At 35.9% G+C, this 72,089-nt stretch overlaps 4 protein-coding genes across 5 annotated transcripts; 1 reads left to right on the top strand and 3 right to left on the bottom strand.

Moving 5' to 3' along the window:
* The first annotated feature begins 6,565 nt into the window (after window positions 1–6,565).
* LOC127811702 (organic cation/carnitine transporter 4-like) lies at window positions 6,566–10,667 on the top strand. 2 transcript variants are annotated; one of them, XM_052351827.1, is made up of 2 exons: window positions 6,566–7,022; window positions 9,440–10,667. In XM_052351827.1, exons 1-2 carry the CDS (start codon window positions 6,602–6,604, stop codon window positions 10,591–10,593), a joined length of 1,575 nt encoding a protein of 524 aa, XP_052207787.1. In that variant the 5' UTR covers window positions 6,566–6,601; the 3' UTR covers window positions 10,594–10,667. The 2 variants fall into 2 exon arrangements, with proteins under 2 accessions (XP_052207787.1, XP_052207789.1); XM_052351829.1 differs by having other exon boundaries at window positions 6,595–7,022; window positions 9,435–10,667.
* Window positions 10,668–13,116: 2,449 nt separating this feature from the next.
* Window positions 13,117–14,167, bottom strand: LOC127811703 (uncharacterized). The gene is made up of 2 exons (XM_052351830.1): window positions 13,664–14,167; window positions 13,117–13,341 (listed from the first exon to the last, which is right to left on the bottom strand). The coding sequence occupies exons 1-2, from the start codon at window positions 13,963–13,965 to the stop codon at window positions 13,284–13,286; spliced, it is 360 nt and encodes a 119-aa protein (XP_052207790.1). The 5' UTR covers window positions 13,966–14,167; the 3' UTR covers window positions 13,117–13,283.
* A 5,135-nt stretch (window positions 14,168–19,302) lies between these two features.
* Window positions 19,303–33,124, bottom strand: LOC127811936 (organelle RRM domain-containing protein 2, mitochondrial). Its single transcript, XM_052352146.1, has 4 exons — window positions 32,883–33,124; window positions 30,605–30,673; window positions 30,400–30,506; window positions 19,303–19,699 (listed from the first exon to the last, which is right to left on the bottom strand). Exons 1-4 carry the CDS (start codon window positions 33,034–33,036, stop codon window positions 19,577–19,579), a joined length of 453 nt encoding a protein of 150 aa, XP_052208106.1. The 5' UTR covers window positions 33,037–33,124; the 3' UTR covers window positions 19,303–19,576.
* A 12,988-nt stretch (window positions 33,125–46,112) lies between these two features.
* Window positions 46,113–48,833, bottom strand: LOC127812202 (60S ribosomal protein L8). The gene is made up of 2 exons (XM_052352570.1): window positions 48,336–48,833; window positions 46,113–46,665 (listed from the first exon to the last, which is right to left on the bottom strand). Exons 1-2 carry the CDS (start codon window positions 48,773–48,775, stop codon window positions 46,323–46,325), a joined length of 783 nt encoding a protein of 260 aa, XP_052208530.1. The 5' UTR covers window positions 48,776–48,833; the 3' UTR covers window positions 46,113–46,322.
* Window positions 48,834–72,089: the final 23,256 nt, after the last annotated feature.

Below are 72,089 nucleotides of genomic sequence, written 5' to 3'. Positions count from 1 at the left end.
AAAGAATTAACAAAATTCACCCACTAAATTTGAAATTTACATATTTAATGATGGGAAATTTATTTTGATAGTGGTAAAGCGGGAGAGACAGACACGTGTGAATTGGGAGGCCGCCGTGGCTATAATATTCTAACAAATCAAATTGGATAAAGTCTAATTATGAACCTTTCTCAATTATTATAAAAACATATCTACCTGTGTTTAGGACCACATTGTTCCACTGCCCCCTTAGCCTTTCCGATCCTCCTCCTTTGGAAGGGCAACGATTCATGATAAATTATTTTGTGTTTATTACATATTGTATTAGTATACATTTTTTGTGTTTTCAATTTTCAATCAATTAATTTGGAGAATTTAGAGTTTAGGATTTAAGATTTTAAATTAATTAAATTTAAACTATAACTGGTTTGATCTTGGTCTTTTTTCTCAACTTCTTGGTTGAATTTATTGAAATCAACCTATGAATATAGAAGAAGGTAAGCTGTCCAAAATGTATTCGAAACCATATGCTCAAAGAATGATAAGAATTCTCCAAAATGTAAGTCATGAAAATTCTAAGTTGGAGCAGCTATATGTAAGTTTGGTGCAAGACTTATAAATATACTTACCTGCTCAAAACTTTTCAACTCATGGACAATTAAGTTTATTGAAAAAATTAATAACTAGGACTTCATGAATTTTTGAAATTTCTTGTGAAATTAAGAAGGAAAAGAAACTTTCAAGCAAATAAAGGTTATTAGGAGTAGATTTCTTAACATATAATTTCTTCAATTTCTTTCAAAGTTCTTTAGTGGTCTCAAGTTTTCTTACTTTTCTTAAAATCGGGTCAGAAATGTGCAAAATTATAGAATATAGGCAAGTTCATCCATTTCTAATTTTCGTTCAGCTGTTATGTTTTCAGAATATTTGTCATCTATAGCTTTTGATACTTTTTTTTGAATTAAAATTTCTTTCATTTTTTGTTGCCAAATAGAAAAATCACTCTTCCCATTGAAAACCCCCATTTCAAAATGTGTGGTCATATTTACTAAGTATATGCTTGACACAAATAAGTAGTGCAACTTATAAAACACTAAGTTTTTCACACTGTATCCTAAACAATGGGTATGCACAAAACAAATTCAGTCAAGGGGCAAATTTTTAACAAGGATAATACTGATTTACTAGGCACAATTTTTAAAGCATTAAGCAATTAAAACAACCACAAGTAAATCGCACATAAAATTTCAAAACAAACATTGGATACCCACTAAGAGTATAAGAAATTAGATACGCAACCTAAGAAGACTTCAAAGAAAAAAACACAAAATTTAAAAAAAAAAACTTAGGAATTAGATTCTCAAATAATCAAAGACCAATTAGGAACAAATTTTTCAAACACTTAGTAATTTCAATAATCACAAAGATTAACACAGGTAATCACAATTTTAGCAACAAGCAATGGTTACTACCACAGGATAACCCCCAAACCTAATGACCATCCCCACACGATTACCTGTTAATTGTTGGAAAAGAAAATCACAGAATTTAAACCACAGAGATTACCAGTACAGATCTCAGGACTGAGATCTGTGAATGATGCAGGATCAAATCTGGAATAGACGAAGGGCACCCCGACCTCCACGCGCTGCTTCCTACAAGTCCACGCACCGCTGGGTGGTAGGAGAATGAGCAGCCACGTGCTGCTTGGGAAGATGACTAGCAACTTGCTAGATCTGAATCTGGGGTCCTTTTAACCCAACTCACAACTTGTAAAGAATAATCGAACCAAGATCAGATCTGATATGGAAATCACTCACCATGAAATCAAATCTAAAAACGATGGGGCTTTTCAAATCTAATTCGAACAAGGCACTACCTAGGAGCCAAATAAGGCTTTGATACCAATTGTTGCGAAAAAACTACCAAACAAAGTGTTAGTGCAAAACCAATATCGAACCAGATTTAACAAAAGTAAAGAATGCAAGAATAGAAAGTAAAAAACTGCCTGTTTTGACAACAATTGCAGTCACGAAGACTGCTCCAAAGTTCAAATTTGGAAGAACCGTTCACCACTTTGGTAACGCTAACGAATAGGAACCACAAGCCACAACGAAACTCCAAACCGTAAGCCCAGAAAACCCCAACACCTCTTAGCTGAACACAAACAAAACCCTCTCTCACCCAAACGATCACAACCACACACAGTAGGTTACTACAAAAGGTAGATTGGTCACAAAGACCGTGGGTTAAAAGCACAAAGCTAGGAGAGAAATCATCCCGAGAAGGATGATCGAAACCCCCTAAATAAGGCACACGCATCATCAACAAATCGGCCAAGATCACCAAGGAAAGATGTGACCTCTCAACATGGAAAAAGGCATTGGACTGAGATGGAAATGGAGCCATGGAAGATTAGCCACAAAAGGAAACCACAAAGGAGACAATTGGCCAAGCAAGGAAACAGTGGGGAGAGACTATGTAACGCCACGTCCTTCTAGAGGGCGTCACTATGCTGGGGCCGTCATATAAATACACATTCTCTTTCCTTTATACATTTCTTAAACCTCAAATACCGTTTTTCAAAGAAAAACCACTAACATATCATTACAAATGCGGAAGCGATAATCGAAACATGATATGGTACATTCACTTTAATCATAACATAAGAATCTGTACCATAGTTTAACATCATACCTATAACAGCTTTAATGCATGGACAACCTTAATACATTGAGACTCGATTCCCGAGGTAACAACTAAACATCTTAGGTGTAATCAAATGATACCTCAAACATACATTGACATTTCTAAACTTAACTGAAACATATCCGGATCTTCATGAACAAATAAAATACCAGAACCACATGCTGAATCCATTGGACATGTCACCCCGTGCCGTCATATCTTAATCACCTCCTTGCCTAAGTTGCAAGTCTCGACTAGAATGTTGAATGTTTCAGAGGCATAATCCAAGTTAGATGATGAATCATCTAAGTAAGAGAATAATAAACATATTTCATGCATGAATGCAAAATACAAAATGTCTTTTTACATATCATTTCAATTTGAGTTGACCGCACCCAACTGCTACTCTCCATTTTTACAGCCCTTACATCGGCCGAGATGTATGGGTGCACCCTTGGTAGAGCAGCGGTGTCAGTCCTAGTCTCAAACCCAACATGCGATGCATGACCAATAATATCATCGTGAACGTATGCTCTTTTCATCATCAATATATGTAAATGCAATTTATATGATATATTCACATCAAGGTATGACAACATGATAAAATCATTTACTTAAAATTGAGTTTTGGATTGAACCACTTACCTTCTTAAGTTTATCGGGTTAACTCAATATTCGTGCCTTGCCTCGAAATACGTGTATCGTCTCGATTTGCATGCCAACATCAAAATTTGCACAAGTCACTTCAACTTAAAACTCAAAGCACCATAATCATCATATTTGTTTAAATAAGCATTAAAACCTATTTTTTTCATAATTTCTTGCATTTTCTTTATTTTTCTCTTTATTTCTTCCTATTTTTCCTCAATATATTCAAATTAAATATTTCTCAAATATTTCACTATGACAATTCATAAAATAATATTCCTGAATTTATGGAATTTTCTAAGAAATTTTACTTACCCTAACTTAGCCTCTCACGCTTCCTCGGTATGCGTGTCATATCCTCGAAACACGTGCCTGAATAATTTACTTGACTTGGCATATTCCTCTAGTCCCAAATAAATTCCTAGAATGATTCGAAATTTTTTCAGGAATTTTTCCCATTTTTTCTATTTTTCTTCTATTTTTTATTTTTTATTCTTTACTTTTCTCCTATTCATCTTCTTCTTCCTTTAGTGCCTGCGTACAATGCGCACTAACTGTTGCTGCCCGCGCGCCAACCAGCCTTGTCGTCGCCCTTGTTGGTTGCTGGAGCCTTCGTCGGCCACTACACCGGCCTCCTACAATCGCCGTAAGCCACCGCTGCCAGCCCCGCTGCCCATGTTGCCCGCGCATGGCTGCCACTTTTCTGCTTCCGCTTGACCTCGCCAGCCACTGGTTGGGCCTTCGCTCGCCGCCACCAGCCTCTTCTGTGTGCCCTTACCACCGACCAGTTGCTGTTGCGCACTGCCATGGCTACTACAACAGCAGCTTCACGGCTGCCATGGCCGCACCTTAATCACTTCTGAGCACCTCATCGCTGCCTTTGCTAGCCGAGCCAGCCTCTAGCTCCTTCGCGGTTGCTGCTACTACCTTGCTCGCTCGAGCTTGCTGCCTTCGACTTCCATTTCCTTTTTCATTTTCATTCTTGTTTCCCTCAATCTCTCAACTCTTCCTCTATTTATAGGCTTACACCACAGCCTCACGCCTACCTTTGCCATTTTTCCTTGAGTGCAAATCTTTCTAAATCTTGTAGGGCATGGAGATTTGGAGTTACAGGGCATGGCTAAGTTGCAGAGGCATGGCTGCCATCCCCCACACACAGAGCACGTGCATATACATATATATGTATAAAACTATATATTACACTTTAAATTAAGGGAAATTACACATTAAACCCCAATTTCCTTCTTAATTTCACTCGATTAATTCTCTTATTGCAACTATGCTCTCAAACAGCCAATTAATCTGCATTTCAATATCCAAAACGCAAAATTAATAATCTAAGATTACTCGATAATGACGATTCTGCCCTAGTATCCTTATCGGGCTATCGTTTCATCCCGAAACCACTGAAGGGTTGTTCCTTATGAAAAATCGAATTCCCCTTAAGCTTTCGTTGACTTCCCGGAAGTCCCTTACAATAATTCGGTTTTACAGCCTAAATCGCAGCTGCATTTTAGTTATACCGAAAATCGTTCTTGATCCAATTTCTTTCGATACCATAAATCCTATCTCAGAATGCTCATCAATGTCGTATCATTTTCCTTTGGCATCTCAGTTTCAGCGCACTCTCTACAGTCGATTCGGTCATCCATGGCGATAAAAAATTACTCTATATCCTCAATTTATCTGCAAATTTTACTTTTACCCCAAGATAATTTACTCTTTAAGTCTTTTTGAAATTCTTGGGTATTACAGACTAGGGTTCAGCCACCACATAGGAACAAGAAAAGGGAACAAGTTCCTTTTTATATTGAGGGCCTAGAGTAAGAGGGTAATGGACCAAGGAAGTGGGCTTCTCCCACTTGATCAAATGGGCCAATGCCCATTTCTCCTTCAAAGTGGGAATAGAGCTTGTGGCCCGACTTCTAAAATGGGCTACCTAAAAATGGTGACGAATTTTGATTCTTCAATCTCGGGTCAAAGCCTATGAAGATAAAACACAGCTGAAAAATCGTCATAGCCTTAGACCTTATTAGGAAACACAAAAACCAACATAAACAATTCAAAGTTAGAGGTTAGTAAAGATCTTTTTTTTTTGGTTTGGTAGAAATTAATGGAAAAGATGAATGAGCAATCTATAAAATATGGTACTATACAAGCATGGTGTGACGACAGGGTCGAGTTAGGTACGATAGAGAAAAGACGAGAAAAAATATTGAAATGAGGGAGTGGGATACAGTAGCTCTGCGATGGTTATTTGATTATGACATTGAAGGGAATGATGGTGTACAAAGGAAAGGGTAGTGGTGGCGATTCTCAAAAGAAAAAGAGAACAGAAGAAAAGTGAAGTGAAGCCCTTAATTGTTTGGCAAACATGAAAAGTGTTGGTTTTTCGTGCAACCTGAATCTCAACCAAACCACAAAATTGAACATAAATCGAGAAAAGAAAAAAAAAACACAAGAACACAAGGCGTTACGTGTTCGGATCAAAAGATTCTACTCACGGCAGAGGCTCCGCCTCTAGTCAATCCACTATGAATGATTTCGATTACAAGAGATTACATCGACTTACAATAAAGAAATCAAGATCAATATATAAGTATGACGGTATTGAATACAAACTGAAAACAAATACACTTTCAAGAACAAGAGATAATCTATTCAACCTGATCTCGCGATCAAGGCAAGTATTTGCGTTCTTATCAGTTTCAATACTTCACACCTCAGGCAATTTCCAACAGAGATTAAGTAATACTAACACTTACCAATAAATTTTACCAACAAGCCGATCAATCAAATAATGGATTCACCAGAGAAGTGTCTCCCTTCAAAGAGGTATCAATTAAGGTTTCAGAAGTGCAAAAGATGGAGAAGATGATCCGATGACATTAGGGCAACACAAGCCTTTATGTAGCAGCAGGCAAAATCGGGTCAGTAAGAGATAAACACATGAGCCAAGAGATATGGGCTTTCAGCCCACATTAAGAAACACACGGCCCAATTAAGAATGAAACGTATGGCCCACATAAAATTCAGCCCACTTAACAACAACTTTAGAACATACTATATACATTTAAATGTCACGTGGATAAAATAAAGCAATCCATTTGAGACACATTAACCTAACAAAAAGGCTGCCCTTAAAGAATATAAAATCTATCATTATTTTCACGTGAGCTAGCTAGCTAGCACATTACTCCTATAAATAAGCCCAACGAAGATCAGATTTTTCCAATTCGCAGTTCAAAAATTCCGCTTCCACTGGCTCAGCAGAAAAAACAAAAACATGAAAACGACGTCGCCGGATCTCAGCGCCGGCGAGCTCCGGATGCCGCTTATTCCCCCGGCGAAGACAGTCTTCCCCGACGACGAGAAGCATAAGCTCTGCATAGACGACATGCTACAGGCTCACTGTGGCGAGTTTGGGCGATGGCAGTTGAGGCATTTCGTGTTGACGAGCCTGGCCTGGGTTCTCGAGGCCTTCCACACCATGGTCATGATATTTGCCGATCGGGAGCCCGCCTGGAGGTGCGTCGGCGCAGCCTGTTCCTCCTCTTCCGCCGCCGGCTTCTGCGGCCTGGAACCCGGTTCCTGGGAGTGGATCGGCGGCGACAGCAGCTCAACCGTGGCGGAGTGGGGCCTGGTGTGCGGTCAGAAGTACAAGGTTGGGTTAGTCCAATCCCTCTTCTTCGGCGGCTGCATGATAGGTACTTTCTCCCGTGTTCTCTCGCTATTCCGCCATTTTCGAGCATTAATTTAGGTTTTCTCTGTTGCTATGCCCTTCTAATTCTGGTTCAGTTTTTTCCGGGAAAGTATTCTGGGAATATCTTGACATTGATAGGGAACTGGCAACAGTCCATCATTATCATTGTCTCATACTCTTTCTTCTATATTTTAATAGGTTTCTTTCTTGCCATTTGCAAATATTAATTAGTTTATTCCCAACTTGTTTTCTAGTAGCTATGGAAACCTCGATTGATATTAAATGTTGTTAATTAATTACTAGCTACTACTATTTTAGTAATGTTAACTTAAGTTATCTGTCCGCTTTCAGATTATGGGCTCTCCAGAAGGTTGGTTGTACGAGAAAATATATCTATTAATTAATTCATAAAAAGAAAAAATTCATATTAATATATTTTTAATTATATATATCATACCTCCAAATAAGTCCTCTATAATTACCCCATCTTGATTATTGATGAAAGTCACTTCCTTTTTGCATGGCCATCCAGAAGGGTTGGAAACCCTTCCTTCTCTCTTTCCACACATATATAGCACCATTTTAAGGGTGTCCCTGGCCCCGTTTGCGTCTCTCGTAAAGTGAAACCCATTCAAAAGATGTTGTGTTGGCCAGAACTAAAAAGGAGTGGGTCTTACCCTAAACTAGTTGGCATGACAATGATAAGATGTTGTAGTTACCAGAATTTTAGGGTTTTTTACTTGTAAAAAATTGGAATAGTTTTTTAGAAAAAAAATTTATAGGAATAGAAAACTAGAAAATGTATTCAAATTGATTTTTTTTCTAAATTCTATTTTTCAAATTTGTGTTGGAAATTTGATGTTTTCTTTGTTAAAATGTTACTGTGTTTTCCCTTACAGAACCCCAACTTTGAATCTCAATAGCGTCCACGTCTCCACAAGACTGTCACACAAAGCTTCTTCACATCTTCTTTCATCGTTCATCGTTCATCGTTCATCTTCACACAATTTGTTGTTAGGTCTTAGCTAGAGACCTGACAAGAAATCCTCAAGAATTCTATGGAGAATTCTAGAGAATTAGAGAAAGAATTAGTAGGAAGAGAAAAGAGAAATAAGAGATGAGAGAGAGAATAAAGAATTTGAGAGAGAATTCTAGAATGATAATATGTCTTTTATTGGGGGAGATCAATTCATATTTATTCTAATCTCCCCAACTCAAGTGAGAGCGTTCCCGCCAAAACACATAACCTTATGACCAAGCATGTGCACCCGGCTTATATGCCCTCATTTCCCAAATACAATTCATTAAGGAAGTACGTGACAATTACCTTCCCCTTAAGGAATTTCTTGTCCTCAAAAATACAAACTAGACTAGCTACCTTAAGAAATTGCTTGAGCAAATCTGGAAAGTATTCTCAAATATTGTTATTTGTGTGTAGATGGGACCATTTTACTAGCACCTGGGTTGTGGGAGCTCTTTGTTTGTAAATGACCCTCTTGTCTAGGATAGCTGTTGGTTCTGCCTTAGACTCACTGCTCCCAGCACTTGTAGGTAAGCTTGGACTCACCATCTGACCTCCCACATACTTCTTCAGTAGTGACACATGAAATACCGAATGAATTCAGAAATTCTTCAATAATTGAAGGTTATATGCCACTTTGCCCAATTTGGCTATGATGGAAAAAGGCCCATAGTACCTCAGGCTTAGCTTGGATATTGGCTCTATCGTCAATGCTTTAATATGTGAAAGATCATCATAGAGGGGGATGAATTGAATGTTTTAGGAATTTTTGATATATTTAAAAGTAATTGTGCTTTAAAACTAATTTGAAATTTGAAATATACTTTTCATGACATAAGAATGTTGCAGCAACTTAATATGAAATTAAATCATTTTCATACTATACAAATGTATGAATGAAAAATATCATTTCAGGATGAGAATAAGAAAACTGGTAATCCTAGCAACAAGAAGATATTGTTTGATTAAGTTTCAATTCTTATAGAACGCATTTATATATATATGAAAAGCTAATTACATGCAAGAAAAAAAAATTAGGAATTCTCTATGCTTGCAATTGAAAATTGAAACTGGACAGATTTAAATACATTTATATATATGCAATGAAGACTGATACGAGAACGCTTAATGAAGATTAAGATAAATTGAGATAAAATAAGGATACATTGCATAGCATTTAAAAAGAAATACTCGAATACCAATATATGCTGTGAAAAGAGCAATATTGCATAATACTTGTGAAATAGCATTTTATGAAATTAAGGAGAAAAACAATACCATTGAGGTCATGAAAATCAAACCCTATGAGTGAATAAACTACTTCTAAATGTTTAGGTTGGGATGAATTGAGGATTGAATTGCAGAGACGTAAATAACTTGTTTGTGTTGTTGAAGATCAGGGGCTGGAATATTTGGACATCTCTCAGACTCCAAACTGGGGAGAAAAGGATCCCTAATTGCAGTATGCGTTCTCAACGCCGCCTTCGGTTGCTTAACGGCCCTGGCTCCAGATTTCTGGACCTACGCCCTGCTCCGCCTCCTCACCGGCTTCAGCACCGGTGGTGTCGGCCTCTGCGCCTTCGTCCTCGCCACCGAGCCCGTCGGCCCCACCAAGCGTGGCGCCGCCGGCATGTCCACCTTCTACTTCTTCTCCTGCGGCATCGCCATGCTCTCCGGCATAGCCTACATTTTTCAGTCATGGAGAGCTCTCTACATAGCGTCGTCAATCCCTTCCATTCTCTTCCTTATCGCCGTCGTCCCATTCCTCTCGGAGTCCCCTCGATGGTACCTCATCCGCGGCAAGCTCAACCTCGCCATGAAAACCATGCAGGGCATCGCCAAGTCCAATGGGAAACACCTTCCTGAAGGGGTAATCTTGGCCCTGGAAGAGGAAACCAACGAGAACACTACCACTGCAAATGCTCAAGAAAAACAGGCGATCGCAGGCTCTGTAATTGACGTAATTCGGTTTCCTCTAACTCGGGTTCGTTTGTTTCTTTCAGTCGGCATTAACTTCCTGTGTTCAGTTGTGTACTACGGCTTGAGCTTAAACGTCGTCAACCTGGAAACCAACCTCTACCTCAATGTGTTCCTCAACGCGGTAGCCGAAATGCCGGCGTTCTTGTTGACGGCAATCTTGCTGGATAAGATTGGAAGGAAGCCGTTGGCAATCGGGACGCAGTGGTTCAGCGGTTTCTTCTGCATTATAGGGGGATTGGTTGGAGGAAATGGGGCGTGGAAGGTGGTGAGGATTGTCTGTGGGTTTTGGGGGATATTTGGTATGGGCGTAACTTACAACTTGCTGTTCATATACACGGTGGAGCTGTTTCCGACGGTGGTGAGGAACACGGCGCTAGGATGCGCGACGCAGGCGGCGCAGATGGGGGCGATTCTGACGCCCTTCGTGGTAGTGGTGGGCGGGTGGATGCAGTTCGCGGTGTTTGGTTTGTGCGGGTTGGTGGGAGGGTTGCTGGCGTTTTGCCTGCCGGAGACGTTGAACCGGCCGCTTTACGACACCTTGGGTGGCATGGATGAAGGTGAAAGTAGAAGCTAATTGGAGGCAATCATTGGTTTTTGAATATGAAATGTGGATTTTGTTGTTTATTGGATTTCTGCTGTTTTTTTTTTTTTTGGGGGATAACACCAAGATATGGGAGAATACTTGGGCCTAGTCTAGTGAGTGAGTGAGTGAGAGTGTGTTGTATGGGTTCGGTCCAATGTCTTAACAATTAAAATTTGATATATTCTGCTTAAATAATTTTTTATTTTATTTCTATTTAAATGATTATTTAACTAAATTAAAAGTTTTTTAAATGCTGTGATTTCATTTGGTCCATAAAATATGGACCCACTCATATACCTAAATAGTTTCTTTCACGGATAAAGTAGAATTCTTTTTATAAAGCGAAGCCAAACCACTAAGCTTAATTAATTTCAATTAAAAATAGTGTCCAATATATAGAACACTTTCACTTTTGAGTCCAGCTGTGGCAGGAAGGAACCGAGACGATTTGTTATGGCCTTCAGCATATATATATATATATATATATTGGCATTAAATTGGGATGTCCATTTGCTCTTTCTAGGAATCATCACTTTCAAATGTATTCCAATTTAAAGGCCTAAATTGCCCCCCAACAGGCCAGCAAGCAAGTTTCGAGAGCCCAAATTTAGTTTTTGTTGTTACTGCTGCTGCTCTGTTGCACCAATAAACATGGTGAAACAAACACACATTAAGGAACGTTGGTCGGCTTATGTGATATTGATAAGTGTAATGAGCCTTTTTTTTAACTTTTAAAATTAAAACGTAAAGAGATGCAACATGAAACACTCTAATGCAAATCATCTAAGCTACCAAAAAAGTTTTCATTCGTCAGTCTTGTTGACATTTTGCATTTTATCTAGCTAAGCTAGCCATATGTCCCTAGAAAAAGGGTAATTTTGTCTTTTGAGTTTCAAATTTATATTGATATATAGTGCTAAATAGTACGTAATACGAGACTTTGGCTAAAGATATAATAATGACATTATGACTCAAGAAAATTAAATTAAAGCAGTGCTGCCATTTTTTGAAAGGGGGAGGGGTTTGGTTGTTGAACAGGGCAGGGCAGGGCAGGGCAGTTTCAGGTTGTCATGCATAGCATAGTTGTTTGTATTAATTAAAAGGAAAGGAATTTGCATTGGTTTGGTTTTTAAGATATTATGAAATAGAAATAGAAATGTTTTTATTTTATTATATCTGGTTAGACCATGTTATTGGTAGGTAGACGATGAGTTTGTTTTGGCAAACCAAATATTAAAATTGAATGTGAAAATAGTATTTCCCATTAAACTTTGGCATTTGTATTTAAAATGTGAGAATGAACATTGAAGAAGTTCTTGCGGTTTGGAAACATCAAAACATTTTTCCCAATACATATAAAGATAAAATAATAATTATTATTATTAAACATAGATTTAAAGCATAATATATGTTATACACTTGTACTTTTTGCTATAAAGTATTAAAATTATATTTTTTCATTATAATGTTTTTTAGAGAAATTTATTTACACAAATAATAATATGTGCTTTTTAGTTATATACAATTTTTCACAACTTATAACTTTTTTTTATCAAGCATATAATTTTATAATTGATGTGGAGTACCCTAAAAAAATCAAGTAAAAAATCCAAAGAAATATTGAAGAAGGTCGAAGATCCGAAAAACCCCAAAGAGTCTTTCAGGCTAAAGTCTCTCGATGACTTCAAAGAGTCTTCGGGGCAGCCATGCTCTTAAATCCTTAAACCCTCAAGCCCAATGAGTTTTTTTCGACAAAAGTCTCCCTATGCTCCTGATGACTTTGAAGAATCTTTGAGGAAAAGCCTCATCAAATGTCTTAAGTCCTTAAATCCTAATGACTCATCCCAAAGAGTTTTCTAGGCTAGCCTTGATTCTTGAAAACTCAAAAAGTCTTTGAGGAAGTCTCATTGAAAGGAGCCTCTTCCGAGACATCTCATTCTCGAAAGTATCTTTAAGCCCTCTAACCTCATTTGCAACATTTTTGTCTGAAGAGTCGAGCCATCTTATCATGTCACGTGACCCATCCATCGAAGCATATAAATACCCCCATGGGTTTGTGCCATTTAGACCTAGATCTGACACTCGAAAACTCATATCTAATACTTTAGATCCAAACTCATCTAGAGATTTTCATCCACAGACATTCATTCGAAGCCTCATACAACGTATACTCATACTTCATTCTACATCATGTCATCATCTTATTTTGACATCAGAGGGTCTGCATGAGAGAGTTCCCTGTATGTCTTCTGACTATACTTATGTTGCAGGCTCATTCGAAGAACCCAAAGCTTAACACCTCTCGAAGACTCACAAATTTCTTGGAGCCTGGTCATTTGAAGACCCCATTAACTAACAAAGTCATCCGAAGACTCACTGTCGAAGACCCAAGTCTCCCATAGTGTGTGGGCCCCACCATTCCCACGGGGTTCACATATCCTTTCAAATTGTCTGCATTGAGTAATTGTTATATTTATCCGACGCAAATAATATAACAATTCTGCTAAATTAAAATAGTTTTAACTTTTCTAATATTTTGAGGGTTATATTAAATATAATAAGATATACACGCTAATCCACCATGAGAGTTGAAAAGGTAAAATATACACATTCACGCATATGACAAAAAATTGAAAATGTAAAAGTAAACAGAGAGGAAGAGCCGAATCTGATGACGCCCCTCAGAACAGGAACGGTGCCGCCGAGAATGCCGGTAAGATCGCCGGATATCCATTTCTACTGAAATAACAAAAAAAAAAAAATTAAAATAAATTTATAAAACTCCCCCCAAAAAGTGTAGTCATTGAATTTTAATAAAAAAAAATTCAAAATGTTCAGACATTATAAAATTATTTGAGAAGTATTATATGCAAAATTAATTCTATTAGCTTTTTTTTTTTATTTATTTAGTAATTTAGAGTTAATCCATCACATTAGAGGATTATTACTATATCTCCGGTGGCACAAAAACAAAAGTTTGAACATTTTTTGCGATTATTTTAGGGTAATTTGGGAGCTGTGCAGAAAATTTAACAGAAAACGGGAAGGTAGCTAAACGCACCCGAAATCGTCGCTGTAGCTACGAACGTGACTTCCGGCTCCGGCAGGGCCGGTCTTTCTCTTGCGCATCCTGTCCGACACGCCGAGAGTCCGCTGGTCTTTCTCCGCCGGTGGAATGGTATCCTCTGAGATGGAGTAAAGCGAGGGCTGCCACTCGGCTGCCGACTTAGACCTCAGCGTCTGCGCTGCCGTCCTGCCGCGCTTCCGGGGGTCGTAGGCCGACGTAGGAGGACGAGCTTGAGGCGGCGCTAAATCACATGCGGAGGAGCCGCAGCAGCCGACGAACTCCAAGAGGAACTTCATTCTAGAGAGAGAGAGAGTAATGGATCGAAGAGTGGCGAGTTGCCGGAAGCTCTCTCATCATTTACGTACGGCCAGGTTCGATTGGATTTTGATCTCTGAACTAACCCTTGCTATCTATTATTTAATACCTGCTCCAACTGTTCTTAATAATTCAAAGGAAATTAAATAATAAAATTTAATTGAAGAGCATTAATAAAAGCGAGGAATAATCAATTAGGGCTAATGAGGATTGATTTAAGAGAGAAACGCTTTAATTAGAAGCTTTTAGGTTTTGATTTCTTTATCTGTATTTGTAAATGGAGCAGAAATGGCGGCCATAGTTCTCTTCTCTCTCATATCATAAATTATTATCAGTTGGTGGCCCTCTAATAGATTAGATTAGATTAGATTAGATAGGATAGGACAGAAGGAGTCGTCCCCGCCACCAGCGACGGGGACCACCGAGCTCAAAGCTTGAGTGTGGCTTCTCAATCCCATTTTGATTCCTCAACCTTCTTCTTTGCCGAAAAGTTAGGGCAGGCATTCAGAGCACCTGAATAAAAAAGGCATGGGTGATGCTGCTGACCATAGTCAAATGCCTAGAGGCAAAAGGGAAGGGAAATAAATAAAAGAGTTAAAAAAAGATTAGATTTTAAGTAGAGTGTCTTCTTTTTGTGGCTGTCAATGATAATTTATTATAGAATTATGTTGAAAATCAGCAAGTGTTTAAGGCAAGTCTAAGATGGTTTCTTTAGGTTCAAACCACCATTTTGGCCTTAATTTTTGGCTTCAAAATCAAGGTCTTAACATATAAATCATGCGCATTGGGAAGTAAGTACAAAATAAATTTGTGTAAATTTATTTTTAAAAAAACAAATTCAACTGCCGTCTCTCAGTACTAGACCAACCTAGAGTTGAATTTGAGTTATTTTACCTGTTTATTATTAAAATAGTCTCATACTTTATATTAAGTGTGTTCAAGCTAAGCCATGAAGCTGATAATAGTATTAAATACGATTCTTAATAAAATTTTCTTAAGGAATAGTTAGGTGAGCTGAAGAATGATTTTTTTTTTTCTTTTGCATTTTCCTATATCCTTGAGAAAAAAGTATTAAGGACTCGCATCCATCATTCCTATTGCCTACTCCCACAAGGAGCTGCTATTGACACTCCCTCTTCCTTTTAACCAAACTTTCTTTCATCTTCTTTTTCTAGGTTTTTGTGGGATTTTTTTACAATATTATTATGCAATGGCAGCTATCTTACATTCGTTCATGATATTAAAAAGGTTTTATTAAAGAGAAGGGGGGGTTACATTCATGATATTAAAGTTTAAGTGCTTAAATAAAAAAAGATGAAAATACAGAAATTAAAATATGTATTTGGCCAATTATTTTTATTGCATCTGCCTTTCAAATTTTGTTGCATATAAAAATGTTATTTTGTATAAATTAATGCACATCCAAATATTCATATAGATTGCACAGGATAGATAGATATGCAGAGGCAAACACAAATTGGCTGTGAGGCTGGTGGGAGGGAGTGGTCAACATCAAAAACCTAAATAGTATGCAATGAGTCAGTAGCCATTTTAATTTAGTAAGACTTTCTTCTTCTTCTTCTTCACTTTGGACAAAACAACCCACTCATCCAACAGCCAGACCATATATCAATTCAAGGACTAGGAACCTCAACCTATCTTTTCTCGCAGCTGCAGAGCCCATTCTATTATTCTAATCTAAATCTGTCCAACTTTAGAACCACCCTAAAATGGCCATCACCATCCATCATAAATATTTTACCTTTTTATTTTGAGTTGACAGTAAGCCCCCACTCAGTTTGAATATTTTTTAGTAAATTGCAAAGAATATCTTTGAAATTTGATAAAATTACAAGAAATCCAAGAATAATGTTTCCGTCTACTATATGACCATTTTACTCTTTATTTCTTTTCTCTAGTTTAAAAAAATATAAATACAAAAAAAAAATAAGTCAACCAATAATTGCCAATTTAGAGACCATTCAAAAAGAGAGAGAGAAAAGAGAGATGAATATTAATCATTTGATTCGTTGAACCTAAATTCAATGCTTGGAGAGAGAGAGAGAGAGATGATGATGATGATGATGATCTCAAACTATTTGGGTTCATCACAAATGCCCAACTGTCTAGATTTATTGGCATGAACCCAAATTTATTGCCAAAAAAAAAGAAGAGAGATAATAATATGAACCTAAGCTGGCACGAGTTTATTCGCGATAAATTTTCATCACAAAGAAAAGAGAAAAATTTATGTTATTGTAATCTATGTTGAATTGTAATCCTTAAACCATCTCTGTATCTCACTATTCAAAACTTTCTAGATCTAGAACAATTATCTAGATTTAAAAAAATGACGAATCCAAATTAATTACAAATTTGAGAGGGTGAGAGAGAATAACTCACCATTCAGATTATTCTTCGATCTGGATAATTAATTTAATCAAATTATTTTAAATTTAGAATGATCGTCCTGATCTAGAATCTAGAATGTTTTCACCATGATTAACCTCTCCACGTCCTGTCGGGCCGGGTGTAGGGAGCGTCCAGGGTGAGCGATTTCACCTTTTGGACCTAGAATGTTTTCACCATTGTTGTCATTGTCATCATTTCTGTCACTATTGTCAACATTGCTGTCATCATAGTCAACCAAGAAAAAGAAAGAAATAAAAATAAAAAATAAGAAAAAAAATTAAATATAAAAATATTTTGATCATCTTTTAATATTTAATGGAGTTTAATTGAAAAAAAATTACAATATAACATTAAACTTTAGGTATTCGTTATTTTTTTTTTAAAATGTTAAAAGGATATTTTTTAACAATTTTAGTGAACTTGAGGGTTATCACATGAATTTTTTTTTGGGTTGAGATATGAAGAAGAATGTAGCTTAAAATCCGTTAGGATGTAATATCAACACGATTTGGCCTCTCACCCTGTAAACCCAGAAGATAATGTTGGGAGGGGGGGACCAATGCAAGCTCCAACAAACACCAACATTAGGCATTAAGAGGCATCAAGAGAGAAACAAAGATAGATAGGACTGAGTGCCCTACCGACAAAACCACATCCACAAGGATGATAAAAAGGCAGATACTGGCCAGCTCCACTACCTAATGGAATATATGTCCCACCCAATTCTGATGGCCGGGAAGGAAGTAGCATATCCATTATATTCGATCATCTTCTCCATATGTACATTTAAACCATAATAATTTTTCATCATCGCACTGAACGATGAGTAAAATATTGAGATGTATAAAATATAGATATCATGCATGAGGATGTTAAGAAACATGCCTTGTTATATTAAAGAAAAATGAAATTATAAAATGATAAAATTAAAATAATTCTTCATATTAAATGTAAGATACATAAATATTTCCATAGCGAGAAAAAAATAAAACAAGTCTTTAATAAACAGTGTAAAAAAGATTTAAAATAAATTTGATAGAAAATTCTTTAACACGACATGAGTTAAAATGTCCTTTTTATAAAAGATAATATTATAGATAAAAATAATATTTAGTAAAGTATTATTGTGCCTTCAAAGCTTAATTATTTTACTAAAAAAAAAAAAAAAAGTTAAGATAGTTGTAAGCAAGTAAAACTAAGCCCTCCCATTCTTTTTTAAAAAAAAAACACAATTTTTATTGACATTCAACATGTTTAAAGATTATATTACAATTTTATCTACAAATTTTTAATATATTTACAAGTAAATAAAAAGTCATTTTAAGAATTATTTTTCTTCTCGCAATCTTCCTCTTATTTTCTCATCGCTTTGGCTCGACTCTTGCAAGCGTAAACTTGGCTCAATTAATTGTTTTCAGTAGAAAAAGAAAAGGAAAAAGAATGAGCATCATCGTTGCCTAAGCAATTATAAAGACTATGATATGAGAAATAAATATTATAATGTCTAATTTTTTATATATTTATGTAAAATAAAATATTAAAGAAATAAGAATATAATTTTTTGCTAATGTGATCTTTGATTGGGACTCAAGAATGCCCTCTCTTAAATCTGTACACTTTTTTATTTTTACTTAAAAAAAAAAACATTTTTTGCTTAAAGATATTTTACTTAAAAATATTTTATGTCAAAACAGGTAGTTTTAGTTTAAAATAATTATTTAAATGCTTACTAGTGTCGTTTTTGTTATTTTAGATATTTAGAAAGTATTTGTTAAAATGTGTAAGATAAGATTGAATTAAAATAAATTTTAAATACTTTTTGAATTAAAATATGAATTGATTAAGATAAGATTAAAAAATATTTTAAAATTTTTATTAAATTATTTGTTAAATATTTTAGAATACATTGAGAGAACATTCAAGTTATTTTTCTTTTATCTATAAGGTCCAAAATAAATTTATCTAAACAATCTTTGATAACTAATTACATAATTTTTTTTTAAAGATTGTTAGATAAATTTAACAAACACAATAAAAAATATATTTATTTGAAATATTTTTCATATTTCACTTTTTCTAATTCATATATCTTGATTAACAAACACTACTTTATAATATAAAAAAAAAAATTGACATTACATGCTTTTTAACATTAATAAACACAATTCTACACTCAATTCATAAACATTACTTTTATTAACGCTATTTTCATAACAAAAACACGATACAACCACCACAAGATCACCACCACCAAACAGGCACATAAGATCTTATGGGCCCGTATATCCGCACTAAAGTCTTTGAAAGACTTGTAATCTGGTAAAGAAACCCGAATCATTGACTCGGTTCTGATTCAACTCCGAATGAAATACGAACCAGTGTTCAAAACCAACTGCCGCAATTAACACTCATAAAGTGTTAAGTACTACAACATTAACTCTGTGACAATCTGCACATCTAACAGTGCTCGTACTGATGAGACTTAAGAGTATACATGTAGCCATGTACCGACAAGACAACTTTATAACAATGCCCAACACAAACAAGACAAGGCCTAATGCGGTGGCCAGTAGGCCATTGCATTTATGTGGTAATGAAAAATAATCACTCGTTCGCTTTAGCTATTACATGTTTACAGAGTAGCCTTTTTATAATCTTGAATGGCTGAGTAACTCGGTACATGGCTGTCAATAATATAACCCAATGAGCTACAGAATTTGTCCTTGTCAATATTCCTTTACCAGCCAGTGCCGACACTACCAGAACAGAACAATTAAATTTTATACTGGATTTCAACTAAACTGATATGTACAAAAGGAATTTACAACTATAATTCCCTATACCCCATATTCTCTACTCACACGTATGATGTATGGGGGAAAATATAAAAGCTGCAAATCAAGACATAAGTTTAAAATAACGTTTCCTGTAAATATAGAATGTCAAATGAATTTCTGGGTTTACAAAGAAAAATGTAGAATATAAGCCTGGTATAAACTTGAGTGTCACGGAATGCTCGACTGGCAGATGCAAATAATGCAAAAATATTCTTTTGTCTACCCCTTAATTACTTTTCAAATACAAAACTAACCGACCAAATTCAGCATGCCAAAGTAGAGAGACCTGAATGTCATGCTCTTTCTGACTACAGGGATGCGGTGGGTTTGGAAAGGAGCAGCTTTAGTTATACTGATGGCCATTTGGAGACCCGTAGGCAGGCGGAGGAGATGATGGCCCTGCACCGCTCCCAGGCAGAGGTCTTGGTCTTGCATACTCTGCAAATATAACCCAACCATCCAGGAACTACAAGAAAACGGATGGAAAAACTTACCATCAGCATCAGTCATTGCTAGTAAGTGAAAAAGGAATACTTTTCAGTAAGGAAAATGCATATAGCAATGAGCTAGTGGTTCCAGGGAATCAAGGATCTAAGTTTGTGCATTGTGTGGAGTATCCAAACATTCATAAACCACACAACTGTGACATTCAAAATTCATACCGCAAACTCAAAAGTTTAGAAATCATCCACATTACATGACAAGAAAAACATGCAGCTACGAAAATTTTGACCTCCAAATACTTCTTTCACAACCAGAGGTAACATTTTAGAAAATCCACCAGTTGCCATTTCTAATCAAAACCATTTTTAATTGCTAATTTTTCTCTTTTTTTCACAATGCAATTTAAGTAGAATACCAGGTACATTCAAGATCTGCAAGATGGGATTTGCAATCAAAGACACCCTTGCTTGTAAGTTAATTAGCAGACCTGTTATTCTCAAGACCCAATCCACTGTTGTTGACAGAATGTAATTTTGAGAGAGATAGAGAGAGAGATGTGCGTGCACAAACACACAAAGGGGAACCTTTCCTCAAGTAAACGCGTAAATTTTCTAAGGATCAATTTCACTTAAACCCCTCTGAATTTTTATGTATTATTGGTCACCAATCCTGCTGGTTTCAAAAAATGTGCACCTTAAACTCATATTTTTTAGCCAACCTCACCAAGCAGGATTAAGGCATATGATTGTTGTTGTTGTTGAGCTTCCATGTGTTTCATACATTGGCATGTACTTGGAAAGCATGGACACTTCATTTGAAATGTTGCACCTGCATCCAACACATATTAGACAGTCTGGAATGTGTTTGACAAACCAAATTCCAAGACAAACTCATATAGAATGTCACGCCGAAAGAGTGCCACGACGATAGAGTTTTGAAGCCAAGAGAGTACCACACTGAGAGTTTCAAAGCCGAGAGAGTATGTTGCACTGAGAGAGTGTCACACTGGGAGAGTCTCCTGAGCCAAAGGAGTCTACGTACTCTCCCAGTGTTCTGTTTAGATATTAGGGGCTCCACCCTGAAGCCCCCGCGAGGGACGCTCCCCCCTTGACCCTCGCCAGTTGACCGGGCAACAGGACCCCATCCAGACTCAGTGTAGCACATCATTAATCAAGTCAAACAACAACAATGGCTCATACAAGGTCACAAGTAGCTGGAGAAAGCCAAGGACTTGAAATTCAATCTCCCAGAAATAATCCTCCGTCGGGTGTCCCAGGGACCTCTGCATCAGCTCCTCCCATTGTCCCACACTCACTGCCTATGAAGCTCTCCAAAAACAACATGAGAAGAGCATGCAAGCCCTTTTAAGAGATGGAACGACTACTGCAAAGCGTCACACCACATGTTTCTCTACTGCAGACCTTGTAGAACCTCGTGCCAGCCTCAATTACCCTCCCGAGAATAAGGGGGGACACCCCTCTACAAGAGGCAACTCGCTCAGAAGAACAGCGGGAAACTTTCCCACAGCTTGCCCCTACATGAGAGACTCGCCCAGAAACAGTACTGGCTCGAGAGAGGGAAGAAACACGTGACCGGCTACAAACAAACAGAGAAAACTTCCAGAAGGGAAAACATCCAGAAATTGTAGAAAGTACAATGGAAGAAAAAAGACAGGTTCCCCCTAAAGGACTACCTAGGAGGGCACAGGAAGTGAACAACCCCTCAACATTTAGTGCCAGAGAGATAGCAGATATGAAAAAAATGATTGAAGAAGTTCTAAAACAAAAGAGATTGTTGCCCACATCTAAAGAACAATCCAAGAGAAGAATTCCTTTTGCTCCGGCTATAATGGAGAAATCCTTGCCGAGGAAGTTTAAGATGCCCTAATTAACTACATATTTGAGCAAAGGCGACCCACAAGACCATATTTAGAATTATGATCCCTTATTGTTGTTTCACAAATGGGAAGAAGAGATTATGTGCCGAGCCTTCCCCTTGACATTGACGGAGCATACCCGGGCATGGTTAAATAGGTTACCTAAAGGGTCAATTTCCTCATTCGAACAATTGAGATATGAATTTATCAAAGTGTTCATAATCAACAGCCAGAGAAAGAAGGACACAACCTACCTCCTCAGGGTTCATCAAAGTAGCAAGGAGATCCTTCGACAATACATAGACAAGTTCCGTAATGCTACCCTAGAGATACGGGGACCTACAAGTGGGGATAGCTGTGGCAGCCATGCTTCAAGGGACACAGTCCACTCCTCTCCAAAAATCTTTGGCCTTGGATCAACCTACAACCCTAGCAAATCTATTTGTAAGGGCCAACAAATACATACTCCAATTCGAAGTAATGAGGATGGTCGGAGTAAATGAGGAAAAAGATAGGAAGAGAAAGAAAAAAGACTGATGAAGAAACAAGCCAGAGGAAATAGAAAGCCAAACGATGAGATGGTACTCCCCGACTCCAATTCGAGGATTATACCCTACTCACAGTCACGTTCCAATATTTTGGCTATTGTTGATGGATTAGGCCCTATTAAATTCCCTAAGAAAATTGATAAGCCTATGGGGAGACAAAGGGACGCCTTTTGCCAATTCCACAAAACTCATGGCCACTCCTAAGACAAATGCCATGACTTAATGAATCAAATAGAGGCTTTGATCAGGGAAAGGGAAGTGGGAGAATTTGTGGACATAGTAGCCTAAAGGGAAGATCAGACTAATTACCCTGGTGGCAAGAAGCATAACTCAAGGCGAGACGAGCAACAAGAGAACATAAGTTGTTATTGATCTAATAAAAGACTGGTCCGAGAAACATGTTTCATCACTCGAAGGCCTAAAGCCTACAAAAGAATTTAGAATCTATATGTATGCTTCAGGGAAGTATCATAGGCAAGATTAAGAGTCTTAACAAGTTATATATGTCATTCAATAATACTTGAATAAATTGACTTTTATCTTGTTGTAGTTCCCTTTTTGTGTATTTTGTTTTCCAAGACAATAAATGCACGAAAAGGACCAAAACTCTAGTAAATAAACAAAACCTAGTATCGAAGTGTGAAATACATGAGAATGATCTAGAGCTCATTATCTAAAAAATCAAAATGCAAAAGCGTGAGAATGGTGTAAAAACCAAAATGCAAAAGCGTGAGAATAGTCTAAAAATCCAAGTGCAAAAGCATGAGAATGGTCTAAAAACCGAAGCGCAAAAGTGTGAGAATAGTGCCCAAAAAAAAAAAAAAATCATAAAGAATGATAGAGGGAAAACTTAGCATCATAAGTGCAAAATGCATGAGACCGATTAAAACTAAAAATGCAAGAGCGTGAGAATGATATAGGACAACACAAAATCAAAAGCGATAAAAGCGTAAGAATGATCTAGAATAACCAAGAGTCAAAAGCGCAAAATGCATGAGATCAAATTAAAACAAAAAATGCAAGATAGTGAGAATGATCTATGGTCCATCATCAACAAAGGATTGGGGAGCGAGCATAATACTCGTCCAACATCCGTAAAGGATTGGGGAGCAAGCACAATCCCCTCCATCATCCACAAAGGATTGGGAAGCGAGCATAATACACCATTTCTAAGAAAAAGCGAAGTGTAAGTGTTAAAGGTTTCAAAAGCTAAATTGTAAAATTTTATATACTATGTGAGTTACTAACATGCTATGCAGAGAAACAAGCACATACTTAGAATTAGAAGTGCATAAAACGTGAGAACGTCATAGAAAGGCAAAACGCAAAAGCGCAAGAACGATCTAAGGCAAACCTAACATCAAAAGTGAGAAAATGCACAAACATAATCTAGGGACCATTGACTAAGACAAAAGGGGATTATGAAGACCAATAGGTTGTAGAAAACAAAAACCCCTCGAAAGTACAAATTACGAAGATCTTTCGATGAAGCAAAGTCATCCCAAATGATTGGGGAGCAAAGCCTAACGCAAGAAGGAAATGACACAAGAAGAAATGAAAGAAAAAATCACTCTACAGCTTTCAAAGCAAAAAACCTAAAGTTTATTCAACTAAGTTGGAGAAACCTTCAAACAAAGGAATGGGCAAGAACTCCACGAAGGAGATTACCACATCAGCATTATCTCTCGAAAGGTAATCGAGGTCAAGTTTTCATCAACTGAAACAGATCCTCAACATCCAAATTTGTCAACCATCTTAGGGCACTTAAATAAGGCTTCAAAAGACCTAAGGGGTTCTCCGAGTCATTAATCAAGATGGTAATAAACCTCATAACACCATCAACCTGCAATACTAAAATATGCAATTTTAGGCAAAAGAGAAATTGAAAATCCATGCGAAGGAAGAACCCTAGGGAAAAGTCTCCAAGAGAAGGCAGGTTGACAGTTACTCTTCCCTCTAGGTTTCCCAATGGAAAGAGTGGGGAGCAATTGTTACGTCTAAAAAAGTGGGCCCATGCCTAATGGTAAGCCCGACTACAAAGAAAGAAGCCTATAGCCCATCAAAAGACTCAGGTGAGAGACTTGGGCAAGAGACCTCACCCGAGGGACCTCTCCCAAGTGACAGAATGGCTGAAATTGATTAACCTCACCGACCGAGACCTTAGCCTAAGTGACTAAGACTGAGACCAAGCCACCTTACTCGGGAGCCTCTCTCAATGCCTTAGAGACGCTTTCTCAAGAATTCATGAGTCACTTGGCAATTACTATTCGGAAGACTCTCGTGGGCCAGCTATTCCGATATCCTTACCTATAAATTCGGAACAGAGCTCGAAATGCCCGCCAAAGATCGCGGGTCTCCCTCCACTTGTTAGTCTCCTCTCCCTATAAATAGGAGATTCCTCCTTTATCAAAGGTACACTTACAACTCTACAAAAAATACAACTCTATTGGCTTTTTGTAGTTCATCTAAGAGACTGACTTAAGCATCGAGAGGCCCGCGAGTGAGGCTCGCTTGTGCCCCTAACTGATTTCTTTCTCCAGGTCTCCCAGAGAGGTCGCTCGCAAACTCTAAGATCACTCGTAGGCCACCTTGATCGAGACACTCTCCCACACATCTAGTGAACTAAGTCTTGTTATTGTTGTTAATGTATTCCCACCCATATCAGTGCTTCTTAGACTGGCACCATCTAGTAGAGCTGTCAATAGATCATCTGACTCGATGATCCAACATGAACTCGGCACAAAATTAGTGGATTTGGGTCGTTATTGGGTAGATCCAATAACAGTTTATTGGGTTCGGGTTGATAATAGGTCAACTTGAAAAAACCCAAAACCGACATGATAACAAGGCAAGTTTAAATGGGTTCACACCAAACCCAAAACCGAAATTGACCCATTAATTAAAATATCTATTAATTTCCAAAATACCCTTAACAACTTTTCCAATTTCAATTCTTTTACTTTCTGCCAAGTCATTTTTCACACAAGACTTTAATATTTTAATTATTTCCCAAGTTGTATCATGCATGATGGATGTACTATTCTTAGTATAAGTCTTGACTATTTTGGATTATTTAGAAGAATCAAAGAAAACTAATAACTTAATTAGTAATTTATGGGTTACTTTATTTTGGTTTTAGATTTAATATTTTGGTTAATATTTAAATTTAAATAGATACTTAAACAAGTTAATACCTAATCCATACATGTTAATCTTAACAGGTTAACCTGTTTAGCTGTTTACTTAACATGCCCAAGTTTTGATTGAGGGTTCTTAACACAATAAGTTAATAGATCAAGTTCGGGTTGAGTCTTAACAAATCACGACTTGTTAGTGACTTGACCAGAACCCAATTTGTTTACCTATTTTGACACCCCTACCATCTAGTGATATCAACATACCGCAACTAGTGAAATGAAATTCTTGTGATTGTTGTTGTAGTTGTATTCATACCCATATTAATACTTCTTGCATGGGTGCAAACTTCCCATGGAATTACTATTGTTTGAGATTTGCACCAATTGATTCCTCTGAATGTGCAAAAAGACTAGTTCAGCTTTAGGTCAAATATGAACAAACTTTATTAACCTGATATGCCATTTGTATTAAAAAACAAAAATCACAAAAATTCAGCTAAAGCAATAATCATTATAATACACGGTAATCTTCCTCAACAATCTAGCTCTATCACTTGATAATCGACTTCTTTTTACTTATAAACACACACACACACACACACACACACAAATGACATCTATTTTAGGCTATAGCTTTCTGGACCTTTCTCATTTCAGCACCATTTATTCTTGAACACCCAAACAATAGAAATGTCATCCATAGAACTGTCACATTCCAAGGGTATTTTTTGTAATTTTGGTTTTCTGTATTTTTTTTTTTTTAATTTCTATTTTTGTTAGGGTTATTTGTCTTGTAGCTAGAGGTTGTTAGGATATTTTTTCCTTTTGTCTTTTTTCCTTTTTTTGTCTTGTACCTTAGGCAGTTACAATGCCTTGTTTTGTAGCTATAGCTGTGAACTTATATATTAAGCCACAACCTACGTTGGAGGAGGTATGGAATTGATGAATGTTCAGAATTCTCTCTTAACTCTTCTCTTTTATCTCCTCTTCTTCTTGCTACTGTTCTCTCCTAATATTTCTCTCTCTCTCTCTCTCTCTCACAGTTATTTTCTCTCCCTCCCTGATTTCTTCCCAAAATTTCTCTCTTAATTTCCAAATCCCCTTTCACACCCTAATTCAACCCTAAGGGTGTGACAATTGGTATTAGAGCCCCTCATTCCTCGTCTGTAAATTCAATGGTTCTTTGGAAGTGTAAGTGAGTTGGTCGATTTTTTCACGTTGTAATTTCTGTCGCCGATACATAGCAGAGTCCTACAACCTCTGTTAATCGCAACAAAGTCGGCGATCTTGACACGAATGGATGGTCATTCGTGAAAAGAGGCAGTTTGCCAAAGAATGATGCAGACCACCAGGCGTTCGTGTTTGTAGCGGACATTCGAGGTAATCGTGAATTCATCAGAAGTGAAGCGGACGACCTAGAAGGTTGCAACTAGAGTGGGTGACCGGAGGTTAACGCGGACAGCTAGGGGGTCGCAACTAGTGTAGGAGTTTCGAGTGATCACGATTGGCAGTGGGTTTCTGGCGATTGTGCATTGGGTTTCTCACGGTGGTGCAGTGGTTGTTGCAGCCAAGTCAATTGCGATCAATGATTAGGCAGAACCAAGAGAAGTATTGAAGTGGGGTATGACGGAAGGCACACGGATGAAAGAGCTGGAGTCGAGGTTGGATGCCTTAGAAGCGGGCCTCCGACAGAACCATGAGTAAGTAGACGAGAGGCTAGAGACGATTGAAGCTGGGGTTCAACACACCTAGGAGGAAGTCAGCCACATCCAAGCAGATGTGTCAATGATGGAAAGGAACATCCAGGAAGAGATTTTGGGTTTGAGCCAACAGCTGAGTGCTGCCCTTCCCATTTTTTTCCGACAACCCAACGCAAGCTTGCTAGTGGATTTCCCTTCCCAAGCCACGTCAACACCCATCTTTCCCGGACTGAGGGGTCGGCCAAAAGTGGATGAACAAATAGAGTATACTACTGAAGGGTCTCTTCGAAGATCCCTAACAAACCAGAATAATCCTCCCACACCGAGACTCAAAATCTCGATATTTGAAGGGGATAAACCCTGATGGTGGGATAGACAACGTGAACATTTTTTTTTTACCACTACCGAATGGCCGAAGGGAACAAGGTAAACATGGCAACTACTTATCTGAATAACATGGCAGATTCATGGTTTCAAGGGTGGAGAAAACATAGAGCGGAATAAAGGTGGCCTGAATTCGTAGAGGAATTTTGCGCTTGTTTCGGGGAGCGAAACCTAACTGATGTGGTGGAAGAATTTAACAAACTGAAGCAGGAAGGAATAGTGGAAGAATATCAAGTAAGGTTTGAGGCTCTTAGGTCTATAATAAGACAAGCTCACCCGACTCTAGATGAGCATTATTTTGCGTCTACCTTCCTCAATGGACTAAGTGATGAGCTAAGGTTGATGGTCAAAATGCTGCAACCTAGTTCGGTAAGACAAGCAGCAGAGCAGGCTCGTTTACATGAGTTATCATTGGAAGGGTTTGTTAAGAAGCACAAGATTGTAACAAAAGAGCATCCTCAGACAGCCAAATCTCTTATTATGGAGTCCAAGAGAAGACTCGAACTATGCTTTAAATGCAGGGACAAATTCATTCCAACCCACTAATGCAAAAGGCAGTTGTTGCATATGGAGAGTTTAAAGGAAGACGATGAAACAAGAGAGCCAGCCGGAGTTGGATAAAGGAACAATAGGATTGATGGTAATAAGTTTATTGGGGACAAGAAACAATTCGGGGGGGGGGGGGGGGGAATTTGATGATATTTTACTCTTAAAAAATAAAATAATGGTTTTGATAATGACTATATGAAAATCAATCTCTAAATCTTTATGAGTAAGTAAGTATATATGGACAATTTTTTTTTTAATCAATCTATATGAATGAGAAAAGCAATCTTTAAATCTCCTTGAGTAAAGTTATGAAAATTTATATAGGAGAAATGTTGAAGTGTGGTTGAGTGTATTTAGATTCAAAATAAATATGTTTTTAATAATCTCAACTTGCTTTCAAAAGAATCGAAATGAGGATTTGTCAAGTTTTCATTTTTTCAAAATGGATAGTCGACTATGTGGTTCATTCTGTTGACTATGCCTGAAAATAGTCGACTATGCTGTTAAGAATAGTCGACTATGTATAAGAATAGTCGACTATACTGATTTGATCTGTCGACTATTTAAATCATCTGTCGACTATTTTTGTACCTGTCGACTATCATATAAGGATAGTCGACTATGGTTTTTCATCTGTCGACTATTTTTGTTCATAAAATTTAAAATTTTCTTCACATTTTTGCAATAGTCGACTGTGCATATGTATCTGTCGACTATGCGATTTTTGTGTTATAAGATAGTCGACTATGCGTCTCCAACGGTCACAAACGGCTACATTTCTCTTCAATCTTTTGGGAAGCCTATAAATACAAGTCATGGATGATCAAGAGAAGACTAATGGATGGAAAGGAAATTATTTGAGCTTATATCGTATACACATTTGTATTTATATTGACTGTGCTTTAATTTTCTCTTTTCAAGGCTTTGATCTTCACTTGTAATTATTCATTTCAAGCCTTGTATCATTTTTGAGAGACATTGTAACTAAGAGATTCATCTCTTAGATTCTCTCCAATTGTATACTTCTTGTTTTTCCTAGCTTGTGTAGCTAGATGGCCTACTTGGTTTAAGTAGGAGGTTGTATTTCCTAGCTTGTGTAGCTAGAGGGCCTACTTGTGTAAGTAGGAGGTTTTAGTGAATTGGTTTAAAATCCTTAGTGGGAGCTGGATTAGGCTTGATTTAAGCCGAACCACTATAAATTTTTTGTCTCATTTATTCTTCTTGCTTTACATTTGTCATTTTATATGTTCTATGTTTTAAATCACTAAAACCTCAATTGGGTCAAAAAGTTTTCAAGTTCTATCAAGATTTTTAAAATATCCAATTCACCCCCCCTCTTGGTGTGTGCCATAGCACCTACCCATTCTAACATTTGACACATTCCAAGGGTATTATTTATAATTTTGGTTTTCTGTAATTTGATTTTTAATTTCTATTTCTGTTAGGGTTATTTATCTTGTAGCTAGAGGTTGTTAGGATACTTTCCCCTTTTATATTTTTTCCTTTTTTGTCTTGTACCTTAGGCAGTTATAATGGCTTGTCTTGCTATAGCTGTGAACTTATATATTAAGCCACAACCTACGTTAAAGGAGGTATGGAATTGATGAATGTTCTAAATTCTCTCTAACTCTTCTCTATGATCTCCTCTTCTTCTTGCTATTGTTCTCTCCTAATATTTCTCTCTCTCTCTCTTGGTTATTTTCTCTCCCTCTCTGATTTCTTCCCAAAATTTCTCTCTTAATTTCCAAATCCCCTTTCACACCCTAGTTCAACCCTAAGAGTGTGACAAGAACATGATTGTTTACTCAAAAAGAAAATATAATTCATGGAAGTTCAAGTGTTCAACAACAGAAGTAAACAACTAAAGTCATTACCAAATCCAACCAATAATATTAAATTTTGCACAAAAAAAATTTGATCCAAAAGAAATTTCAATCCTGTGAGCAATCTGAAAACGTTATATTGCAGAATATGGTTACATATCAATATAGTTGGTATATTATACCTTAAAACATTTTAAAAGCGTGAAGCCTAAATTGTGAATAACATAATTTAGGTGAAGTTTATGTCTTGATAAAAGGATACAACTACCTAGTAGATACCAAACTTATCATTGTACACAGGGAAATGCTTCAATTTTACCACAAAAAGTCAAGGCACTTTGGGAAACACTGAGCAAAACAAAAGAAAATGACTACTCATTCGGGTCAAAGATGGGGAAGCTGATAAGCTGTGGGAAGGGTTGAGATGGGGATGTCACACATAAAAGGTCAAATTTATCCCCAAATATTAACAGTTCTAGATGGAACCTTGGAATGCCTATTCTTGAACTGGCTGGCTGTGATATATTGTAACATTGGGAGCTAGACCCCATTCTCCAAACCAGAAGTCTGTGTAGTAATTCCAAACCAACAACCTATTGCTAACAGTTATGCCTGTGGCCCTGTGCAAGGGTGTGTTTTTTGTGTGTGCTGCACAATATCCCACTGTATTTTAATTTTTTAAATACTATGCTCATGCCACCTCACCTTGCCATCCATACCCTTTATACCTTCTGCAGCCTCTTCTAAGGTAGCATATTTTACAAAGCCAAACCCCTTCGAGTACCCAGAAACACGATCAGTCACCACTTTAGCTGCAAAGTGCAGAACACCAACATTTAATCATGTTCTAGCAACAGTTCTAATAGAACCATTTTCTGAAAGATTCTGGAAGACGGCAAAGATAACAAACCATAGACCACTTCACCAAACTTTGAAAAGGCTTGCCTAAGTCCATCTGATGTAGTCCGTTTGTTAAGGCCTGAAAGTAGCAGGATTAGACTGTTCAAAATTACAGTTACTTGAGATATATACAGCCTGAAATATCAGAAGTTGAGACATTATGTCACAATAATTCACCAAATCCCGCAAGAAAAGAAGCAAAGTTCCTCAAGAAAGTAAATTCCACAGAATTGCCATTTCCAACCCCGTGACATCATTACATATGGAAATGATTATATGCTTTTGGCAACATATATCAGGAAAGAAATGAATATACATTTACATGGTTGATTGTAAATATTCTATATGCTCAATCCCAATAGACATAATTTCTTTTTCTTTTTCCAGGTAAATCTCAATAAACAAGTGAAAATACCAATCCTCATCCTGTATTTTATACATTAACAGAAAGCAGTCAAACAAAAATATTATTTATTCAAGAATTGTAGTACTTCCTATAGCATCTAACAATAGATACAGATATACCATTTCTAGCAGTGGTTCCTTTTATAGATGATAACACATATGAGCATAAAACACCAAATAACCAGACGAAAATTCCTTGACCCCAGCCTGAAAAAAGAAAGATATCAGAATAACCTGATGATGGCAGTACATGTTTTCATGTGGATTGGGACACAACATGTATAACCATCATTGGCTGACAAAGTTCTTCAGCTATCAAATACGGTCATCAACATTCATTCAACTGCTTTATATGTTTATGGTCCAAAACTAAAATGGTAAGATTGGCAACAGATTTTACTTAGAAGGTCATGTGCTTCCCAAAATGTTTAACTTGAGAGAGTACTGCTAAAACCTTCACACAAGGGAACAGTAACATTCCAGTTCTGCCATACAATACTTGGGTATAAAAAATAGATAAGGAGCCCTAAATCGGGTTTCCCAAGAAGTTATTACCATGGCGGGTGTAAATCAAAGTAATTCCCAACTCAAATATAACCAGCTAATTGCCATTTATTCTTCTGCCACACTCATCTGGTAGAGAAGAGCATAGGGCTATTTTCACTACACTATCATCATACAAATAGCAAATCTAAGGATAGTAACAAGGGGGAGAAATCAGTTTAGTACAGTGCCAATAAATCAATGGAATGAACATTCACAATGCTTCACAAATAGTCATAGTTTATACATTCAATTCCAAAATTATGTTGATTGGGCATGGCATTTATAGAACATCAATTAATGGGTTCCAACTGTATATGAAAAAGCTGAGTCAACCAAATTAAAACATTTGAACTACATCCTGCATTCCTCAATGAACATTTTGCAATAATGATAACTGCATTTTACACTATACTATAAAGATCAACTTCTAGTGTGGAAATCCATTTTTTACTAAAAGTAGCTCAGCTGTCTTGTTTATTTGATAATGTTCATGATTCCAACTCTGTAATAAGGAGGAAGGACCTCATACTTGAGATTTAGATAATTTGGTAAGTATTCATGCCCACATCAGCTATAGATCCAGCTATCCTTCCATATTTAGAAAATATCTGAAAGCACCATTTTCTCCCATGCTAGTACATAGACATCATCAAATTCCAAAATCTTTGGGATTAATGGAGCTTACTCATCGTCAGCGTTCTATAAGGTCCAATATTGAAAGCGCCATAACATAAAATCAATCAACTATAAGGTCCAATAATAAAAATAAGCTTGCAAACCCCATCACCTAAGAAACAAACATTAGTATCATTAGCATCTTCAAAGTCAAGGAAGAATAGACCTAATAGATACTCGGAAGATAACTATAATTCTAAACATAACATTTTATACCAGTACAAAGACAGGTTTGTTTTCCCCTTTTAAGTAAAACATAGACTTAACCATCCCTAATACCAACTATAGACCAAATACACCGAATTGAATAATTCACCACCACTTAATCAACACGGAATCAGCTTATTCCAATTCAAAGAGCTTGGATCAAATGAGTAACAGGATGAAAACTTCCCTAACGCTCAAGAGCATATAGAGGAACAAAATAGAAAGAATGGAATCAAAAAACAAGTAATTGAATAGCGTCTGAGTCAAAAACTATTACACCATAATACGATCAAACAACTTTTCTCAGCAACAGAACACCACGGATAAACAAATAGTGACCCATCAAATATAAAATCAAATGCAACAAAAGCGCATGCTATGAAATTAATGAGAGAAATAAAAACAATAAATCAGAAATTAAATTCGCTGGGGCGTTTTGGGAAAGAGAAACTTGCCGGAGACGAAGAGATCGGTGGAAGGTACAGGCGGAGGCGGCCTCTCTGCTTGATTACTCGGCGATGGAACGAACGGAAAACTTGAACTTAAGGTCGAGAACAGCGCACTGAGCCCGCGCGGCTCCGCCGCCTTCGCCACCGCTCTCATCGCCATGGCCACGGTTTTAATTAAGCTCCTCCTGACACCTACCGAGGAGGTTTTAGCGAGGTTTCCCTACGAAGAGAGGGCGACATCGCGGCATTTTATAGTCGGAGGAGAAGCCGAGAGAGTTCACTAAATTTTATATAAATATTACTAAAATGACACTTTATAAAAAATGAATATTATAATCTAAATTAATTAATTTGATGAGTTATTTTATATATGAACACTAACAGTAACAGGTTGGTTCTTTTTCTATAGAATTTATAAAATGGTTTTAGCTAATTTTTATAAATTTTAATTGTTAATGAGTTTTATTGTTTGTAATTTATAGAATTTTTGTTTGTATATGTATCATCTATTCTATATATTCAACAAATACCAACTTTTGTGTTAGTAACTGAAAACATTTTCTTATATATTTTGTTTGAAAAATTATAGTTCATAGTTACATAAAAATTAAAAATTATATTTTTAAGTCAAATTAGCTCGTTATGTCATTTCTACCATCTTTTTCTTTGAAAGGAAAATCACTATTTCCTTTCATTTTGTGGAGAATTATAGGTTACAAGGCACTCTGCTCGACTACTGCCAAGAAGTCTTGCATAATGCGTATTTGGTCTTTCTTCATTTTTTCTCACGGTCAGATATATTATTTTTTCTTCTACTAATTTGTTACTTTATTATTATAACCGACATAACTAGTTGCAGATGTTTATATATATATATATATTCTTGTATTAGATATTCAAAGAGGATGAGGGAGAATTATTTTCAGATTCATTTTCTCTGCTTGATTGTTCGAATTCTGTAATCAGAGCAAGACTTATATAGTCTAGTTCCATGCAAGAATTTTTTAGAATAATATGATCGAATCATACGTAGTAAAAACAAAATTTAATTTTACAATTATTATGTTTTTCATACTATACAATTTATAAAACTAAAACATAAACGAAAGGTACCTAAAAACGAAATCTGTTTTCGCTATCGACAATTCGTCATATATCTCTCATGTATGAGATGCCGAGTCAGTTCACCCGAAATCGTCTAAATTTCAAGAGATTTCGAGAAGAAAGGACATAGAATTTTTTGAAAACTCTTTTATTTTTAAATTCAACTGAATTCACATTTTCTCAAATCATAGATTCATAGCTTAATGCCTTGTTTATAAGCAAAAAAAACTCTAAAATCCTAAATGCAGTCAGATCGGGCTTGATGTGCTAGCAAAAAGTCCAATCTAACTCGATAATTAAATAAATAATCATATTAATTATTTAATTATTCTTATTTATTCAATAAATAAATTACATCGTAATTAATAATTTCATAATTACTAAATTATCATTTATCTCTTTAAAATGATTTCTTATTGGATGGGATTTTCTGAATTCACAATTAAATGAATATTTAAGAATGGTATCCACTTTTGATTATATTAAAGGACATTTATATGTTTAATTCAAATAATATTGTAATTTAAATTAAATATAAAATTTGTCATTAAATTAAATTTAAAGAATTATAAGATCAAGCAGCAGCGTATCACAAGAACTCATGTTAATGGCTTATATTTAATAGAAATCAATGTTGCTTTTACAGAGGGGATCTAGAATAGAAACCCGTTTCGCCAATGATGATTCGTTCCACTTTCACAAACTCTAATCATCCAGGATTAGTGTTGGTGACACCACTGCTAATCGAAGCAAACTACATGTCATGGAGTCGTGCGATGCAGACAGTTTTGGGAGCCAAACACAAACTTGGATTTGTGGACGGAAGAACTCAAGCACCGGATAAGGATTCGGAGCAATTCGAAGCCTAGAAAATGATTACTTCTAGAATATATTAAACTCAATTTCCAAAGACCTACTTGAGGCCTTTTTTTACACCACTATTCCTAGTCCTAGAGAGTTATGGACTGAAATTTTAGAGCGATTTGGCGAGAGTAATGGGCCGCTAGTTTATCAAATCCAACGGAAAATCTCTTCAATTTCTCAAGAAAATGCCTCTCTTTTTTTTATATTTTACACAATTAAAGAGGCTTTGGGATGAATTAACCTCTATAGATCCACTCCCTGCCTGTACCCATGGTGTAGCAAAAACCATAACCGAGATATCAAATAGGAATAAACTTATGCAATTCCTCATGGGGCTTCACGATGGTTACGATCAAGTGAGGAATCAATTTCCTTTTTTTAGATCCTTTACCCACAATGAACGAGGCATATTCAATGGTGTTGAGTAGAAGTAGAGGGTGAAAATTGCAATCGAAATCGTGAAGAATCGAACAGGTCAACGTGGTAAAAAATTGTTTGACTGGGTAATAATTTGGTTTGGGAAAAAATCGAACACTGTTTTAATGGGTATGGTTTAATTATGATTTTCACTAAATTCAAATCAAAATTTGAACCGAAATCGAACTGAATGTACGATAATCGAACCGAACCAAATATATATATATATAATATTTTTTTATTTAATATATTATATATACACATAATATATATTAACTAATGCATTTTTGTACAAATATTTTAATTAATACATTACAAATATATAAAATATTTAACATTTATAAAGTAATTAATAAATAAAAATAAAACCTAATCTTAAATTATTTTATTTTTATCAATCAAATAATTATATCCAAGAAATTTGAAATTAATTTGTAACTTTATGTAAGAAGAAGGTAAGTTTATTAGAATTTGTCTTTGTTTGTTGTGGAGTTATTAAAAATTTGTATGAATGCTATTTGCAAGAGTTTGTCTTTATTTGTTGGTATAGAACAAAATAAAAAAACCATGATTAAAACTGAAATCGAATGATTTGGTTATGGTTTTTAATTTTTAAGACCAATGGGTAATGGTTTGATTTTGGTTTTAGTAGTTTAAGTTTGGTTTGGTTATGGTTTTAACAAAAATCGAAACCAAATCGAACTATTGCTAACCCTAGATAGAAGCGCAAGGACAAGTTTTTACTTATTTTTCAAATGCAACGGAAGGTTCTTCTCTATTAGCAATACCTTATAATTCTAAACAAGAACCAAAGAATACAAAAGGATTGAAAGGTCATTGTGTATACTGCAAACGGGATGGACATACAAAGGATCAATGTTTCAAGCTTATTAGATATCCTGACTGGTATAAGGCTAACAAGAACAGAAAACCAAATCAAGCTTATGCTGCCAATGTTAATACAACAGCAAAGTCGGCCTCAGATACACCATTGGAACCTTCTATCTTCAGTCAAGAGGATTTGAGTACTTTAGCGAATGATCTATTAAAGGTCTTGCGAACCAGCAACCCTTCGATCAATTCTAATGCTAATGTCACCGCGAACTTTGTTGATAATTTTACTTCCATGAAATATTGTTTATATGGCACAATTCAAGGTAAATATTGGATTCTTGATAGTGGGGCAACAGATCATATGTGTTTTGATTCTAATTTGTTCACTGATTTGCATCATCTTTCTCAATATACTTCTATAGTCTTACCCAATGGGAACATCACAAGGGTTATGCAATTTGGTTCCATTCAACTCAGTGCTAATTTTTGTTTACATTATGTTCTTTATATCCCATCATTTCAATTCAACCTACTCTCCATCAGTATAAATTGCTTCATGACCTAAACTTACTTTTTGTGTTTTATCCTTGTGCCTGCTTCATACAAGACCTGAAGACTAAGGAAATAATAGTTGTTGGGAGACTAGAAGGACGTTTATACAAGCTGGATCAACACAATTTTTAACATTGATACTATATAGTCCTTCATGTCTGAACTTCAAAGCTTACGATTGCCTCTTGTAACCACTATATTCTCTGTTGTTACTTAAATAAAGAGAACGTTTTTCATTCTATGTTACATGTGCATTCAAATTTTAAACTGTGGCACAAAGGTTACCACACAGAAACTTACACATATTTCAAACCTAAAGCATCAGATAGATAACAATTATCATTGTTCCATTTGTCCTATGCCCAAACAACCTAAACATTATTTCCCTATTAGGCAAACTACCTCACGAAATTCCTTTGATTTGTTACATGTTGATTTGTGGGGGCCTTATTCACTTACCTTTGTTTCTGGCACCAATTATTTTTTTACCATAGTGTACAATTTATCTAGAGCCACATGGACTTTTATGTTGCAATAGAAAGGTCAAAGTCCTTTTATTATATCCACCTTCTTATCCATGATTCATACTCAATTTCATGCCCAAGCCAAGGTCATTTGAACAAACAATGGCACAAAATTTCTAAATCAAAAGCGTCATAGCTTATTCACTTCCAAAGGCATCATACATCAGAAGCCCTGTCCTTATACCCTTCAACAGAATGGAATAGTTGAAAGAAAACATAGACATATACTTGATTTGGCAAGGGCTCTTCAATTTCATTCTTGTGTGCCAGAAATCTTTTGGTCTAAATGCATATTAACTGCCACATATATCATTAACAGATTGCCAACACCCAAACCAAAATGGAAGACTACCTATCACCTTTTCTCCCACATAGAACCAATTTATTCAAATCTCAAATTTTTTGGTTATCTTTGCTACGCAACCAACATCACACCCCACAAAGATAAGGTCTCTCCACGAGCAACACCTTTATTGTTGTATAACCTTCATTCTCATACCATTTTTACAAGTAGGGATCTGGTTTTTTATGAGCACATTTTTCCTTTAAAGCATATGCCTTCCTTGAATACCAATTCTCAACCTTCTCTACCACATATACCTGTTACTGAAAATTATACTCAAGTAGTACAACAGATTACTCGAGCAACTTTTTTCCAAAAACTAACCAATCTTTGAATTCCACCCCAGGTTCCTTGCCTACCAGAACCACATCTTCTCCAGCTTTACCTTCTGTTACACGACTTCCATATATTGTTACAGCCCCACAGAACCTCATGTATCAATCATAAGCCTAGTTGGCTCCAGGATTTTGTATGTACAATTCAATCAACATCTCTTACCATCTTTACTTCCTCTTCAGGTACCAATCTTTTTTATTCCTTAGCTTTACATTTTTCATCTTCTTATTCTACATTCATGAACAAAGTTGTTGCTACTCAAGAACCTTCCACATATCAACATGCTTCCATTGACCCAAATTGGATTGATGCTATGGAGAAGGACTTAACAGCTTTAGAGAAGAATGGAACATTGGAATTAACATCTCTTCCCAAGCGTAAATGTGCTATTGGTTCCAAATGAGTTTATGAAATTAAATATAAACCCAATGGTGAGGTGGATCGTTATAAGGCTTGATTAGTAGCAAAATGATATAATCAAATTCCAGGTTTGGATTTTAAAGGTAGTTTTTCTCCGGTTGCAAAGTTGGTAACAATGAGAATTTTTATTGCCTTTTACTACTACTAAGCAATGGGCGATTTGTCAATTAGATGTTAACAATTCCTTTTTTCATGGGTTTTTTTGCGAAGTTGTGTGACTATACATGAAAGATAAATGTAATGTTTTTCTTGTGATTGTTTCCTCTAAGCTAGGCCTAAGCAAGGTTTAAATAGATATGGTGAATGATGTTGAGCGAGATGGAGCATAAAATGCACTTGTTCAAAGAGAGAGAGAGAGAGAAGAAAAAAGAAACCCTACTTTGCTACCTTTGTTTATAGTAATGAGAAGGGGTGGTTGCAAGAATGATTGTTGCACTATTCGATCGTGCAGGGTACATGACAAAGTATGGTTGAGTTTAGAATTTAGTATAAATTCTTGAACTTGGGAATGTAAATATGTTTAGTTTTCTTTATTTGCTATTGTTGCATTTTGGATTGAGCATCTAGATGTGGGCATAATAAAAGATTTGAATGTGATGAATGATTTCAAATATATGCTTTCTGCTTTGAGTATAGAATTTCTTTTCTTTGCTTAAGGACAAGCAATAATTCAAGTTTGGGGATATTTAATGTGAAAATTTATTTACACATTTATTGATCATAATTGAGTAATATTTTTAGTATTTTATATGTGTTTTTATCTAAAATTGTCTAATGTTTTGAGTTTTTTTATATATATTTAATTTCTAGTATTTTTTGTTATTTTACAAGAATATTACTTGGTGTTTGAGTTAAAAAAAAAGATATTATAAAGTTAATTTTAAAATTAATATTATAATATAAATAAAAAATAAAAATTATAAATAATTAATATTATAATATAATTAATAGTATATTAAATATTATATTATTTTTATATATTATATATTATTTTATTAAATGAAGTGGCGAGAACGTAGAGTATTAGGGCGGGCATATGCATGTATATATAATAATAATAATATATGAGATGAGGGTTGAATTGGAGGGAATGAAGCAAAGATTGGAGAATTAAGGAGCTGGGGGAATTAAGAAGGCAGTAGAGACGCAAGGAAGAAACAAGAAGAAATTGGATGGCTGCGCACAGCAAAGCAGTAACACGCGCACGCAGACGATCCCTCAGAAGCAGCAAGCGAACGCGCAAGGCAGAAGACGGAGCAGTTTCGTCTAACTCAGATCTGAACAGGTCTGGACAAAGGAACTTCTTTTTTTTTCTTCGTACATATTTAATTAACTTTCCAATCCATTCATTATTATTTTGGATTTTAATTAATTCTGTCATGAACTAATTTGTTAAATTAAGATCATGCATTGGCCGAAACTATGATGGTGTATTTTTTTTATAGTTTTATGTGATTGAATAATTTAGATTATGTTGAGTTGTGTGGTATTAAATTTAATGCTTATGAATAATTAATCATTATTTACATGATTTGATACCTAATTTTGAGTATGAGAGGAGATAGATTGGAGATTGCATTGTAAATACCGTATACCATAAAGTAAAATCGACTAGAGATAGAATTTGATTTCTTTGTGCAGTTTTTAGTGATAAATTAGGAATTTCACAAATTATAATATTTTTTCATTTAATTAAACTTTTATAGAGATATAAAAAGTTATTTAATGAGAATAAAGTCATTATAACCTAGAGATAGGATAACAAATACATTAAGAAATTTCACCGTCACATACTCAATTTACCAATTTATTCGTATCAAAATCTATTATTTGCATTGCATAACTAGGTTCATACATTTGCCTTAATTATTAGAATCCACTGATTTCTTTGGTTCAAGTTGCCTTTTAAATCAATTTTATTTTATTAATTTAATTAATTAGTTTAATTTATTTTTTTAATCAATTTTTTATTTATTCTTTATTAAACTTGAAATTTTTGATTGTCTAAATAATATAGAAAGTTTGAAATTTTGGTATTTGAAATCTTTTCTTGTGGAAATAATATTTTTACCCATTACTATATTACTTGTGTGACTCGTACACTTGCGGTAGATTTTAAGACGATCAGACATAAAGTCCATTGATATCAATGTGAATAATATCTAAAAACTCATTGCTATGAGTTGCACTTTTTTTTTTTTTTGTCATGATAAGCTTTTTTTTTATACAATCAACACAAGTCTCAAAATTATTAAAGTCTATAGTAGGTAAAATACCATTTTTAATAAGTCTCTATTCTTTCTTTAGAAATATGATCCAACCGTTATCATTTCTTTAGAAATATTACCCAACTACTTATGCCATAAAGTTGAAAAGTTTTCTTTAATCAAAATTTTTTTAACACAAACATTCAAGGAAACAGCTATGGAAAAAATTTTTAATTTATATAACCTATCACACAAAGTGCAGTGCCAACAGTAACTGAATTAAAAATCAAATTCAAATTTCTATTACCAATACCAAAAAAATATCCCGCACGATCCATTTTAGAAATAGAAATCAAATTCCACCTAAAGAACGATACATAAGTAACGTCATTCAAAACAAGAATATAACCAGTCTCTAATTTAAACTTTACTATTCCTATAGTTTCAACTTAAACTCGAATGCTATTTCCAACCACCAACATTCTCTCATGATCACTTGGTTTTCGTTGGCTCTTAAACCCCTGTAAAGTATTAGCCACATGAACAGTTGTCCCAGAATCAAACCACCAAATATTCAATGGAACATTTATCAAATTGGATTCAAAACAAACAAAAATAAATGAGTTACCTCCACTTTTGTTCTTTGTTAACCAAGTATTATACTTGTGACAATCAACCTTCTTATAACCCATTTTCTTACAAAACTAGCAACTAATCTCTTTCTTGATAGTAGGCTTAGGGTCATTACTCTTCTGATTGTTGTTATTGTTGCCACCCTTGTTATTTTTGCAGTAATTGCAATTCTAGGAAGATCCTTTCAAATTTAGCTGACTTATAAAATTCACACTACCACTAGAACCTCTAACAATCCTCTTTTCTTTTTAATCACAAATGGAGATGAGTTCATTAGTATTCTATTTGTCCTTTTGAGCATTATAAGAAGTGTTCAATTGGTCAAACTTGTCACAACCCAAAATCTAACGGTTGTGACCGACACTACCCCCTAAGAAGTTGAAGACTCCCATAGGGGATAACAAGCCTGCAATACACATATGCCTCTAACATGTAAACATTTCAAATAGTTTACAAAAATATTACCATCATTTATATATAGAAATTTAAAGTGCCATCGACCCAAAATCCATTATTTACTTACAATAGTCAAAATCTACCAATTCACCATAAGAGAAAACTTAAACCTTCCCGTGCACAAATCTTGAGAAATGAGGTGTATATGTTATGACTAGAGCGTGGTTAGGGTATATGCAATGGAATCGTGTACCACGACTCTTACTGTCAAAATGAATATCAACTTACAAAATCTGAAATATTAAGGGGTAAGCCTAATACTGGTTTAATGAGGGGTAAAAAGCATTATAATGAGAGAAATATAGAATTAATGCAACAAATATAGATTATCATGCCATGACATTCTAAGTAATATTTAATACCGAATAGGAGATGCTAAATAAATATGCACATTGGGAGTAAACAATTTAGAACCAAAATTCACATATTTCATTTCCACATGTATATACATACACCTTTCACGAATCTATACTAAAAGTAAAGCTAATAAAACTAAAAAGCTTACATTGTTGTAGATCGAGGTTGATTTCACAGTGAAAATGTGGTCGAATCCAAGATCCAACGGTTGGAATTTGCAAAATCGATGCTTTTGGAAGAGAATGAGTATGTGTGTGTGTGTGTGTGCAATGGGCAGAATGAGAAGAAGAGAGAAAGAGAAGCTGGAAGCCATAGGGCTTTTATATGGCCACATAGGCCTAGTTGGCTCTTCTTGGGCCTTCTCAACATAAGGCCCAAAAGTTGGGCTTTATAAAACTGTGAAAGCAAGGAATTAAGAGCATGATGAACAATAAAGGACTCAACAATAGGGATCTTAAGCTCAGTCAACTTAGCAGTTATGTCAACCATCTTCATAATGTACTTTCTAACACCACCATTGTCATCATATTTCATCCCTGTCAACCTATCCATAAGGCTGCATTTTCAAATAATTTGTATTTCTCAGTTATATTATCAAAAAATTTCTTAGCCTTTTCTATCTTGTGTATAGCACCAATGAGATTGTGGGAAATAGACATTTTCATTATCATTAAACACAATCGATTTGCCCTTCCCCATTTCTCATAATGAGCTTTCTCATTAATAGAACTCGTTATAGTTGTCTTAGGAGGCTCATCATCATGTAAAGTTATGTCTAGATCCATTAGATCGAGTTGAATTTCAATATCCTCTTTCCATCTCTTAAAGTTGATTCCAATCAGAGTCTCAATAGTCGAAATCTAATTACCGACACTGAAGGTGCAAGGGGGTGCATAATCAAATATTCACAATTAAATATAAGCAAAAGATAAACAAGAATAAGCCTTAAAACTTTATGGCATTATTCTCACAAGAACTTAATATGCACATTATAAAATTAATTTTGGGCAGAAAATATAATATATAACTTAAATTCTCAAATAAGTAAATCAATGAAAAACATGTAACTTAAAAACAATCTCCTTTGGAATAAAAATTACAATTTACAAGTCACAATGTATTTTCACATTTACATCATGTTCGCTAAATTAAAATACACAATTAATATCTTTGGACAGAAAATTATGTATCTCAATTTAGACAATACATATCCCAAAATACACTATGAGAAACTACAGATTTCAGTTTATGGGCCACTTTAACAGCTACCATTCACTTTAATCTATAATTCAACAAGTAGGATATCAAAATTCATGCCCATAAGAGAATTATATGTGCCAAACAATTAAATGAAACTACTAATATTAATCATCTCAAATTTTATTTTTTAATTATTTATTTATTTTATTTATTGGGTCACGGATTTGGATCGGATAAATAGGCTGCAGATTTATTGCTCTAGATCCACTCATGGATCTGCTGATCCAGATCTGCTCATAGATCTCTAACTAGATTGGGTCAAACTGATTCAGATTCGACCTAATGGTTGACCCAGCACTTAGTAACTCATCATCTTCCTCCTCTTAATAACTAGGGGTTTTTTGAGCATCCCGGCGCTACCACTGCCTCTTCATCTTCTCCATTCACCACTGACTTCTCCTTCTTCCTCACCATTATCACCAATGGCTCTGGCCGCCAACTTGCTAACATTAATGATGCCACAAAGGCAGCCAATCCAGGTGAGAAGACAACCACAACAAGCCAACGGCCAAGGCAAGACGCAGACTGTTGGCTATAGCAGACATCGGCCACGACCACAATTACGGTGAATCACCAAGACGAAGGCGATCATGATGACGCATGATGGAGAACAAAAGACAAAGGCATCGCCCAAGATGTCGTGAACCAACGGCAATGGCAATGACCAGAAGTCATCGACCATGGCGTCGTCAACCACTCAATGGCGAGATTCAACCCACGGCTGAGAACATGGCCATAACGAGCCCATGCCGATGCAATCAATCCTTCCACGTGAGACTCGCATCGAGATGCGAACCAACAATTCGTTGGCGGTTCTATTCAAACTCCTACTACCCGTGGGAGATATGAATGGCCTCTATCGGCCACTCTCGCCAAATCGATAGAAAAATTCATAATATATGTAAACACATATCAAGTTAGGGTTCTATATGAATATATGTTGTCTTTGATACCAAATGTTAGATAAATTTTCCATAAAATCCACATATAATATAAAACACAAAAAGATTAAGAAAGAAAAATGCATCTCAAATTCATTATTGGTGATAAAAACTTGATTGAACAACAAATATAATTGCACAAGCCACAAGCCAAATCTTTCTCTCATTCTCTTCTATCGTGCCAAAATCGCTTCTGAATGGGTAGAAAACGGTATGATAGAATGAATTGAGAGAAGAATGGACCTAGCCTTCAATTTGTAATCTTAATAAAATTTTATCTATCATAGAACTTTATTGGACCTATACTTATTCCACAAATCAAGACAAATGGGTCTAAACCCATAAAGGTACACCAAATCCAAACAATGTTAAGCTAAAGTCCAACAAATTTTCTAAAAATAAGACCCAATTAATATTGCACGCACTATAAAAATTCTAACAAGAAATGCACCCAACTATTGGGGGATTAAATTTATAAATTGATTTGACTAATTTGCCCTTATCTTACAAAGGCCATGAGTCCCTTCACCTGCACACACCCCTAACCTTTTTTTATTTTCTCTCCGACGTCTAACTATCGGGGTGACCACTACCATCATTTCCTTCTTTTTTTTCATCTGTCGTCATTAATGGCCATCATCTTTGCCTCCTTCAACTTCTTGTTGTTACTTCAGCACTCTCACAGTAATAAAAAAGCTTCACTATCTTTCTTTTGCAAGCATCGCCACCACCATTCTTCTTCCTCCGTCACCGTCACGACCTACCCTATCCTACTTCTTTTTTTATCTCTTATTTTCTATCTCTTTCTTTGCAATAGACATTGTCAGTGCTCTCTATCACTATCATCGCCACTCCATCATCTCCTTCGTCCCGATCGCCATCATTAACCTTGTTTTCTTTTCCCTCTCACTATTGCTTTATCAATTTGGGACTTTTAGCATATTTTGATTGTCAGTTTAATCAAATTTGGAGGTTTTTTGAATAAATTTTGAGTTTTGAACATATTATGATTTGTGGGTTTGATTAGATTTTATTTTTTTTTTTTTGGAGGAGGGAGGTTTGATCAAATTTTGTCTCGTGGGTTTTATTAAATTTTGGTTTGTAATACTCCCTTTTATGTTTTTGGTAAAATTTATAAATTATTTTGGATATTTTTTTAAATTGGACCCATTATTTTTACATGTTTTTAAATTTCATCTACTCTCTCATAATTAACCGAAGATCATTTCAACTGACCTCCCTCTCTATCCTCTGCCTTCAGTCTCACATACTCTTCTCCTCAACGGTGACAACTGTCGCCAACTCTCTTTATCTTTTCTCATCATCTCGAACCCTAACACAACTCGACAATTTCTTTTCTCTCCCCACCAAATTTCCCATCTCACCACATGAATTTCTCCGAAAAAACCATTGCCTTTTTTTTTTTTGTCTTCTCCCTATTCTCTCTCCAAAAAACTTTTTCTCTGTTTCCATAAAATCTCATTTCTAAATTGAATGGAAATCTTGGGTCTCCAAAACTTCTTCAGCGGTGGGACGCCATCTCCAGCCACTGTAATTTTGGTTTTAAAAAAATATAACGAATCTGTATTAACGGTAAGAAAATAATTTGTAAAATTTACGCTCATTTTTAAACACCAAATATAAAACCTTTATGTTATATCTCATTTGCCAAATATCGAATAATACTAATTTACCCCATCACTATTTAAACAGCGCATCCAACTACCCCCCTCCCAAGACAACTCAAAACAGAAAAAAATTGATCTGAATCAGAAGATAGAACTATTCCAATCCCCAACTTAAAACTGGGTATATGCAAATCTAATTGATAAATCTTAAATGACCTTTATCACGCCTTTAACACAGCAAAATCCAACCACCATTATTGCACCGCACACTACGATTTCTTACTTCGCATTTAGATATTGACTAACATAATTTTGCAGGCCTAGTAATGCAAGTTGAGTTGAAAGAAAAAAAAACAAATGTAAGTCAGACCGGCACAAAGATATATCAATTCAAGAAAGGACAGCGTAAACAAAATTTAGTTCTACCTTATGAAGATTACCCCCACAAAAGTAGCTATATTCTCCCCACATCAATGTTGCAAAAACACATTCAAAATTCCAGCGAAATGCATTCAAAATTTCAGGAGAAAAAAGAAGATAAAAATAAAGCTACAATCCCTAAAATCACTCTTACGCCTTGTCAGACTTGGAAGCAGTTGCGGCAGCTTGTCCCCGGAGCCGACCAGTTCTCCTGGCAGCAATAAGACCAACCTTTTGCCCTGGTGGAGCATCACGTCGGACAGTGCTGGCATGACCAATGTGTTGATGGTTACCACCACCGTGGGGATGTTCCACGGGGTTCATGGCAACACCACGGACCTTAGGCCAGCTGTTCCTCTTGACCCGGTACTTGTGATATGCATTACCAGCCTTAAGCAGGGGCTTTTCGGTTCTTCCTCCCCCGGCAACCTGACCAATCATGGCACGGCAACCACTAGGCACAATCTTTTTCGCTCCTGATGGGAGTTTGACCCTATCAATGGCAAAGACGCAGAACTACGTCAAACAAAAACAACTGACACCAACTAAATATAGGTGCACTTACAGTGAGAATGCATCATGAACCTAGATATATTCAGGCAAAAATATATAGATAGGAGACTGCAAAACTAAAAAAACAAAACAGCATATCAACCAGTCACAAATGATTGCGTGTTTGAATATTTTTAACCATAACATCGATCCATAGATTTGCAGAAGCTAATGGCATGAATAAAACAAAAAAGTTCAGTTTTGAAATTATGAACAGAACATTTATCAAAGATAGGTAGATACTATTATAAACACGACAATATCAAAGAGAAACAATTGCCATGGGAGGTATCAAAAACCAATTATGCTGATAAGATCCACTAATTTTTCAATAGCAGTTTGTGACACAAATTAACAGGGCTGGGAATCTAACATAAGCAGGGTACAGCAGCCTACTACAGATTGTTTTGAGGAGAAAGTCCAACATAAAACAATATAAGTTAGTTACTTTACAATTCCACAGAGCTTATCCTGGGCAACATGACTCGTACCACAGCATAACAAATTGACTCAATCATGAATTGATTACATAACAAACTTAAAGAATTCAACAGTGTAATGTTTGGTTGTTGCATTTCACAGATAAAGAATTTAAGCAACCAAAGCATCCTTCAAATTGCATTTAGGGAGATGATCTTGGAGCCAAAATTTCAAGGAAAAACCAAAGCATGAAATGATTGACACACATGAATGAGAACAGCAGAAACATGAGGTGATACACTTGACTGAGCACCATCACACATCATGTCATTAAAATCAGGAGAACACCACCCATCAACAAAGGTCTTAGATTACAACTCATCTATGCATACCTAATGGTTCATCAATCCACAAAGATTATAATGTTAAAAAAAATGCCTAACACTACATCCTCAATTTTGAGATGGTCGGAAATGTTTGTTTACATGAATATTTAAATGCCTTTGTAAGGTTGTGGAAGCTATGCGGTAGTGCAGTGATGAGAGGTTTGCACAAAGACATCAAAACAGATTTGCCAATTAACAGTACCAATGACTCATACAGATCGGCAACGCAATAAATCAGATAAACCAAACAGACACTGGAAAAGCATTGGGATACTTAACAACTAACAAATTCTCCGCGTTTAAAAATACATAATTGGGCACATAAACATCAAACCATCAATCAAGTAAAATATTCACATCTCTTAAGCACAATACTAAACAGTACAAAGAAATTAACAATACTTGCTATAGCATCTTTTAGCCACCAAACTGCATTTAGACCAAAAATTGAAAAAAAGTACATAATAAATACTACATTTAGCGTAGAAACATAGCAAAATGCACTAAAAATAGCAATGGGTTAGCCAAAAGAGGCTCCGAGCCTGAGAAGGTCCCACGATTACACAAACATGGTTATGTATATATTTTGCCAAGTAAATTATCGAATCAACGTTTATTACAGATCAGTAACACTAGTAATAAACAAATCAAACCGGAGACTTAGTTCATAAAAAAACAGAGACTAAAAACATAACAAGTAGCTCCAGAATATCAACTCCTCGTGACTACAAACTCCAAAAGTACGCTATAAAATCATCAGTTCGATAAATCAAACAGAGACGACAGATCAAATATAACATTATACCTAGTGGTGCCATTATCGGGGTTGTGACTAATAACAATGGCATAATCGCCGGATGCTCTAGCAAAGACGCCGCGATCACCGACGTGGTGCTCGACATTGCAAACAACAGCACCCTCAGGGATGGAGCGCAGCGGAAGGACGTTGCCGACCATGAGGTTAGCTTTCTTACCGCAGAAGATGAACTGGCCAGTATACAAACCCTCGGCGGCGACGAAGAGCTCCTTCTGGTGCTTATAGCGGAAGGGGTGGCGGAAAGTTACCCGAGCCAGTGGCGCCCCGCGGCCGGGGTCGTGGATGATCTCCGTGATGACGCCCTTCAGGTAGCCATTGCGCTCGCCGAAGTCGAGGCTCCGGAACCTGGCCGGACCCTTCCGGTGGTGAGTGTGGGATTTGAAGACGGATCCGGCACCCTTACGCTGTGCTCTGATAACGCGACCCATCTCTCTCCCTCTCTCTCTCTCCCTCCCTCTCTCCCCCTAGGGTTTGGATTGAGACAGGGAAATGAGAGGAGAGGATGAATATATAGTCTAGGGTTTCAGGGAGGGCGATGGCGATGAGGTTGCCCTAGCTTTTGTTTGGGTACGGGGTTACTACTATGCTCCAAACTGAATGAATTGCTTTCTTCGTCGGAACCAAGGACAAACTTATCCATAGACGACGTGGAATTTACTTTAGGACACACTATGATTTGTACCATTTATAAAGAAGTTTTTTGTGATACAAAATTTTATTATTTTGTTATTTGCACAAACACCTTGCTTAAACCGACTATGATTTTATTTTTAAATTTTAGAGTCTTATGAGTTATTTTATTTTTTTATTAAAATAGAGACTTGTGAGATTTTAAAGGCCGCCTTAGTTTAGGATCCGTTCTCTTTACTATTTTCATGTTATTTTTAGTTTTTAATTTTTTAAAATAATAAAAATATATTTATTTTGTTATTTTAAAAAATATATTTTTAAAAATAAAAAAAACTCAAAATAACAAAACTTTTGTTGTTTTATGTCAAAACACGGAAAAGATGAATAAATTTATTTACTTATTCATATTTTATTCTTATAATGGGAAAAAATATTACAAGATTCACCAATTTTAAAATGTATATATTTTTTAATAATATATTAGCATTACATAATTCTAATTTATTAAATAATTAAATTTATCAAATAAAATACCATTAAAAATTATTCTCAAAATTTTAAACAGAATGCATTTTTTAGTTTTCTATTTTAAGAAATAATTTTTTAAAATAACAAATAGAATGCGTTTTCTATTTTCTAAAAATAAATTATCAAAATAAAAAATTAAAAATAAATTTAAAACTAAAAAAAATACAGCCTTAGTTTTTCTTTTTTATTTAGATAAAATAAATTTTAAATAAAAAAACTAATAAAGTCACAAACTCAATTAAGAAAAAATATTTTAACTTTGCTTGAAAATTATAAACGTAATTTTTACCCTAAAATTTATCCTTCTTCGGAATATGAAGATTAATTTGATCAAAGAAAATATTATTTACTCTTACCCCAAAGCTCATACTTATTTTAAAGAATGAATAATAATTTTTCATGATTTATTCTTAAATTTTAAAAAATTAATATTATTTTTAAACGAAATAAAACCTTTTTTTTATGATTTCATATTGCTTCACCTATTTTTTCTGACATATTAATACATTTATTACTTTTATTTCACTTAAATATTATTTTATGATTTCACACCGCAAACTTCATCCGGCTCGTTGCTTATGGGTCAATTCAACATAAATTTATTCTTTTGTACTATTTATCACTAATGATAAAAATTACTATGGTTCATTACTAACAAAAGACTCCCTATCTATTATATTTTTAATCATGTATTAAAATTTTAAAAGCCTAGATAAAATATATTAAAAATAATATAAATAATGATATTTTGTATCATGTTAACGGTATTATTTGGAATTAGTTCTTTTTTTTTTTTTTAATATTGACTATATATAGATATTGTTATGCAAATCAATAGTGGAAATAGATGGTTTAACTTATTAATAAGTATACCTACAGGCAACACAGTATTTTAAAAAGTAAGAACATCAATTTCTATGATAATAGATTTTTTTTTCTGTAAATAAGAATTTTATTTAAAAAAAACTAATAATTATCTATAACTTAAAGTTAGGACATATCCTAAACTTTCCTTTACAATGAAAATAAGAGTAAGAGAACATCTCAACTACTAATATATACGTACTGTCATCTTAACATTAACAATATATATGTACAAATGTCAGGGGAGATTTGCATCCTCTTCAATGTTTGAATCCATCAAGTGACAAATATGTTGGAAATGCGACTGAGGCATCTCCTATCCTTGTTGTGAGCTCTCGAGATAGCTTCCCTAATAGTTACAAATTGCTACAAATTTGATTACCAAATAACCAGTCCACCTCTACTTTCACAAGGGACCGATTCAATCCACGCTCAAGCAATGAAAGAACCCTACATGAAGCTTATGTGCTAGCTAAGCTTCTCAACTTTTTATAAATTGCATCTAGACTCACCATTAACTCTTAATAGATATTTCATTATCTCATAATAAAATTGGAACCCCCGTTAACTTTTAATGGCATGCCTATTAACTCTTAATAATTGCTCTTATTAATTAAACCTATTTTGTTAATTCTTAACGGTGTTATCATTAACCCTTAATGATGATAAAAAAATTAATTACAACATTACATCACTAATCCACCACTATACTCGGATATGCATATGACCTTCCATATTCACTACTGAGTAGTAATCAAGACACATCAATAACTTTAACGTCGATCAAACACTTTGATCTACAATAAGAATCTCTCCATCTCCTCGATTCACCCCGAGAGGTTCAAAATGACAGCTAGGATTATGTTAGGAAAATCCTATCAGTAATGAAGTCATAACTTCAAGTGAACCTATTAGGGCTTTTAATACTTGTATACTATAATCCCTCTATCTAATAATATCCCAATCGAGTGAGAGTCATGGACTGATCAAAGTCACAGAACTCGATAGCTATACCAAGATCTAGCATGGTGTGATTGAAATGACACTTCAAAACTATTTCCAACATTGAAAACTCATTTCCAATCATGTACACATTGGTCAGGGGTTTAAACAATCACAAGCCAAAACTGATCGCATAGGATATTCGTTTCATGTTGAAGATCAATGGATCCCATTATAGCAATCACCCGCCTCCATATGTTACTATATAGAGATTGTACAGAGAATATTCTCGTCGTAATATATGGATGGTTTTGTGCAATGACAAATCTCTGACACCAACATATAAGATAATTGTGTTGCCTTTGGTCTAAGAACTAGTAATATAATCGAAGCCAATAACAGATCATTAATTCTCTTAGCCATGTGATATGTTACTTATATTATATTCAGCAGATGTTCAACCAACATCTATCTACATGTCTACTACATTTATCTCATGAATTATGGCATATGACTCACTATCTTTTATCTTTGCTTCTCATACTAATCAAATGTAGTAGCCCATGTGCTAGTCTGTAATCGATTAATCATATTTCCTTTATGAGAAATCTATGAACTAGGAATCACTTTAAGAAATCCTATATTCAATGGTCTTTGTCAAATATTCTTAAGTCTAAACATGTTAAGAATAAAACTTTTGTTCGGAAATCTAGGAATTCATTCATATACAAATTGGAGATGTATAAATGAAAATATGACCTTCAAATACAAATATATATATATATTTTATTAAATTTGCAAGATATACATCATTAGTCCCAACACACACATGCCAATTGTGATCTAAATATAGTATTATGGCACTAACTCTAACATCTACTCCCTCGAATAGCTAGTCGAGCCCCCACTTGTCGATCTCCTTTAGTGACCCCTTATTCTTTTGTTTTGCCAGGCCTTGTCGACTGTTTGTTGAGGTTCCTGAACATAAAAATTCAATTATTATATTTTGGCAACAACAACACAGAAGTAGGAAGTGTTCGAACAACTTGATTTTTCTTAGCCTTTTCTCCTTTTTATACCTTCTTCTTCATAGGAGTTAGACTTGCTATCAAGAGAATAAAATATCTGATTTCCTGCAAAAACAACTTTATTTCTTTCTAAAATAATGGTTAGAATATCCAAATATTATGAAAAATGTGTGAGAGAAAGTTTAGAGCAATAAAGGTGTCTTAACAATCAAAATTGTGCATTAAATGCACTTGCAATGGCTAGTTAACAGCTATATCTTTTAATTCAGTAAACTTCTACTCGAGTGGTAAAAGATGATAATCGAGTGGTTGCTGTTCAATACTCTAAGTGATAATTGATTGGATTTTTACCAGTATAGTTGTCACTTGATTGGAAGCTTAATATACTTGAATACTTTTGCAAAAACAAAGAGCAATTTTTGCCAGCTTGAAATCCACTTGAGTTGGCCTTTCTTCCACTCAATTGGCAGAGCATTTCCACTCTAATAGACATTTTTAACATTCAATTGAACATAGCATCACTCAATTTAAAGAAAGCATCGCCCAACTTGAATTTTAGATACTCGATTGGATACATTTCAATGCTCAAATATTACTGCTCCAATCGATTGAGTAATCCTTCTACTCGAATACTTTGTCAAATATAGAGATGAACATTCTTTTTTACACTTTTCACTCGATTGGGACATTCTTACTAAAAGATTATCATATAATATGATAAACGCCAACATTTGGGGGATCTATGCAAGGGTATATGGGTTTTAAAACATTTTCAAAATTGAAAACAAAAGAACAGAGGAAGCAAAACAAACCCTTATGTGACTCGGTATCAAACGTCCATATGCATATATATATATATATGTGAATATCCATCCATAGAGGGTTTAGATTATATACCTTAAATGGATGAATCTCTAGCCAGTTGTCCGATATGCCTAAAACTCCTAACTTTCAGCTCCTCCAAGATGCCATGAACTTCTCCCGTTCTTGTAAACCTTGGATGACCAACTTGCCCCTTTTAAATGTGGGGAACCTAGTCTATCCACGCTCGAGCTACACTAGAACATTTCGTCAGACCCATGCTCTCAATGAAGGTGAACTAAGGCTATTTATGGTTCTTTAGGAATGCTAACGATTGTCTCACAAATGTGGATCAACAATAGAACAAAAGATGAGCCAGAAGGAAGAGGCTCGATTTCACGAAGCAAAAGAATAAGCAAAACTAGAGCTGGAGGAGAAAGAAAAGAAAAGAGCAAGAAAGAGCAAAAGCAACTGATTGCCTTCAAGACACACTCTCGAGAATGGTCTGTTGCTCGTGCCATGCCTATTCTTTTATATTTTTCCAATTTCTCTCTCTCTCTCTTTCTCTCTCATTAATTCCATCATTAAATGCCTGCAAAAGGCATAATTAAAGGGCTTTGTTGTCGACAAGTGATAGAAGATAGAAGCACGCGAGATCAATCCCTCTCTCAAAACTGTTGATCGTTTGTGGGAATCTATTAACCATTTTTATCGAACAAAACTATCAATAATCTATAAGCAACTATAGACCATTTGCACCTGCAACTGTTACTCTCGGCTTGTTGCACATAGGCCCCTCTATTAACTCTTAATAGCTTTTTCATTAACTCTTAATGGAACTAAGGTCCCTATTAACTCTTAACGGTTTCCTAAACTTGTTGATCCTTTTGTTAACTCTTAACAACATCCAATATCATTAACTCGCTAATGACGAAGAACACATTAACAATAGTGGTTTATTAATCTGGCACGTTACTTAGTGTGCGTGTGACTTTCTAGGTTCACATCTATGTAGCAATCCGGACACATTAACTCCTTAACGTTGATTGAACTCTTCGATCTACTAAAAGGATCTCTCCATCTCCCCAAATCATTTTAAAAGATCATGAGTATCCTCTAGCTAAGACTCAAAATGACCCCAATAGCAATGACATTTATACTTCTATTGAATGTATTAAGGCTTTTGATTACCATGCATTATAATCCTTCTATTGACTAATATCCCAACCGAGTGAGAGCTATAGACTGATTTAACTCGCATAATTTTGTAACTATGCCAGATCTAATATGGTGTGATTGTGATTGAGATGACACATCAAAACTCTTTCCGACATCAAAAACTCATTTCTACTAGTCCAAGGGTTTTCCAACTGCGACCACATAGGATGTTTACCCCATGCTGGAGGACAATGGATCCCTTCAGCGAGTATTTACATACACCACTACATAGAGATCACATAGAGAGTATCCCCACTTTTCACTCCAGATAGTTTCGCTCAATGGAAAATCCCCAATACTAGTGCACAAGACAACTTTGTCACCTTCGATCAAAGAACTAGATACATAATCAAAAACCAATGGCAAATCATTAATCCTCTCAGCCATGCAATTTGTTACAAGTGTCACATTCAATAGATGCTCAACTAACACTTGCCCATATGACTACTATCTGTATCTCATGCAATATGGCATGTGATTCACCATTAATTATCATTAACATCTCATGTTAATCATGTTGGGTTTCATAAAACAAAACGTAATAGAAATTTAAAGTTTTTCGACCAACCAAACTCTTTGGCAGATCATGAAACCCAAAAAGACTGGATCTAGTTTGCATGTATATAATATTTTATGAATATAAATTAAAGAAAGATGAACCAACCTTTGGTTATCTGACATGTTAAAAGTTGAATCTTTGTGCCTCGAGGTGTTACCCACCCTATATAAGTGATCCACACCAAAGAAAAATCTATATCAATTCCAACGAGCACGTCCCTTGGATCTTCTTGCACCAAGAACACAACATCTACCACATTTAGTTTCTTGAAAACTCTTTTCAACTTCCTATGAAAGTTATCCCAACTTTTCTCAAAGGTTTCTCCTTAAAGGCAAAGGCTATTCATGACCTTAAATAGGGGAGAAAACAAAACCCTACTCAAACTAGGATCGAAAACCAAGTCCTAGCATGTTTTGGACGTGCTGGGCTGTAACTAGCGTGTTATTAGGCTAGCCACACACATTGGGTCGCACACGTGAGGGCTGTATAAGCATCGACCCTCGTTGGGCCATGTAACACCCTAGGTGTGAGTGATGATTTAATTAAATAAATTATAAAAAAAGAGATATGTGGCGTTCCAAAATTATCCTAGGTTGGCTTATGGAAGCTTATAAATTCGAGATGTCTCTAGAAGGATAATATGGTAATTTGTATCTTATCCCATTAAAAGAAAATAATTATGGATAAAAATGTGTAAATAAATCATATGTGAAGGATTTAATTTTGATTAATTCATAGAGAAATCAAGGGCTAAGATGGCATTATCTTTAAACACATGGATTGTGCTTCTTTGAATGATGGAGATTCAATCTCCATTTTAAATTCATGGCTAGGATTAAAACTTTTTTTTACCAATGATTGTGTTTCTTCTCAAGGGTAGAGATTAAATCCTATGTGATCAAAAGATGAGATTAAAAGTTTATTAAGCACATGGACTGTGCTTGTAGAGAATGGTGGAGATTAATTCTCTCAAACCAATAAAATCTTAGGGTTTAGATTAAATCTTGGAATGAAAATAATTAAAAGAAAATGAAAAAGTGAGGTAATATAAAGAGGAAGAAGGTATAGAATGCCAAATTTCTTGGCCAAGAATATAATTAGAAGAGGAAGAAAAAGAAGAAGAATAGGAGAAGAGAAAGGAAGGTAAGATTTTTGTACTTGGTTTTCTTAGAAAGAAAAGAAGAAATTTCCTTAATCCTTCTCATCTCTTAATTTTAGAAATCTTGTAATGTTTGCAGAAATTCTCCTTAGGTTGTTGGAATCAAAGAGATACTTGAAAACAATCGTTTGAAAAGCATCTAAGAGTTAAGGTAAGGGATGACTCCATGGGTGGCTGTCTTGCATGTTTAGCAAATGTTTGTTATGAGTTTCATGTGTTTGCAAGAAATATGCATTGTGTACTCTAGTGGACCTTTGGCCATAAAGAGGGCAAGGAGTTGGGAAAAAAGGGGTTGGTTGAAGCCTCCACCTTGAAAGGTTGAGAAGGCTAGGAAGACTACCCATGTTTGCATTACATCTCGCATTACATGTTTATTTATGCTCTCATTTGCTTTGCATTGCACCCTTATTGAGAAATAGCTCATAAGGTCATTTTGGATCTCTTTGTAGATGGTGAAAGCTCAAAGGAAAAGGTCATCTTGGAAGGGGTAAGGGCTATGAGTATGGAAGACTAGATATGTAGCCTTTATATTTTGTAATGGTGTTTGAGAGTTTGATGGAGTTTAAACTTGAGTATGTATCTTAATTTGGTATATGTGGTGTAAGTACCTTATGGTGGTATGACCTGATTTTGGGAGTGTATGTGAGGGTTATGTTTTAATTTTTTGTAAATTAAAATTTTGGTATGCATGGTTTTTTTTTTTTTTTTTTTAAAAAAAGGGCTAGCAGGCTGCTACGGCCTGCGTGCGTGCAGGTGGCCTGCGCGGCTGGGCTGCTACCGCCACTTTGTTGTTGTTTTAATTTTTTTTAATTTCTTTTTTGTTATTCCTGGAATTTCTAAAAATAAAACAAGTTTATTTAATAAAATAAATGTGAGACTGAGCCTCTAAAATATTTATTAAATTAATATAAAATTTGAGGCATTTTTGAAAAATTTTCCTATATTTTGGAAAATAAAATAAAAGAGTATTTTCCTTGAATGTGGAAAAAATGGATGAGAAAATTTGATGTTTGAATTTTCAAAACTTACTTCCCTAATGATAGAGTTTAGGGTTTATTTTTGAAATAATTAAAAGAAAATAAATGGAGGTTTGACTAAGGAAAAATTTATTTAATTTTTTTTTTAAGAGGAGTTTAACCTAAGTATTTTCTAAGGCTATTGAAAATGAGAAAATGGGGATTAATACTTAGACCAAAATTTATTTTCTAATAATTAAGCCCTTGAAACATAGTTAAATTAAACGAGTGTGGTTCGCTTATTTTTGTCGAATTCTGGGAAAAGTCATCATTGACTCTTCATTAAGAGCTAGAGAAGGGTGACGCTTAACCAAGGTTCCGGGTTTATTTCCACGAGGTCTTTTCGATATGTCCCAGAACCTTTGAGTGAAGCGAAGGGAAGACAAAACCTAGTTCCCACCTAGGTCGTTTTTTTATTGAAACATAGCCCGTCTTTTCATTATTACCGTAACGAGTGAATGGTTAATTGATTATTCACGAGTAACACCCGTAAGTGGGAGCGGGGCATTACAAGCCACACAAGCGCAGGTGCACGCTGGGCCTAGCGTGAACCCTAGGCCATGCCTAGGCCCATCCTAGGCCACGTCACGTGCTACCCTTTGCCAGTGTTCGTCCCATTTTCATTCTTGCTCATTTTTAACATCCCATGGACTTTTCTGCGAGTGCTAGTTAGCCCCAAAAACCCACGAATTCATTTGAATCAACACGTTTTTTAGTCCCATTGAATTTTGCATAAACCTTCTCTTTGTTTGTGTGTGACCTTATTGGTTCACTATGAAGATGGCAAAGGAATCCTACTACAAATCAAACTCTTTGATCAAGATTCATAATTTATGTCATTACATGACCAAAAATTATCATCTTGCCCTTATACCAAGATTGACGTCTAGCAACGTATCATGGGCCCTATATCATAATGAAATACAAACAACATTTCTGATGAACATTTTCGTGATGAGTTCCAATACTATTTAATCCCATTATCATAATGCCCTAGTATAGTCTAGAAGTATGGTGAAATGTAAAATTTTCAATAACCAACACTATGTGTACGAATGCTAAGTTCACAACTCCTATAATTTGATTAATAACTCTTATTAATTCTCAACTATCCACATTGGCTAACGATTTCTTGAGTTATGACTTCATCATTCACATATGGCATATACTTTTTTGTGATTCTTACAAAGGTCGATAGATCCCATCTTGGGTACTCACCTACCTTTATATGATTTGGATCATACTAATAACCACCCTATTAGAGACCCATTTTCTTAGACCTCGTACATGGCATCAAAGCATGATGAATCGTGGTACCTTAGGTCAAGGGATTACTAGCACTTGTTGTCACAGAGAACTCCCAATTAATATTCATTAAGAGTTACCATTTGGGTGTTATTGGGTTAGGTCATTCAGTGAACTCATTCAACAATGAGCACCTACACACTTGCATTAGTGTCACCACACTAGTAGTCAATGAGATTAACTACCCCTTGCAAGCATGCATAGTGTGTACTGGTATTGTCGGTACTATGAGGCTCTATTTTATTGTTCTATGACTAGAAATAGTTTAAGAATGAAGCACAAATCATTCGGTCTCATTAGTATGGTCTCATCATAATCTGATTTACATCACTACACTCTTTGGGCTTTATCTAAATAAGAAAACATAAAGATGATGACACTCATTAATCAAAATATGTTCGAGATTAATAAGAGATGCAACCAATTCACAACTCTTATGATTGGCTCCTAGGTTACAATCTTTACAAATCAATGGTAGTAGCCCATGTACTAATTCATGATTGATACATCATATTCACTTTCTGATAAATCTGAGGACCAATAATACCTTTAATAAATTCTGAACTAAAGATCTTTGTCACATATTCTTAACAATTTAAGAATAAGATCTCTACTAAGATAGAGACTCATTCATAGGATAAAAAGAAAAGTATAAATAAAGATATGACCTTTTATTAATTTACAAGATTACATCATCAGTCCCCTTTTACACATACTAGATGTCATTTAAATCTAGCATTAGGACACTAACACTAACATCTACCACTCAATTGCTTTCTAATACAGAGAATATTTCTTTGTTTAGTCCTTATTCACTCGAGTGAGACATATGAATACTAGAGTATGGAGTTGTTATCACTCCTCCTTAGACATTCAATTTATGCACAATTGATGTTTGATCAAAAATCATATTCTAACTTAGATAAAAGCATAACATTGTTAACAAACACATTTGATTTTAGATTAAATGATCAATTAAGTCACTTTTGAAAAGCTAATACTCAATTAAAGATATGCTTATTAATCGATTGCTTATCAAGTTCTAAAGACTTGATTTATTTCTGTCACTCAATTGAGAAACTATTCTACTTGATTGATAATGCAAGCACAAAGGCTTGACATAACAATTTATTTTTCTCACTCAATTAAACAAATGACTCACTCAATTTCTATCTGATGAACTCGAATACATTGTTAATCACTTGATTAGAAATTTACAAAGACATATATGAGATTAACAAGCATGTACTCGATTGAGTCTTTTAATACTTCACAATGAGCTCAATTTCTATCATATAAAGACATGAATGCTTGTTGTGAAAGTTGTTTTAAAAACAAACTTTTCAATCACATTCACTTGATTACTTATAGAGCTTTACTTCTGTAAGAATAAATATACACCCAAGAGGGGGTGAATTGGGTGTTTAGAAAACTTTTTAGTTTTATAAACTATGTGCACCAAAAATGTTTTTAAACAAGTTATGCTTTTGAAAAGAAATTTTGTAAGTTATAAATTGAGAAATCACACTTTTATGACTTTTAAAAGTAATAAAAAAAACTGTAGGATCTAAGATGTAAGTGTTGAAATGACAAATGATATATACATTACAGCACACAAATTTAATAACGGTTCGGCCCAATCAAACTACTCCACTCCCTTGGCTCCTCATCAAGGATTTCAATAATCCACTTTAGCTTTTGTAGGATTAGTTATAATTTCAACTTTTAATAGGTGCAGCTATAACCTTTATTTTTCTATGAATTAATAGTAATCGAATACACAACTTTTATAAATGTCAACTGAAACCTTTTACAAATGTTTTTATGGGCTTAGGCACAAACCCTTTAAGCTTTAAAGAAGATAGAAAATGATACAAGATAAAGCTCAAAGAAGCTGTTACAATATATCACTTAACAAAGGAGATAGCTTCCCATAAAGTAAAGAGATTGGAAGGATAAGAAGATAAGAACTATTTCTCTCTTTGTCTGATAGAAGATATATGCTTTGAGGAGATCATTTGCTCGTGAATGATTGTGAGAAATTTAGCTCAACATCTGCAACATTCTTTTTGAATCACGTGTCTTTTATAGCTCTCCTTGCATCATAACTGTTAGCCTTTTGTCAGTGGGTAAAACCTATAAGATTTTTAAGATATATTCTATTCTTTTTAATCCCAATGGTTAAATATATAATTTATGATCAAAGTATGTTTAGAAAGCATTTTCACAACAATTAGAATAAAAATTAATTGTGCACTTTTTGGTTGTCTATAATGACTAATTTAATGACTATTTTTAAACTATAACATAACATTACTCAAGTAAATTTTATTTATACTCGAGTATTTTTAACATTACTTGAGTAAAAATTATTTACTTGATTAATGTTGTAGAACCAGATACCCATTCTCTATTAGCTAATTTTTACTCAAGTGGGCCTTTGTCTTACTCGATAACAAAAGAATAATACTCAATTATGAAATAATTATACTGGATTAATTTTTTCATTTAATCTAGAGGATTAAAATTATAATAAATTAAACTTAAACTCTTACTCGATTACAAAATTCTCTTAGTTGATTACTGTTGTAAGTGCTGATACTTGACAACCTTCTTACAAATCATTACTCAAGTATATTTTGAATTTAGTCGAGTATCTTTGACACTTGATTACAAAATTTACATAGTCGATTACTATTTCAAATATAGAGACCCAATCTTTGTCCAAGCAAATTTACTCAACTATGGTATATAAATACTTAACTAAGTTAAGATTTTATTCGATTATGCTTGACTCTCAGACGATTAATATCCAAGTATTAAAACTTGACATTTTTCACCCTATTTATCACTCGAGTGAGATAATTTATTATTTGACTAAAAAGATAATATACTCGATTATATTAATAAGGTAGTCAAATAAGGTAACATGTTACTCAACTATTTATTTCCTCACTTGATTAACAGTAAGTCCAAACTTTTATCCACTCAATTACAAGAAATTGAATACTCAAGTGATGTTTTGAAAGTTAGTCAAAATTAATTTTCCCAAATTCATTCACTTGATTGCAAAATATATTTACTCGGCTACTTTTTGAGTTAGTTGAAAACTAATTAATCATTTCCTGATTTAATAACTTCCAGAGTATTATTCAAGTACAACAATCATATATTTAATTGCATAATATTGTTAATTAAGTAAAGCATATTGTTACTTGAATGGAAATGTCACTTGCATAGATATTACTCGATTACAAATTAAAGTCAGTTGATTAACATCACATTATATAACACAAAAATGCAGCAATTTAAGTAAAATGATATTTGATTCATATTTACCAAAACAAGAACACATAAATCAAATGACTTACCTATCATTTGATTGAAATAGAATATATTTAATCTCTTAAAATGCATCATACACATATTTCAAATAACATTTTAAGAGATAGATAATCCAATACATTATCACTTGAAAGCATTTGACAACTCTGTTTGAGTGAAGGAATACGCATCACTCAATTGATACCTTAGAAAATCATAACAACTTGATTAAATACTGTTGAATTCAATAAGTTTTAAATTCTTTCAAATACTTAAATGATTTTATTTATCAAGTAACAAACATTCAACTTTATAAATTCTTCAAGAGTTCATTTTTAAATTTTAGGACTTGAAAACTTTAGGAATTTGATATTAGATATCAAATAAGCAATCTAAGATCTATGGATCAAACCACAAACATTAAGAATTTATATATGTGAGACAGAGTGGTTCTCAAGAAAATCTTGCCACATATTTCGAACACTCAAAAAATCATGAACTCCACATGATACTCTCATGCATTGTGGATATTTAAAATATCCCTCGAAATCTTGAACAACCTCTTTATAGATAAAGCAATTACATTAAGAGATAAGGCATTAAACAAGCTTAATCACAAATAGATAAAACATATTAATATATGAAAACATTAAAGTTCTAATATAAAGCAATCATTATCAAAACATTCATGTAAGCACCCCCGCCCGGATATCCCAAGCACCCGGACTACCCAAACGGGAGCGCCTACGGGAGGAGAAAAGAATGAGACACCAGACAAAAACCACCCCGGCATGCATACTCAAAGATGAGAGCAACGGAAGCGAAGAAAAACACATGCATGCACTACGGGTACCCCGCTAACACAGCGGTCACAAGATAAATAAACAAACACAAACTCCTGTGTCGAAATACACAAGACTCGAGAAAACACCTGGCACAGTAGAAAATAATAGAGTAGACCCTACACAATCATCAGAGTTGACAGGGATTGACGAGACTGCCTGTACACCACACCGACTCTGCCGTTAAAGCTGACTCCCTTGCTATGGCCCACGCCGCCACTACCTGGAATGATGGAAAGCAAGGTGAGTCGAGAGACTCAGCAAGCATAAGGAAAAGAAAGGCTGTAGGCTGAGTATAACCAAAAAAACTCTTCCCAAAATAAACCCCCAGGTACACACAAGCCATGAGACGCTACAACACAACAGCTCAATAGCATAACAAAATAAAAGCACATACCGGTCCTTGGGGCCCACATAAGACACTTGGCACCCAAGTCCCATACCAACCTGCCGCTGCCCTGAAAGGCAACAAATGTCTCCACAAACCTGCGCGCGCTGTCCCAGGCCGGTACTCCCGTCACCTGTATCCGTCGGTACTCCCGACAACCGAGCCAAAGGCTCCCTCGGAACGGTACTCCCGTCCGAGAACTAAATACTACTAGTATCCATGCAATGCACATAAGAATGCAATGGCGTAATGAGCATCAACGTGATACAAGGCGCCCATACATCCAGGCATCAAGCCATGCTCCGCCCACATAGTAAACCACACGCCATGCATATGTCGCGCTGGATGCAACCTAACCAATCTAGAATGTCCGTGTCCAAGCATACTCAATAAATGAATATCCCAACATGCATCCCGTACCCATGTGCATATCAAATCATGAATAGTAATACAAGGTATCTAATCATGCAGTAAATCACATACCGACAGAGCTAGTCAGCAGTGCCCGGCACCGGTCAACGGCCAGTGACTAGGGGTGTCCACCCGACGATCCACATCAGGGCCGTACCATAGTCTACCCCGACGTCACCAACAACCGACCCCTGCCCTACTGCTCGATAGCTCTAACCAAATCATAAGTAAATCCGAGAAAAACCGTAAATAAAACCCACACGACTAGGAACCTAGTTCCCCAACTGGGTTCAGCATCATTCCGAAAGGAATGGAGGCGGTACAAACCCCCGTATGCTCACAACGAATAAATTATAGAAGGCTCAGATTTAATTTAAATTAAAACAAATGAATAATAGTTCAACCAATAAGACAAGATGCCGAATTAAAGTAATGGAGGTGATAAAATACAGGAAATCACGGGGTCTTTCATGGGAATTAAAGATCAGGAAGAGAGGGTTAAGAGCTTGCCTTTACACGGCCGTTTCTTCTCTTTTTTGCACTCCCGCTGCGAAGTAAAACGTTTAATAGCGATTAATAAATCCATGGCTCGCATTAATTAAATCTAACCGCGTAATATAAATAATTTAACCGCCTAAAATCCCACGTAGGCACACTGTAAATAAAACCCCGACAAGTCTTATATTTGATTTAAATTATATTACATCAATAACATCCTCAATATATATATACTTAATTAATTAATATATAATAAAATTAACTTAACGCATCCTAATATACAAACAGTGGCATAAATTCCTTTTCTTTTCTTTTATTCTAACTTCATCTAACTTCATTGCCCATCACACACAGTGGCCTTCACGCCATACACTGTGTTTACACACACACACACACACATATATATATATATATAATTAATACGCGATATCGAAATGAGTTAAGGAAAGGTGAGGGGTTTATAAAATAGAAAGAAATCGCAAGGATAGATGAGAGTTTGCCTGTATCTAGCTGTTTACAGCGTTTTCACGCTTAAACATCACCAAATTAAAACACGTTGTAAATAGATTAAACTTTCAAAATTAATAAAATTAGGCCCAAAATAAAATTTTAACCGTAGAGAATGTTTAATACATATTTATTTACGTACCTGGCTAATTAAATCGCGATCAACCACATTAAATCTTGAAATTTTCCCCAAAATTTCCCTCTTTTCTTCACTGTGCGTCTGTTCCTTCTTCTCCCATTTTTCCTTCGATTCTGCTGGCTCGGAGACGCCCGAAACGGGCTTAAAAATGCCCCAAAACAAGTGGCCAGAAGGCAGCCACGTGGCAGCCTGTGGGCTGCGCTGGGAAGCCACCGCCTCAGGGACGAAACGACGTCGTTTCGGTCCCTTATTGGCTGATTAAAATCAGCCCATTTTCCTCCCCTCGCTCGAACCCGCGACCTGCTGCTCCCTCGTGCGCGCGCGCGACCGCGCGATCTAGCTGCATTCTTCAACATATATACACACTAAATTCACTTTGAGGTAATCCCACAACAGTTCCAGAAATTACATTTAAACCTCCATACTTTCATAAGTTCTCACAAACACCCCCCACATTCAATTTAATTTAGATAAATTTAATTTACACTTATATTATTTTTGGGATATTACAGTTCTCCCCTCCTTAATAGAATTTCGTCCTCGAAATTCGCGCTCAGTCCATGCCCTCAAAATACGCTCACACCTCTCGTGATATTACCCAACATCACCTCCAGGATATACCATATCATCATTTTCTAGTTCCCACAAGTCCGAGTCTACCATGCATCCTACTTGATCAATTACACTAGCACATCTCCCATAATCCATCACCTCATTGGGACCACGTTATGACCACTAATACCTTAACCGACTTAACGAACGTCATCCATCATATTACACGCACTGACGTGGTTCGCCTATTACAACATCATAACTCAATCGGTCCCCGAAGCTATCTCGACCACATATCAACCTAAAGGTAAGCTCAAAATTCAGAGATATTTAATCTCAATAATAAACCGATCCACAACCCAAGGCTCAATGCAAATACAACTAACATCAAGTGCAACCGGTAGTGATTGGAGTGGAACCATCCTCAAATAGGACGAAAGGCTAATACTCAGTAACGTGACTTGAACCTACCACGTACTTACGATCCATGGAAACATGGAAACGATACGACATACTCAATCAAGGGTTCAGCAGCAATATCCTTTAGTCTGACTTTTTCCAACTGATTCTTAACCAGATACACAACATTTTCTCGGCAGTACTTTCTCCCACAATTTGCCGCGAATGCTCGGGGTTCCGTCAATAAATACGGGTAGCCATTTAATCAGGCCTATCAAAAAAAATAGACGTTCTCCACTCAATACATCTCGAGGTCTAAGATGTCACCCGATAGTCTCCCATCCTTTAAGGAATCGGCACATCCAATTAGGGGTTCCTATTATAACTCATTCGGCGATCACCAACCCTTAATCTTGTCCTTGCTACTGATCTTAACTCCCAATAGCTAATTGGGCCGTACCTCGTCTTGATTATTAATTATTAACCGTGACCTCCTCAAGACTTTATACGGTAGCTAGGACTCGATCTTTAGTATCGATGTTATCTGCTCTGAAGCCTGCTCGACTAAAAGCAACTCATCGTACCAGTAGTCATTCTAGTCCACTAGGCATCTCATAAGTCGCCTCAAAAACGAAAAGCAACTTAAAGATGTGGTTAAGCGTTCATCTGACTGGCATAACAAGCCATCTCATGTTTCTGCCGATGTACCACTTGACCAGCACCCAGGGGAATCTCATTTTCTCACTCGGTCAATAATTGACCCTAGGGCATGTGGTTCGTGATTAGTACCGCGCGTACTCATAGCAACCATTACCCTTACAGCAAAACCCAACAGTTACTTAGACCTGTATCCAATTTTGGCTTTGGCCATACACCTGGGTATCTTCCACAACAATAATCTTAGAGAGAATTTTCTTATTCCTAATTCACTTTATCACCAATGTTCTACGGCAGTGCAAAACATCTATTACCACATTTGCTTAATCATATTTATTATAGAACCTCACAGCCTTAGCCATTTGCCACGCCGATCGCGGCGTCACCTGAACTCCACTCCACCTGTGAGAACTAAACACCTACACCCTAGCCAGGTTGTAATGCCAAATCTCCAAACAGCATAACTGTTGTAAAAGCCAAGTCCTCAATTCCATAATAGTCTTTCAGTGAATTCTCATCACAGATCTCTCTTGGGACTTTGTATTAGTGTTCCGAGTTATCCATCCAGATTCGATTAAAACTTAGGGTTGCTGCCCTAAACCTCCAAGGAAATGCAAACCCCTCAGAACCTCAATTTACCTTCACACCTCCTTACGTTACATATCTCCAGTCTGAATATGTACAGCCAGTTTAAACCACCAACTAGCACAAGCTACCACATTACCCAACCTTCAGTTTTCCATCTCAGTACACCCTATACACATCTCGGTACCTACGGATCTACTAGTAACCATTGGACTCCTGTAGCACATTCCCATCCTTACACTTATAATTTACAGCCACATATTTGCATTACAGCCCCCTACTAATCATACTAACTAAAACTCCCCTCGTCACCCTTGGCAACCGAGGTAACTTCATCTGCCAGGTACGCTAAGTCCTCATTGCTAGCTACGCTGGGGCTGGGTCCAATATGTCCATCTGGTGGCTATGACAATACCCTCACGGTGGCTTTAACTAACTAAGTGCTAGGTTGTGCTCCACTATTGGGCACGTCTTATACCGGTCCCTAGGAAGACTCCCAAATGGCAACTTGTTACCTCACCGCTTCGGCAAAAATATCATAATGAAAACAAAGGCTCCCATCATTCATCATTACTTCAGTCAGCTGCCTTCACCCGTCCTTTATGTACTCAAGGGCGAACAGGACTTGTCTCTCCGACAATCCCCAAAAATCTCGTGAATTGTCTCTTGAGACAACTCATCAAGCTAATACATATAACTCACTAGGTACTCCTCTTCGTCTTGCCCGCCTCCCCATCTAGAAGCAAACTCCTGTTCCCACTGACACCATAAACAATGCAATTCTGGGAAGGCATTCGAATTGGGTAGGGGTACACTGAGATCTAGGCCTCTGGGTCCCATTGGAAATACTCAAAATCCACATATATCACCAAACATCAGGCAGCTATATAAAGGCGAAACCACCATCTTACCCAAACACCTAGGGGCAGGCACGTGTCCTAAATAAATCCCATTTATGAGATCTCATGGTCCCATCCCTACGTGCACTTATCACCCCTGCACGAATATAAATTGGGACACAATCTCTCACACGAATCAACAAAACTCAACTTGGACACAGCCTAACCCTATTCGATTCACCTTGACATCCCTAACTCTACCCAACAACCTTGGTGTACAGGAACTCGTCCCCGAAAACTGACCCCAACTACGCTCTGATACCAACAATGTAAGCACCCCCGCCCGGATATCCCAAGCACCCGGACTACCCAAACGGGAGCGCCTACGGGAGGAGAAAAGAATGAGACACCAGACAAAAACCACCCCGGCATGCATACTCAAAGATGAGAGCAACGGAAGCGAAGAAAAACACATGCATGCACTACGGGTACCCCGCTAACACAGCGGTCACAAGATAAATAAACAAACACAAACTCCTGTGTCGAAATACACAAGACTCGAGAAAACACCTGGCACAGTAGAAAATAATAGAGTAGACCCTACACAATCATCAGAGTTGACAGGGATTGACGAGACTGCCTGTACACCACACCGACTCTGCCGTTAAAGCTGACTCCCTTGCTATGGCCCACGCCGCCACTACCTGGAATGATGGAAAGCAAGGTGAGTCGAGAGACTCAGCAAGCATAAGGAAAAGAAAGGCTGTAGGCTGAGTATAACCAAAAAAACTCTTCCCAAAATAAACCCCCAGGTACACACAAGCCATGAGACGCTACAACACAACAGCTCAATAGCATAACAAAATAAAAGCACATACCGGTCCTTGGGGCCCACATAAGACACTTGGCACCCAAGTCCCATACCAACCTGCCGCTGCCCTGAAAGGCAACAAATGTCTCCACAAACCTGCGCGCGCTGTCCCAGGCCGGTACTCCCGTCACCTGTATCCGTCGGTACTCCCGACAACCGAGCCAAAGGCTCCCTCGGAACGGTACTCCCGTCCGAGAACTAAATACTACCAGTATCCATGCAATGCACATAAGAATGCAATGGCGTAATGAGCATCAACGTGATACAAGGCGCCCATACATCCAGGCATCAAGCCATGCTCCGCCCACATAGTAAACCACACGCCATGCATATGTCGCGCTGGATGCAACCTAACCAATCTAGAATGTCCGTGTCCAAGCATACTCAATAAATGAATATCCCAACATGCATCCCGTACCCATGTGCATATCAAATCATGAATAGTAATACAAGGTATCTAATCATGCAGTAAATCACATACCGACAGAGCTAGTCAGCAGTGCCCGGCACCGGTCAACGGCCAGTGACTAGGGGTGTCCACCCGACGATCCACATCAGGGCCGTACCATAGTCTACCCCGACGTCACCAACAACCGACCCCTGCCCTACTGCTCGATAGCTCTAACCAAATCATAAGTAAATCCGAGAAAAACCGTAAATAAAACCCACACGACTAGGAACCTAGTTCCCCAACTGGGTTCAGCATCATTCCGAAAGGAATGGAGGCGGTACAAACCCCCGTATGCTCACAACGAATAAATTATAGAAGGCTCAGATTTAATTTAAATTAAAACAAATGAATAATAGTTCAACCAATAAGACAAGATGCCGAATTAAAGTAATGGAGGTGATAAAATACAGGAAATCACGGGGTCTTTCATGGGAATTAAAGATCAGGAAGAGAGGGTTAAGAGCTTGCCTTTACACGGCCGTTTCTTCTCTTTTTTGCACTCCCGCTGCGAAGTAAAACGTTTAATAGCGATTAATAAATCCATGGCTCGCATTAATTAAATCTAACCGCGTAATATAAATAATTTAACCGCCTAAAATCCCACGTAGGCACACTGTAAATAAAACCCCGACAAGTCTTATATTTGATTTAAATTATATTACATCAATAACATCCTCAATATATATATACTTAATTAATTAATATATAATAAAATTAACTTAACGCATCCTAATATACAAACAGTGGCATAAATTCCTTTTCTTTTCTTTTATTCTAACTTCATCTAACTTCATTGCCCATCACACACAGTGGCCTTCACGCCATACACTGTGTTTACACACACACACACACACATATATATATATATATATAATTAATACGCGATATCGAAATGAGTTAAGGAAAGGTGAGGGGTTTATAAAATAGAAAGAAATCGCAAGGATAGATGAGAGTTTGCCTGTATCTAGCTGTTTACAGCGTTTTCACGCTTAAACATCACCAAATTAAAACACGTTGTAAATAGATTAAACTTTCAAAATTAATAAAATTAGGCCCAAAATAAAATTTTAACCGTAGAGAATGTTTAATACATATTTATTTACGTACCTGGCTAATTAAATCGCGATCAACCACATTAAATCTTGAAATTTTCCCCAAAATTTCCCTCTTTTCTTCACTGTGCGTCTGTTCCTTCTTCTCCCATTTTTCCTTCGATTCTGCTGGCTCGGAGACGCCCGAAACGGGCTTAAAAATGCCCCAAAACAAGTGGCCAGAAGGCAGCCACGTGGCAGCCTGTGGGCTGCGCTGGGAAGCCACCGCCTCAGGGACGAAACGACGTCGTTTCGGTCCCTTATTGGCTGATTAAAATCAGCCCATTTTCCTCCCCTCGCTCGAACCCGCGACCTGCTGCTCCCTCGTGCGCGCGCGCGACCGCGCGATCTAGCTGCATTCTTCAACATATATACACACTAAATTCACTTTGAGGTAATCCCACAACAGTTCCAGAAATTACATTTAAACCTCCATACTTTCATAAGTTCTCACAAACACCCCCCACATTCAATTTAATTTAGATAAATTTAATTTACACTTATATTATTTTTGGGATATTACAATTCATGACAAAAAACTCAACAACTTTATGATACCCTTGGTCCCACATACTGGATGCCACCGTAACCCATGGTTACAACCACGATAATTGGACAAATTTGAAGGTCGGCCATGCTCTACAGGTTAGGGTGCCTTAGGTGGGATCTAGGTTTTATCGCCTTCACTTATCCAAAAACTCGGGTCCCATAAACAACAAAGGTAGCTGAGGGCCCCCGTGTTTTGGTCGAGCTATACGCTTTACAAGGCCTTGGGATGGAAGCTCAATTTTCTGCAATTAAATTATTTCTCTAACGAAATACTATAAGTTTAACATATTGTCTGTCTCACACAAATATATTACAAACTAGGAATATAAAATACTCATAAATTCGCATTACAACAAAGACCCTGTCACTACTGGTCAACCACGTTTATCGGTGAATTGTTTACTATCACTGCTTTCCCTCTACTAGGACGTAAATCATCTGTTGTTATTTATAAAGGGTGAGTCCAGGGACTCAGTAAAGGCAATATGTAAACATAACAAATTATAAATCATGACAAATATGGATAAATGTGAAATGAATCATGCATGTAGGCCCGTTCACCTCACCCTTCTCAGACTCTTGGTGGTCCTTTATGATTTTCTATGGATCCTAACACGAGTTCTGTCTCGTCCAAATAAAAAGCCATAGCCTCATGCCTACGCACTCCTTTATTATCATATGCAAGTCATGACAAAAATAATTTGCACAGAGAACATATTAAACCCTTACCAAAATAATGTCTGCTTCATTTCTTAACAAATTCCTCTTAGTTAGAATCACCAATATCACGCCTCAAAATTACTCTATTAACAATTAAACATAATAAGTAAAAAAAATATTTAAATAGGTACACAAAACCCAATTTTATCTAATACCAGATATATTTTACTTACTTTCCTCCTTAGCTTTCGTTGCTTTCTCTCTTCAAATCTCTCTTTAAAATCACGCCTCTGCTTTCAGATTGCTTTTCACTCACACTAATTCAACTTATTCCAAATTAATTCCTTACTTTCAGATTTATGTTGACTATTTATACACAATTTACACCATTTCAGCTTTTGAAAATTTAATTGCTATCCACAATAAAGTGCCCACATCTTTTAGAATTCCTGCCTAATTCCAAGCAACTTTCACAGATAAAAATTCCTATAACGTCCTTGAATTTAGGGGACATGTTAAAGCTTTTTGAATTTAATAAGAAAAGCTAAAAAGAAATGTGTGGCAGTGGTGCCCACTAAGAATTGAACTTGCACCCCCAGCCTACCTAGCACTTATCACACATTCACATGACTGCCCCACCTACAACCTTCCTCATTACATATAGACGCCGTAATTAATTATATATTAATCTAGCTCCCAATTTTTGAAATTAAAACCTAAAAAATTCCACTTCCCCATTCAAAAATAAAATAAATTTAATGTCCTCCATTAAATTCTCTAAAGCCATAAATTTTTAATAAATCATAAATAAATCATCTCAAAAAGAAAAATTAATTTATTATTCGTTCCCAAAATACTGGAGTGTTACAGTCTCCCCTCCTTATAAATTTCGTCCTCAAAATTTTTTTTTAGACAACCCTTTATATCAT

The sequence above is a fragment of the Diospyros lotus genome, chromosome 10, assembly GCF_014633365.1.
Source record: "Diospyros lotus cultivar Yz01 chromosome 10, ASM1463336v1, whole genome shotgun sequence".
NCBI classification, from domain to species: Eukaryota; Viridiplantae; Streptophyta; class Magnoliopsida; order Ericales; family Ebenaceae; genus Diospyros; species Diospyros lotus.
This window is presented reverse-complemented; position numbering and strand designations above follow the sequence as displayed.

Bases quoted from the DNA above. Each gene is read 5' to 3' on its own strand.
- LOC127811702 (XM_052351827.1), top strand. From the start codon at position 6,602: ATGAAAACGACGTCGCCGGATCTCAGCGCCGGCGAGCTCCGGATGCCG. The intron at 7,023-9,439 runs GTACTTTCTCCC...GTTGAAGATCAG, and splicing joins CTTCGGCGGCTGCATGATAG to GGGCTGGAATATTTGGACAT.
- LOC127811703 (XM_052351830.1), bottom strand. From the start codon at position 13,965: ATGAAGTTCCTCTTGGAGTTCGTCGGCTGCTGCGGCTCCTCCGCATGT. The intron at 13,342-13,663 runs GTGCGTTTAGCT...TTGTTATTTCAG, and splicing joins AGCTACAGCGACGATTTCGG to TAGAAATGGATATCCGGCGA.
- LOC127811936 (XM_052352146.1), bottom strand. From the start codon at position 33,036: ATGGCGATGAGAGCGGTGGCGAAGGCGGCGGAGCCGCGCGGGCTCAGT. The intron at 30,674-32,882 runs GCAAGTTTCTCT...TGCTACTTTCAG, and splicing joins CACCGATCTCTTCGTCTCCG to GCCTTAACAAACGGACTACA. The intron at 19,700-30,399 runs GTGAGGTGGCAT...GTTTTCTTGTAG, and splicing joins TAAAGGGTATGGATGGCAAG to TTCCTGGATGGTTGGGTTAT.
- LOC127812202 (XM_052352570.1), bottom strand. From the start codon at position 48,775: ATGGGTCGCGTTATCAGAGCACAGCGTAAGGGTGCCGGATCCGTCTTC. The intron at 46,666-48,335 runs GTATAATGTTAT...TGCCATTGATAG, and splicing joins CCCGATAATGGCACCACTAG to GGTCAAACTCCCATCAGGAG.